At 40.5% G+C, this 72,089-nt stretch overlaps 2 long non-coding RNA genes across 2 annotated transcripts; one reads left to right on the top strand and one right to left on the bottom strand.

The window, feature by feature from the left end:
• Positions 1-22,985: 22,985 nt before the first annotated feature.
• Positions 22,986-33,396, bottom strand: LOC115511568. Its single transcript, XR_003968103.1, has 3 exons — positions 33,309-33,396; positions 24,022-24,143; positions 22,986-23,319 (listed from the first exon to the last, which is right to left on the bottom strand). It is a non-coding gene; the product is annotated as an uncharacterized LOC115511568 (long non-coding RNA).
• Positions 33,397-33,536: 140 nt separating this feature from the next.
• Positions 33,537-52,747, top strand: LOC115511569. The gene is made up of 3 exons (XR_003968104.1): positions 33,537-33,616; positions 46,031-46,041; positions 52,737-52,747. It is a non-coding gene; the product is annotated as an uncharacterized LOC115511569 (long non-coding RNA).
• Positions 52,748-72,089: the final 19,342 nt, after the last annotated feature.

Raw genomic sequence — 72,089 nt, forward strand, 5'->3', positions numbered from 1 at the left:
TCAGCCATAAAAAAGAATGAAATCTTGCCATTTGCAACAATGTGGACGGAACTAGAGTATTATGCTAAGTGAAATAAGTCAGTCAGAGAAAGATAAGTACCATATGATTTCACTCGTATATGGAATTTATGAAACAAAGAGATGAACAAAGGTTAAAAAAAAGAGAGAGAGAGAGGGAAACCAGAAGACAGACTCTTTTAACTATGGAGAACAAACTGATGGTTACTGGAGGGGAGGTAGGTGGGGGGATGGGTTAAATGGGTGATGGAGATTGAGAAGGCACTTGTGGTAAGCACTGGGTGTTATATATAAGTGATGAATCACTAAATGTTACACCCGAAACTAGTATTAAACTGTATGTTAACTAACTGGAATTTATTTATTTATTTATTTATTTTAAATGTTTATTTTCTTTTGAGAGAGAGAGAGCACTAGCAAGGGAGGGGCAGGGAGAGAAGTGGACACAGAATGTGAAGCAGGCTTCAGGCTCTGAACTGTCAGCACCGATCTTGATGCGGGGCTTGAACGCACGAACCATGAGATCATGACCTGTGCTGAGGTTGGACACTTAACCACTTGAGCCACCCAGGTGCCCCAACTAACTGGAATTTAAATAAAAACTTGAAAAAAGAAAAAAAAATTCAGCATATAAAAATAACAAATAGACTTTAAGTAACAAATAGATTTTTCATTAACTATTCCTATCTAATTTTTCAAGGAGTGACATGTTTGCACATTATTTGCAATTGAAAATGATTATTTTTACACCTGCTAAGTGGCTCCACTGTTATTTTTGAGATATCTGTTTTTTTTTTCTTTTTGTATCATGGAAACTTGTAGTCATTAAAAAATTTTTCGACAGTGATACCTGTTTTGAACACATTTTACTGACATTGGATTTGACTTCTTGTGGTACCCCTTTGGCAGACATTTTAGACAAATGTCCCCCGGGTTATCATTGTATTTCACAGGTCAGTAAGATATATATTTCTAAAATTGGGCAAGGGAGTTTCCCAACTTATAAATTTTGTCAAGTGAGCAAAATAAAAGCAAATAGCAAAAACTGTTAACAGAAAAATAGAAAAATGTTAATAGAAAAATAGTTTTTATTAAGTGCTTTCCAATAAAAGAGTTGTATAGTCAGGCAAGTTTTGAAAATCTTGAATATTGTAGTTCCCATTTGGAAATTTAAAAGGACCTAGCAAAAACCTCAAAAGACAAACAAACAAACAAAAAGCAACCAGCATCTACTATCTCCAAAAGATAAAAAAAAAAAAAAAAAAAAAGAGAGAGAGAACATTCTAACACCATGATTTTGGAAAGGATATAACATCAGAATAAATGGGTTATTTCCATTTTATTTTCATAAAATATTAACTGTGTTGCTCCCCTTTTCCTCAGTCTCACATGGAGAAGGGAAAATCCTACTACAAAATTTCTTTGGTCCAGGGAACAGCTATTGTTTCCAATGGAGCGTGAGGAGCTTCCTCCCTGGAGCTAGCTGAGATCCTGGTCTGTACACGACAGGCCCAAGTCAGTACTCTGCCTCCACTAGTTCAGAAGCCACTTCTATGCTATGGTGTTTGAGAGAGGAGGTAGCTTTTGTTTGTTTGCTTGTTTTAACATCCCTCTTTATTTCTTTTACACTTTCTTTTTCTTTTATCACCACTTTTCTTCTCCTTTTGCCCCCTTCATTGACACACAGTTTGTTCCCCTGGTTCCTTTATCCTAACTGGAAAACTCAGAATCAGAATTACATAACACTCCTTCAACTACAGCAAAGCAATTCAGATGCTGATTTCTCCATGGGAGGAAGTCAAAGGACTGGTGGTTGGGCAGGATTGATGGTTGTCCTAAATGCCCATTTTGAATTGGGTACCTTAAACTACTTTCACTGTTGCCTCAGCCTTTGCATTCCCAGCAAGGAAGCACTTTGAGTCAATTATTCTTTGAAACATTACTTTTAGTGCCACTGAGAGTTGGTGACATTTTCCTTGGTTGCCTCTCATGACCTATTTATAATAACTGCTTTAAAAATATGCCTAGTTTGACACTTCAGAGTCTATCAGAAATGTGGGAGCATGAGTAGAAAAGAGTATGGGCACTAACAAAAAAATAAATAAGCCCAAGGTATATTTGTTAGCATACAGGAATAATCTTGAAATCTAGACCTCTAAATAGCAGTCAACGTGAGAAAAATTGAACTGTATCTCCATTTCACCATATGGTTAGTGTCCAAAAGGCCAAGAAGAGGTCAGTCTGAAGGGGCACAAAATGGGGAACAGCACAAGTCCATTTGTGTTTGGATTGGCTGACACAGCTATCTGGGACCAATCCCAGTCCGTAAGGTGAGGATAAGTGCCCCTGAGAGCATGGAAAAAACATTCCTTAAACATTATACTATTGATCCACATGACCTCTTCACCCAGAACATCCACAAGTCTATTTGTTCATCCTGTGTGAGTCCCAGGTGCTGGAAAGTTGTTCCCTGCATCACTCTCTAGATCCATGATTCTTCACACGTCAAGTCTGCAGTGGCCCTCTGGAACATCGTGTATGATCCCTTCATGGAAAAACAGCGTGTTTCATGCGCAAGGTCCAAAAATGGCTGGAGAGGTAATCCTTTCTGAATAGCTTAACTGTTATGAGGAAAAATTTTCTAACTATACCAAATTAGGTAAAATTCCATTCATTGTATTATACATGATTGTACATGAGAATTCTGTATGTTCAAGGGTCTTTATGTTTGTGTTCATTGTATTGTGTTCTGTCCTAATTCAACAAAACAGTTTTGAGGATCTACAATATGGCAGGCACATTGTCCTATAATTTAAGAGGAATTACTGGTGCCTACCTACCCCTTCCTCCTAAAAATTCTGAGAACTGTGCCTGAACTTGGACTTCATGGTCTCTGGCTCCATACATTATGATCATTCTCTAAATCTATATGGAATGAATCTTTCTGAATAAAAACCTTTAAAAAACCTTTCCAGTAAAGAGAATGTTTAAAACTGTCAGATGGTAATTTTAAGGGGGGGGGGGTAAGTAGAGGTGGGTTAGTTTATTTCAACATTTGAGTTACTTCTTATGGAAACACTGTGGGTTTTAGCATTCATTAATATTGTTATAGTGTTGCCTACTTGTACATCTGCATAAAAGAGACTCAGTATACAAGAGAATCATCTATCTATATCTATCTATCTATCTATCTATCTATCTATCATCTATAATCTATCATTTTTTAAAGCTTATAAGCTCTGCTACCAATTATATGGCTTAATAAGATGATAAAATTATAGCACCTGGTGGTACCTTAGAAATGCTCCAGTCCAGGGGCGCCTGGGTGGCGCAGTCGGTTAAGCGTCCGACTTCAGCCAGGTCACGATCTCGCGGTCCGGGAGTTCGAGCCCCGCGTCAGGCTCTGGGCTGATGGCTCAGAGCCTGGAGCCTGTTTCCGATTCTGTGTCTCCGTCTCTCTCTGCCCCTCCCCCGTTCGTGCTCTGTCTCTCTCTGTCCCAAAAATAAATAAACGTTGAAAAAAAAAATTTTACAAAAAAAGAAATGCTCCAGTCCAGTGCTTCTAAATCATTGTTGAGGGACCCAAGGCTCTGAGCCACTGGGATTTGCTGTGGGCTACTGCCCTTCGTGTGTGTGGGGTCCATTGTGCCTACTCACCTTTCTTTTTAAAAGTGCAACAACATGGCATTATAAAGGCATTTGTGGGGATGCCTGGGTGCCTCAGTCGGTTAAGCGTCCAACTCTTGACTTCAGCTCAGGTCTTGATCTCAAGGTCTTGATCTCAGGGTGGTGAGGTCAAGCCTCTCACTGGGCTCTACAGGAGCCTACTTAAAAATAAATAAAAAGACGAAAGAAAGAAAGAAAGAAAGAAAGAAAGAAAGAAAGAAAGAAAAGAAAGAAATATATTTGTGATGAGTGCTTCCAGGTTTTCTACCAGGAGAAGCTTTGGTGAGGAAACAGGATAGACATGGGGGATTGCAGTTACATTTTTTGTTGTTGTTGTTCACCTTAGAAGATACATGAATATACTTGGAAATACAGGGTGTTTTAAATTTTTGTGGTGTTTTAAAGATGAATAGTTACACTGTTTTAGAAGCTGAGCCCTTCCCTTACAGAGAGCGCACAAAGGGCTACTGGTCCATGTTTCTGCTTGGCTCAAAGGCATTCCTGTCCTGCTCTTGCAGCTTTGGTCATTTCTAATTTTCCCTCTGAATCTAGTCTCTTTTCTCTCAACACTATACCTTTGAGTTAAGAAAAAACTTAAAAGAACTTACCTTGTATGCTGACCACACTGAGAAGGCAGGAGTGTTGCAGTGTCCTCAGCAGGCCGGGGCGCTCATACCTTTGAGAGCCTTGGCTCCCTGGAGGCGCTGAGAGGACACAGAGCCAGAGAGCTTCACAGTCACGTGCAATGCTGTGCTCCCAAGTTCACACTGTCACCTTTTGAAAAGCATAGGTAACTTTTCTTTGTGAAAATAAGCATATATAGTACATTCATTTGTTGTTCTTTCTTTATGGTTTATCAGAGATTTTATTTAATCAGAGATTCAGTCATCTATGGATCTTTTAAAAAATCATCCTCCCCCCAAAAAAATCAGTTTACTTATGGCAAATACAGAGTAACTAACCTCTAGTCACAGGGAATAACTCGGCCTTGAACCATAATCTAGAGAAAGGAGATTTTCCTTTTCCAGTACTGAATACCTCTGTAACTATTTGCATGTCTTTTCTTGTTCACCCAAACACTTCTGCCTGATTTTAAGAAGAGGGGACTAATATTTAAGGGACATTTGTAGCTCCTGTTGTTCTTAGCCAAGCAGAGAGTCACATAGACTAACTTACTTCTGCTTTTCTTTTTACACACACACACACACACACACACACACACACATAAAACATCAACATTTTGAGATGAGCAGAGGAAGAAGAGCTTAGAGAAGGAGGTGGAAATGGAGAAGAGAAGAAGAGTCCACGAAGTCCCAGTATGTCTGAGCATGAAAAAGACAGTAAAGGAGAGAGGGTAGGGTGGGAGAGATGGTCACGGCAAAAGAGGAGAGATTGCAGAGATAGGAAAAGAGCAGGAGAGAAGAAAAAAACATACAGGAAAACAAATTAGACAAGCCCTTGATTTGATTTGGAGTCATTGACACAATGACTGTTTCCTCTGGCTCTCTCCCCTCCCTTGAGAATGCAGGTCAGACACGTGATGGTCTCTCCCTACACTGTGAGGGAAGCTTCGTGCTGTCATCATGTGCATTTTCTTCATTGCTTTAATGACTGCTCATGGGGATAGGGTTTCTTTTGGGGGCAATGAAAATTTCCTGGAATCAGATAGTGGCACAACTTTGTGAATAAATAAAATCTACTGAGTCGTACACTTAAAAATCAATAAAGAAGAAAAATGAGATTCAAGCCATACGTTTTTTTTTTAATTTTTTTACATTTATTTTATTTTTGAGAGGCAGAGAGAGACAGAGCACAAGTGAGGGAGGGGCAGAGAGAGAGGGAGACACAGAATCCGAAACAGGCTCCAGGCTCTCAGCTGTCATCACAGCCTGACGCGGGGCTTGAACTCACAGACCGTGAGATCATGACCCAAGCCGAGGTTGGATGCTCAACCAACTGAGCCACCCAGGTGCTCCTACTTCTTTTCTAATATTGTTTTCCTCAGAAATGGGAGACCAGGTAGCCTCCCTTCTCTCCCCAGTTAAAAAAGACTCATGCTTGAAACATTGATTCTTTGACCTTGACAAACAAACAAACAAACAAACAAAAAAGCATCATTTGTTGTAGGTGTTTGTTGCTCAAGCCTGACTTCTGGGATTTTATTCCATTTGCCCATAGAAGTGGGGGCTACTCTATGCAGCTATATAAATGGTGAGTACAGAGTAGATCTAATGTTTTCAGCTGCATTGACAGACAATTCTGATATGAGAAATCACAATGAGCTTGCAGTTTTCTAAATAAGTGGTCAAAGTCAACCGAGCTTCCATTAGTTGTTTATTTTAATAGAAATGACCTCTGTGTTAATCCTAGAACCCCCAATCGATGAAGGGAAAGAATGTCTTTTCCTGCGTTACTTTCCGTAAGAACATGGTTCATCCATGTCCTACCTAAAGCAGGAGCCCAGTAATTTCTGATCGAGATGATGACAGCACAGCTATCCACTTGGTGCCTTCATTTCTCTGTAAATAACATATGTATCATGTGTCTTCCTCCTTTCTTTGGAGAGGAAAATGGTCAGGACAATTCATAGTACAGCTTGAAACTTATCTTTCTTAGTTGATCAATTTTAAGTGTATAACTCTTTAGATTTCAGTGTATTTTAGTATGTTCACAAAATTTTGCCACTACTGAATTCCAGAAAATTTTCATCACCCCCCCAAAAAAGCTCTGTATCCACTAATAGTTATTCCTCATTTCCTACTCCTCCAGCCTCTGGAAACTATTAATCTGCTCTTTGTCTCTATGGATTTGTTTGCTCTGGACATTTCATAACAGTGGAATCATACAGTATATAGCTTTTTTATCTCTGGCTTCTTTCACTTAGCATAATGTTTTCAAGATTCATTAATGTATTAGCATATATTAATATTTTATTCCTTTTAAATGCAAATCAAATCCACAATGAGATATCACCTCATACCTGTTTAAATGGCTAAAATCAAAACCACAAGAAATAACAAGTGTTGGCGAGGATGCAGAGAAAATGAAACCTTTGTGCACTGTTGCTGGGAATGCAAACTGGTGCAGCCACTGGGGAAAACAGTATGGAGGTTCCTCAAAAAATTTAAAAATGGAATTACCATATAATCCAGTAATTCCACTACTGAATATTTGCCCAAAGAATATGAAAATCCTAATTCAAAAGGATATATTTACTCCTATGTTTATTTCAGCATTATTTACAATAACCAAAATTATGGAAGCATCCCAAGTGTCCATTAACAGATGAATGGAAAGAGAAAAAGCGGTACATGGATACAATTGAATATTACTCAGCCATAAAAAAGAATGAAATCTTGCCATTTGCAACAACATGGATGGACCTAGAAGGTATAATGCTAAGTGAAATAAGTCAGATAAAGACAAATATCATGTGACTTCACCCATGTGTGGAATTTAAGAAACGAAACAAAGAAAAAAAGAGGCAAACCAAAAAACAGACTCTTACCTCTAGAGAGCAAACTGATGATTACCATAAGGGATGGTAGGGATGGATGAAAGAGGTGGTAAGAGAGAGGGAGACACAGAATCTGAAGCAGGTCCCAGGCTGTCAGCACAGAGCCTGACACAGGGCTTGAACCCACAAACTGTAAGATCATGACCTGAGCCAAAGTCAGACACTTAACCGACTGAACCACGCAGGCGCCCCTATGTTGCAGGATTTTAATTTTTACCAGAAATGTATGAGAGTTCCGTTTCCTCTGCATCCTTTTCAACACTTGATATTGTCTACCTTTTTGATTATATAGTCATCCTAGTGGGAGTGATGTGATATCTCATTGTGGTTTTAATTAGCATTTCCCTATACACAAATGGTGTTGAACATCTTTTCATGTGCTTATTGGTCATTTGTGTACTCTTTCTGCCAAAAGTCTTTTCAGATCTTTGCCCGTTTTTAAACTGCGTTGTTTCTAAACTTTGTATATTGTGTCTTTTTGAAATAAACTTTTAAAGGACAGTTTTAGATTTACAGAAAAATTGTGAAGATTGTACAGAGAGTCCTGTATACCCTCTACCTAGTTTTCCCTTTTATTAACATCTTATGATACATTTGTTACAATCAGGCAACCAATACTGATGCATTATTATTGACTAAATCTGTATTTTATTCAGATTTCCTTAGCTTTTACCTAATGTCCTTTTTCTATCCCAGGATCTCATCCAGGACGCCACACTGCATTTAGTTGTCATGTCTCAGACTCCTCTTGTCTGTGGCAGTTTCTGAGATGTTCCTTGGTTTTGATGACCTCAACACTTTGGAGAAATACTGGTCAAATGTTTCAGGGGATGTTCTTTTATTGGGATTTTCTGATATTTTTTCTCATGATTGGACTGGGATAATGTGTTTGGCAGGGTAAGTTCACAGAGGTGAAGTGCTATTTTCATCATATTCTATGACATGGCTTATCATTGTTGATGCTAATTAACGTTGAGACCTGCCTGAGATAGTGTTTGTACAGCTTCTTTCCTCTCCGTTTCCATACTATACTCTTTGCAAGGAAGTCACTATGCACAACCCACATCTAAGGAGTAGGGAGATATGCATCACCTCTTGAGGGAAGAATATCTACATAAATTATTTGGTATTCCTCTGTGCATGAGATTTGTCTCTTCTTATCATCTATCTAGCTATCTAGCTATCATCTATTTATAGTTATATGAACTCATAGATATTTACTTTATATTTTGGTTTATAATGCAATACTACTTTATCTCTCGTATTGCTCAACTGTTCCAACTTAAGCCATTGAGAGCCTTTTCAGTTGGTTCCTGGGTCCCTTTGACATATCCCCATCATTGTGTGTGTGTGTGTGTGTGTGAGCACTTCCTTACTTTCTGGCACTATAATATGCTCCAGGGCCATTTTGTGTACGGTATTTCTTGCAGTTGTAGAAGCAACCATTTCTCCAACGAGTCCTGTTCGTTTTATTGATGCCACCGAAGAATGGTATTAAAAACCAAGATTTGGGTTCAAGAATGTTTTTCTTTAAGTTTATTTATTTATTTTTGAGAAGGGGGTGCTGGAGGGGCAGAGAGAGAGGGAGAAAATCCCAAACAGGCTGCATTGTCAGCACAGAGCCAGACATGGAGCTTGAATTCACGAACTGTGAGATCATGACCTGAGCCAAAATCAAGAATCAGACACTTAACTGACTGAGCCACCCAGGTGGCCCTCAAGGATTATTTTTATTTTGTTGCTGAATTATAAGACTTCTTTATGCATTCATTATGCAATTCTTTAATTATATATAAATGATTTATAAATATATATCTTTTTCCACTCCTTGTGTTTTATTGTTCTTTATTTTTCTTTATTTATTTTTAATGTTTATTTGTTTAAGAGAGAGAGAGAGAGAGACAGAGTGCACGTGGGGGAGGGGCAGAGAGGGAAACACAGAATCCGAAGCAGGCTCCAGGCTCTGAGCTGTTAGCACAGAGCCAGATGTGGGTCTCGAAGTCACGGACCATGAGATCATGACATCAACCAAAGTCGAAAGCTTAACAACTGGGTCACCCTGGCTCCCCTCTTTTTATTTTCTTGATTGTATCCTTTGAAACATACAAGTTCTGATTTTTTTCTAATGTTTATTTATTTTTGAGAGAGAGGGAGAGACAGAGCACAAGTTGGGGAGGGGCAGAGAGAGAGGGAGACACAGAATCTGAAGCAGGCTCCAGGCTCTGAGCTGTTAGCCCAGGGCCCAAGGTGGGGGTGGGGCTCAAACTCACAAACTGTGAGATCATGACCTGAGCCTAAGTCAGACACTTAACCGACTGAGCCCTTAGGCACCCCTACAAGTTTCAATTTTTGATAAAGTCTATTATTCTTTTGTCACTTGTGCTTTTTGGTATATCTAAGAAATGACTGCCTAATCCAAGGTGATGAAGATTTATGCCTAGGTTTTCTTCTAAGAGTTTTACAGCTTTAGCTTTTACATTTAAGTCTTTAATGTTGTGTTAATTTTGTGTTAATTTTTTATTTTGTATTTTGTGAAATAATGGCCCGACTTTATTCTTTTGCATCTGAACATCCAGTTGTCCCAGCATTATTTGTTGAAAAGACTATTCTTTCCCCACTGAATTGTCTTGACATCCTTATGGAAACATAAGGGTTTATTTGTGGATTCTTAGTTCTATTCCATTGATCTATATGTCTTTCCTTAAGCCAGTACCTCACTGTCTGGATTACTGTTGTTTTGTTGTGGCTTGAATCTTGCAGTAATATAATTAGCACAATGCACTTAGTTGTCCTATTGGTGAGTGGTGAGAGGCTGTTCAGTCGACTTCACTCAGAGCTGTCCTGATTCTTACTGTGCTCTCTAAACTGGACTGGAATCTTTCTTCACTTGCTGCAGTCAGAAGGTAGGAGGTATACACAGGAACCGTGAAATTCTTCTATGGCATAATGACATGGTGTGACATTGGCTAGATCTGTAAACTGAGTAGCTTGAAATAGATACAGACAAAGCCACAAGCAGGATAAAGGGAGGGTGCTTTGGTATAAGAAATAAAATTCATGCTTAGTTTGCTGTTTTTTGAGAAGCTCTTAGAGCTAGCTGCTCTCCCCAGATGCATAGCTCAAGCGGCTGCAGGAAAGGCCACTCTGCTTTGCAAATCACTTCTGCTTGGCTCTCTGCTCCCAGGACTTGGCTCTGTGAGGTCTTCTGTAAGTGTAAAGTGGAGGCAAAGTGTTTCTTAGTGTCCATAGAAACAAATCTATTTTATAGGGATGCTTCATAGAGACTTGTTAGATGCAATGCTTATACCACAGTTCTGTATCTGAAAACAAATGATCTTTTTGGTGTTGAGTCATTATCTCCTTGTCTAAATTTCCATTGACATTGATCAATTATGAGTTGTATATTTAGGGTACCTGGGTGGCTCAGTCGGTTAAGCGTCTAACTTCAGCTCAGGTCATGATCTCACGGTTCGTGAGTTTGAGCCCCACGTTGGGCTCTGTGCTGACGGCTCAGAGCCCTGGAGTCTCTTCGAATTCTGTACCTCCCTCTCTCTCAGCCCCTCCCCCTACTTGTGCTCTGTCTCTCTCTGTCAAAAATAAACTTAAAAAAAAAAAGAATTATACAGTTAAATGGTAATTTTGAATGAGTTTCCAGAGGCTGAATTGTGGACTAATATGAGTGAGAAAATCCTGGGGACCACAGTTTGGGGGGAAGCCCCCACATTTTGGTGGTCTTTATCTCCAGGAACCCTACTACACTTTTACTTTGAAAGTCTGAATATTAATTCACCAATTTAATTCACCAATTAAAGACAGAGATGGTCAATGTGGCTTAAAAAAATAAGACCTAACTATAAGAAACCTATTTTATGTGTAAACACTCAGATAGATTATAAGTAAAGGACGAAGAAAGACATACCATGCTAACATTAATCAAAGAAAGCTGGAGTATCTCTATTAATTTCAGGCAAAGCCAACTTATGAGCAAGGAAGGTTATCAGGAATAAAATGGGGCCTTATATACATGATATTATACACATGATAAAGGGTTTAATTCTCCAAGAAGACAGTACAACCCTAAACATACATATACCTAACAATGAGCATCAAAACACAGGAGTCAAAAACTGATAGAACTGAGAAGAGCAATAGACAAATCCATGATTAGAGTTGGACACTTCAATGCCCCTCTGCTAGTAACTCATATATCAAGCAGGCAGTGAATCAGTAAGGATACAGATAACCTAAGCAGGGCTATCAATCAACCAGATCTAATTGACATGTACAGAATACTCCATCCAACACCAACAGAATGCGCATTCTTCTCAAGCTTACAGGGATCGTTCACCAATATGAACCATATTTTTGGTCATAAAACACACCTTCATAAATTTAGAATCATAGAAATCATACAAAGAATATGCCCAGATAACAATTAAATTAAACTAGAAATCAATAACATAAAGATAGCTGGATAATCCCCCAAATATTTGGATATCAAAAAACATTCATATAATTAATCCATGAGTTAAAGAAGAAGTCTCAAAGAAATTCAAAAATATTTTGAATTCTACTTGAAAGAAACCACAAAGGAAAAGATTGAAAAAGTTGACCACACAAACAATAGAAACAATAAAAGCTTTGGTTGTCAAAAATTGTAACAGAGAAAATGGAAAAAAAAACAAAAACAGCCAGCTGAGAAAAATATCTACAGCAAATATAAATAGAATATACAGTTTTTTAAAAATCACTCAGACCTCAATAGATAAATGGCATGAGCCACCAGTTCACAAAAGAGTCTAATAAGCATAACAAAACATTTAACTTTACTAGAAATAAAAGCAATACAATTTTTCTTATTAAATTATCAAATATTTAAAAGATAATACTATTCTAGTAAGCTATACCTTTGAGATTAGAGCACTATACTGAATGTATGCTGAAATCCATCAAAATTCTATGCAATGTTGATAGGCATTTTGTTATAAAGACACTTTTATACCATGCTAGTGATAATTTAAATTATTGCAACCTTTCTAGAAGATATGGCTAGTTGTCAAGAGCATTAATAGTGTTCATATACTTTAAAAAATGTTTATTTACTTATTTTTAGGGAGAGAGAGAGAGTGCGTGCATGCATGAGAAGGGGAGGGGCAGAGAGAGAGGGAGAGAGAATCCCAAGCAGGATCCCCACTGTCAGCTCCCCACTGTCAGCCCCAACCCAATTTGGGGCTCAAACCCATGAAATGTGAGATCATGACCTGAGCCAAAACCAAGAGTCGGTCACTCAACTGACAGAGCCACCCAGGCGCCCCCATCTGTTTTGTTTCTTTAAATGGATTTCAGCATACATTCAGTAAAGTGCCTAATCTCAAATGTATAGCTTACTAGAATAGTATCATTTTAAAAATATTTGATAATTTAATAGGAAAAATTGTATTTCTTTTATTTCTAGTAAAGTTAAATGTTTTATTATGCTCTTTCGTGAACTGGTGGTTCATGCCATTTATCTATTGAGGTCTGAGTGATTTTTAAATATCTGTGTGTTTTATTTATATTTGCTATACTTATTTTTTGTTTCTTAAATTCCACATGTGAGTGACATCGTACGATATTTGTCTTTCTCTGACTTATTTCACTTAGCATAATACACTCTAGTTCCATGCACATTGTGGCAAATGGCAAGATTTCATTCTGATTGCCAAGCGATATTCCATAGTATATATATACCACATCTTCTTTATCCTTCATCAGTCAAGGGCATGTGGGCTCTTTCCATAATTTGGCTATTGTTGATAGTGCTGCTATAAGCATTGCGGTACATGTGCCCCTTCAAATCAGTATTTTTGTATCCTTTAATGTTCATATACTTTAATCCAGGATTTCCACTTCTAAAATGTGAAAAAATTGACACACAATAACATGCTTTATATAAATGAAAATTTGGAGCACAAAAATCCATAATAGATTAATGCTTACACAATTATGGTAAATCCAGTGAGATTTTAAGAAACTATCAAATATTGGTATAACAAGTTTTTTGGTGATAGTATATGTTTTTAAGAATGAACAGGGGTGCCTGGGTGGCTCAGTCAGTTAAGCAGTTAAGCGTCTGACTTCAGTTCAGGTCATGATCTCATGGTTTGTGCGTTAGAGCCTCAAATTGAGCTCTGTGCTGACAGCATGGAACCTGGAGCCCACTTCGGATTCTGTGTCTCCCTCTCTCTCTGCCCCTCTTCCACTCACGGTCTGTCTCTCTCTCTCTTTCTCTCTCAAAAGTAAATAAACATTTTTTAAAAAACAATGAACAATATACAAAGTTATAAATATAGTGTAAACACAATTTTATATTAAAATGTATAGAAAAAGAAAATAAGGAATTATGGCAAAGTAATTACTGCTATAGTATTGCCTCTAGATATCAGAGTTATAGGTCATTTTTTTGAGTCATTGTTTTTGGCTTCTTTAACATTTTTTGGCACATTGCATATTTTCTAAGTGAATATTCAGTACTTCAATAATCAATAATAAAATGAGTAAACAAAAAATAAACTCCAAGTTTCTGGAATCCTCTCTTTCCTCTTCTTTTTTTTTTTAATGTTTATTTATTTTTGAGAAAGAAAGAGAAAGAGGGACAGAGGATCCAAAGCAGGCTCTGCACTGAAAACAGAGAGCCCGATATGGGACTTGAACTCATAAACTGTGAGATCACGACCTAAGCCAAAGTCAGGTGCTTAACCAACCGAGCCACCCAGACACACTTAAAATGCTGTTTCCTGTTACTCCTCTTGCTGGGCTTTAAAGCATCTTCCAACGTGAAGGTCAAAGGCCACCTCCTCTGTGAAACCCTTCTAGACCCTCAGACAGTCATATATCCCTTTGTGTTTGTTAACTCTTTCCATGTAGTTCTCTCACTCATTGCTCTCACTAGACTGAGGAGCAAGGGCCATGTTTTGTCATCTTGTCTTCCTGGTACTCAGAACGGCATCTAGTAAAAAACATCTAGTACAAAACAGATATTTAATTAATCATCATTATGATTATCAAATGGCTCATTTCACTATTTTCCTGATTGTTTTGCTGGAGATTCATATCCTTTCCCAGCTGATATTCCTGAGAAACCAGAGAACTAGAAAGCCATGAGGGCAAAGACATCTATCAGCCCCATGAAAGACTGGCTTTCATTTTCCTTCTCATGGCTTCATGATTAGAAGTTGGATCCAAGATATGAGTGTCATTTCTGTCCCTGGAAGAAGAAACAGCATCATGCTCTGACACAGAATGAGTAGTTTGTGGTTATTTCTGCCACGGCTGAACTCTGATCTTTCTTTTCTATTGTGAATGGACTAGACTGTTCGAAGTAAAATCAGCTGAAAACCTTTAGGCAAAGATGTCTTCACATCTTAGTTCTCTTCATTAGCTCCCTTAAGACCTGGTCCTGAGAGTAGCCTTTCTCGATTCAGGTCTGTAAAAGAAGATGGGCCTACATTTTCTTCCTCCATGAATGCCTAGGAAAAAACCTTTCCTACACACCTTTATGCTAATGAGGTAATTACAAAATGCATTAGTCACTGTGGCAAAAAGAGCCCAAACTTTGATGATGCTCAAGGCTGTTTTTCCTCCTAAAAATGAAAACGAGGTTAAAAAAAAAAACAACCACCATGAGCTAAAAGTATATACATCACTGCATATACTTTTCATGCCTAGTACAGTTGTGGCTCATGGTCCCAAGCAGCATCTGAAGCGCATAGCACCTCCAAAGCATTAGGCGTTGGATAAACTGACTGGTGTATTTGTGCCTCATCCATCTACTAGTTTCCATTAAGATGAGAGAATATCTCCCTCTTATCATTTTCCTAAGGAACAAACTTAAGTATGTGCTAACAGGAGATGAAGTAAAGTAGATCTGCATACAGTGTTTTATTGAGATTGATGGCAAGTCCAAACTGATATAACCTATCCTGCTGGTTTTATGGATGTCATCAGCATTGACAAGACTGGGGAGAGTTTCCATATGATCTGTGACACCAAGGGTCACTTTGCTGTTTGTTGGATTACACCTCAGGAGGCCAAGTGTAAGTTTTGCAAAGTGAGAAAGATCTTTGTGGGGACAAAAGGAATCCCTCATCCAGTGACCCATGATGCTCTCACCATCCTTTAAACTGATCCCCTCATCAAGGAGAATGACACCATTCAGATTGATTTGGAGACTGAAGAAATTACAGATTTCATCAAGTTTGACACGGGTAATCTGTATATGGTGACCAGAGGTGCTGACCTGGGAAGAATTGGTGTGATCACCAACAGAGAGAGACTACATCTGTTGATGTAGTTCATGTGAAAGATGCCAATGGCAACAGCTTTGCCACCTGGCTCTCCAACATTTTTGTTATTGGTAAAGGGGAAAAAAAACATGGATTTCTCTTCCCCATGGAAAGGGTATCTGCCTCACCATTGCTGAAAAGAGAGACAAGAGACTGGTGGCTACACAGAGCAGTGGGTAAAACAGTCTCTAGGTGACATAATTGGAAGTCTTTATACTTAATTATAGATAATACAGCATGAAAAAAAAAGTATATGTATCACTGAATGACATGAGACCAAAGCGAATGACCTTGAATCCAAAGTGATGCGGTCTTATTCTACACATATGTCCAGAACAATAACAGTGGTTCTTTTTTCCCTGGGTGATAGTTAATGTGTCAACTTGGCTAGGCATTGGGACTCAGATATTTGATAAAACATTTTTCTAGATGTTTCTGTGAAGGTATCTTTCAGTGAGATTAACATTTAAGTCAGTAGAGTTTAAATTAAGCAGATTAACACTATAGTGTGGGTGGGCCTCATCTGATCAGATGAAGGTTTTTTTTTTTTAAATTTTTTTTTTCAACGTTTATTTATTTTTGGGACAGAGAGAGACAGAGCGTGACCGGGGAAGGGGCAGAGAGAGAGGGAGACACAGAATCGGAAACAGGCTCCAGGCTCTGAGCCATCAGCCCAGAGCCCGACGCGGGGCTCGAACTCCCGGACCGCGAGATCGTGACCTGGCTGAAGTCGGACGCTTAACCGACTGCGCCACCCAGGCGCCCCCAGATGAAGGTTTTAATAGAAAAAGACCAACCTCCCCAAGCAAGAAAGAATTCTGCCAGCGACTGCCTTTGGACTCAAATTGCAATTTCTTCCAGAGTTTCAAGACTACAGGCTTACCCTGAAGATTTTGGACTTGCCAAGCCTCCAAATCATGTGAGTCAATTCCTTAAAATAAATCTTTTTCTCTCTAACTCCCTCTCTCTCTCTCTCATCTCCATCTCCACATCCTGTTGCTTTTGTTTTTCTGGAGAACCCTATTACCTCCTGCTATAGTTGAATTATTAGATCAAGTGATACCCCTATGGCATGCTACCCTTGGGAAATAAATGTAATAAAGCTGTATAAAACCACTTAGAACTGTGGATGAAAAGAGAGTATAATCCTTAATTAACAAGGAAATCTACCTCTTCATGAATATGAAGTATTTTATTGTTAACCTTCTTTTTGAAGATGAAGCCACTTTAATAGTGATTTTGTTTGGACCTTCAAGCATGACAGATGGGTCATTTTATAGAATATCCTTCAGTTTGGGTTTGTCTGATACCTCCCCATGAGTAGATCTGGATTACATTTCTTTGGCAGGGATATCATGGAAGTGGTCCTGTGGCTCATGGTGGTCTGTCAGCAGACACATTTTGCTTTGTTTCATTACTGGTGATGTTAGCTTAGATCACTTGATCCTGAAGGTGTTTGCTGGACTTCTCCAGTGTAAATTTAGTGTGTTTTCCTTAGTAATTAGTGAATATTTTGAGGGGATGTACTTTAAGATTATGTAAATGTTCTGTTCCTCATCAAACCTTCAATTTCTCCATTTATCTATCTAAATATTTATGTATTTATATAATGGATTTCTCTGTTGTTTCATAGGTTTTAATTCATTCCTCTATTTTAGTACTCTAATTGTCTCAGGTTTAGCCAGTGGGAACCTCTTCAAACTGGCTTCCTTTTGACATGTGACTTTTTTTTTTTTTTTTTTTTGGAGCCCTTCCTTAGTTATGACTGAACAACATGTTCCAGGCTCATCATTTACTTTTTCCGTCTGAGCTCTGGAATCAGCTGTTTTCCCAAGGATCTCTGATTTCTTCAGTGGGGAATGGTACTGAGAAGGAAGACCTGGGTGTTGGGTGTGGTCATTTCTATTAGGGAGTTGCTATCCCTTTCCAGGGACAGAGTTAAGAAATTTGTATATACACACACACACACACACACGCACTTGCAATTGTATTTGTTGATCTATTTACATATATTAAAAACCATGTGTTCATATATTAAAAACCATGTGTTTTGGGGCGCCTGGGTGGCGCAGTCGGTTAAGCGTCCGACTTCAGCCAGGTCACGATCTCGCGGTCCGTGAGTTCGAGCCCCGCGTCGGGCTCTGGGCTGATGGCTCAGAGCCTGGAGCCTGTTCCGATTCCGTGTCTCCCTCTCTCTCTGCCCCTCCCCCGTTCATGCTCTGTCTCTCTCTGTCCCAAAAATAAATAAACGTTGAAAAAAAAAATTTAAAAAAAAAAAATAAAAAAAAAAAAACCATGTGTTTAATATTTTCCAGTCTAATCCAAAAATATAGGGTTCATTATAATTTTCTCCCTTTCCCTATTTGTAACTCCCTTCTCTGGTAAGGGGAAATTTGACTCCCATTATCCATAGCATATTTTCTTATTTGATCTTCTCTCCCTGTTCAGTCTCTGGCACCCTGCTCTGGGCCACTGCATCTGTTCACATTTCAACCAAACACCTACCTTCCATGGCCCCTCATAATGGCTTCTGGACTAAATTGTTCAGAAAGGAAAGAGAGACGAAAGATAACAATTCTTTTCAGCCAATTTTTTTTGAATGTGTACTACACAAAAGTACTAATCAAAAGATTATGCTGGGTGCTGTTTGGGACATGGAGGGAAATAAGATGCTTTGGAGTTTATAGACTTAGCAGGCAGCTGGGCTAGGTTGTATAGAGCAGTAACAAATGACTCCCAAATCTCAGGGGCTTAAGACCACAACAGTTTATTTTTCACTCATGTTTTATGTTCCTTGTCTCTCTGTTCTGTGTCATTTTTATTCCAGGACCCAGGCTGAAGGAACAAGCCATTTTTAGGATGTACTGATCTGGGGATGATCTTGCAGCAGAGGAAAAAATGAGAGGAAGGAATTAGATGGTGATGTGTGAGCAGTATGTGAATGAATGGATGTGCTGTCCTATCTTGGGAATGATGGGTCTTGAGGTTTCTGAGTGGAAGTAGCCTATGTCACTTGTGCTTGTATGTCACTGACCAATGCAAGTTACAAAACCAAGCTTGACATGATCGGAATGAAAAGGTGCAATCCTTCTAAGAGACAGGAGGTGAATATCTGGGGGAGAAATGCAATAAACCACTTGGATCTGTGAGAAAACAGACATGTATGTATCTAACTAGCAGGCACAGCGTGAGAGAGGAAAATACATAGTCCGTTTAATTCCACTTTGCAGTAAGACAGGTAGAAAAAATATGACCATCTGAAGGGCATGGTCCATTTTGTGGCGTTAAAGAGAGAAAGACTTCAGGCGAAAGTGGGAAATTGAAGGAAAAGGAAAACAGCAGGTTATTTAAGACCTGCTTTAAGACCTCTCTTTAAGAGAAGGAACATGATATAATATAATGTTTCTGACGAGGTAGATGCTCAGGTTAATAATTAAGGTTTGCAGTCTCCTTTCACCCACAGCCCTACAGGGTTTTGTAGAGCTTTATCAGTTTCATTTCCCAACAGGGGAACTCTGCAGAGCTATTTCTTGGACTAACACTTCATTTGTAACAGCATACAAAGAACCCACTATCACTGGACTGGATATATGGACAGAATGAAAACTTTTATTTTGAATGTTTCCCAGTGTAACGGTTTAAAAATAGTATCTCATTGTAGTTTTAACTCATATTTCACTTATTATGAGTGAGGACAAGCATCTGTTAAGTTTCGTGTCTCTATCTCCATTTTATTGGGCAGTTTTTATTAATACTCTATGCCTAGTTTTCTATTGGGTTGTGGCTCTTTTTCTAATGCTTTCTAGAAAAGGTTGAGGAGGATTTTGTTGGTCAGAGTTGAGATGAGGAATTCCGCGAGAACTGTGCCAGGTGCTAGGGATGGATGGGATCCAGTCTGTGGACTGAGTATCTCTCTCTAGATTACCGCAAGTGAAAAGACTCACCTGTTTCAAGTATTCAGGAAATAGCAATGAGTTCAAGTGGTAGGGCTTAGGGCTCATGATGTGCTTTGGCAGGAGCACAGTCCCATTCTGGGCAAAGAGAAGTTCTTAGGGCTTAGGGCTCATGATGTGCTTTGGCAGGAGCACAGTCCCATTCTGGGCAAAGAGAAGTTCTTAGTGTCTTAGGTTGCACTTCCTAAAAGCAGCCTCTGAGATGGAGGTTTTTTTCAAGTGATTTTTTTTCTGGAGTCCTCTCAGGAGAAGATGAGTGAGAGAACCAGGACAAGTTAAAGGAGGAAAACTAAGCAAGGAGGTGGTCTCCTCGGGAGACTAGCTTCAGCCTGGCCCCCCGGGGAAGCTCTGGAGCATGAACCACATCACAGAGATGGCCATCCCTCCCTTGACAGAAGTGACTTGCCATTTGTGCTTCATGTCAGTAAGTCATTGGCGGAGGTCTGGGGAGGGGAGGGAGGGGAGAGCATAGCTTCCAGGTCAAGATGGTTCCAGCTGGGTGGAGGGCAGTTCTCTAGAGAAGGGAGCAGCTGCAAGTTGTTAGTAGTCACCACTTACAGCAGCTGAGGGACAGGTGCACCTGCCTTTAAAAGGAATCTGGGCGGGGTACTAACAGCTTCCATCGCATTTAGTAGGATCCAGAGTTCCCCCAGGAATCCTGCAGCATCTGCCAATGTGTGGTTCCAACTGTACTTGAATGTCCCCTAAAAATGTCCGCAAATAGCAAGTGAAAAAGCTTTCAACAAAAGCTAATGGATATAGCCTAGAAACATAATTGTGAAACTCATGAATCAGAGTTTGACTTGTAGTTGCATTGCCTAGGATAATCATTTGTCATCTTGAGCAAGACACTCTCCTGGGACCCAAGTGTTAGTTTATGAACATTTTGATTATTCTTGAGTCCCAGCTGCAAAAATGCCAGAAGCTCGACTCTTCAAATATATCACTTAGTTACAGGTGGTAATGGCTCCAATGATGGTGGCAGAGGTTATCCCAAGCAAATATTTATAATTGACAATGAATGTGTGAGCAGGATGCTAACGAATGGATGTGCTGATTACTTTCCCCTGCCACAAACATTAGCTCTTGTTTGGTTTAACTGGCAAACTGACACTAGATTAGAGATGACAGAATGCTGGCAAAGATCCACAGTGGGGAAGAATATTAAGAAAATTAGCAAATTGTGTAACTTTTGATTCTTCTAGTTCCAAATCTAAATCATTTCTGGGTGTTAGGAGGTTATAGCTTAATTATAGGCCTAAAAGAGAAGCAATTAGATTTACAAGTATGTTTGGATTTTTGAAGTCTTTTCATTTTAGCACAGGAAGTCAAGCTGATGACATCTGGTTGGATTCAGGTGGATATATTCCAGATTAGATATATACATAAAACAAACATTTTGTTCTTTCCAGTTGTTCTTTCCTGTTATATGCATTAGTATTGAGTTTTTGATTATAATGTATAATGTAGTTTTGTATATCCATGAATATATTTGCTTGGCTTGTCAGTAACATTGTTCTATGTTTTCATGGTGGTCTTGGCTGGTGGTATTATCATTCATAAAGGTGACCACTCTTTCCAGCAGAGTGTTGGTGGCTTTATGTTTTGATATTTTTTGCATCTGAACCTCTCAGCTGCTGAATATGCCTTTCAGTGTCATACATTAGCTCTTACTGACAAGGCTCCACATGCGGAGGCATGGGGGTGTGCCTTCCAGGCAGGAGTGTCTTGTATTTATGGCATGACAGGTTCTGAGCTTAGCCTATACCTTGGGGTGCCTTGGTGGGCACTTTGACTTCTGGTGATCCACCAACATTTTGACCTGCTCATTCTGTGGGATGTCTATTGTATATCAGTGAGTCACAAAGTAGAAGTGAATGCCAGGGGAGCAGATGTGGTGACCCAGTGTGCATGAAATGTTTGGAAAGGGTGACTCTGTATTGTTTTTCCAATGAATCTGCCATGTCCCCATTTGGGCCTCCTTAATCTAGCAGTTGGACTTTTCTTTAAGGCATTTCAAAAGCTCCCAGATCAAGAGTGAGAAGAGGGGAGAGGGAATCAGCAGGTGTGTCCACTGATGGGGTAAAGTGGGCTTTTGATCACAGTCTTTCCTAGAAGCATAGCCATATAGGGATGTGTATACCCTGCTGTTTTAAATTTCTGACACAGCAGTGCAGAACGAGGGCACTGCCTCCTCCTTCAGTTACTGTCTGAGTTTCTCCAGGAGTCAGAATAACAATGATGGGTGACAGTTCACATGTGGCAGCTCAAGGCTCGTTTACTGAGAACTTACTATATTCCAGGCACTGTGCTAAGGAAATCACACATGCTATCTTATCAAGGTCCTTCTAACCACCCACTGTTATACTAAAGGTACTAAGAGTAATTACCCTTATTATCCTAATTTTGCAGTCAAGAAAATTGAAGTCCAAGGAATTTAAATAAGTTTGTAGATTACACAGTTATCAACAGAGGAGCTAGGCTTCCTACCCCAACCCTCCCAGCATCAAGACGCATGGTCTGAACCATCAGGTTAAATTGCCTCCAGGGCCAGTGCTTGCAAGGCCAGGCAACAGCTTGATTCTGAGAACTGGGTGTCCACAGCACAGGTGAGTTCCTGTTTTTGCAGTTACCTGGTGACCTGTCCTGGATAGGGGAGCATTTAAGAGTGTGGTTTTTTAGTAATTTTTTAAAAGTTTATTTATTTATTGTGTGTGTGTGAGAGAGAAAGCAAACACAGAGGGAGGGCCAGAGAGAGAGAGGGAGAGAGAGAATCCCAAGTAGGGTCTGTGCTGTTAATGCAGAGCCTGATGCAGGACTCGATCTCACTAACGATGAGATCATGACCTGAGTGGAAATCATGAGTTGGACGCTTAACTGACTGAGCCACCCAGGAGCCCCAGTTTTTTAGTAATTTTTAATCCTAACCACTTGGACTAACATATTTATTCATGTGAGTTTCTCTGATCACTTTAAGCAAACAAAGGTGTTCTTGACTTGTCACCATTGTCATTTGCTCTGCAAATTCAGGCTGATGCCACATCCTGTCACCTTCATTTTTCTGGCTCCTTAAATCAGCTTGCAACCCCTGCCACGCAGTCCTAGATAAGGCTCAGGTCAGGCCATTTCCTTAGACTTCTTGTACCCATAACTTCCCATAGGAGTCAGTGTCAAAATCCTTCTAGAACTGTCCTTTCCATCTGTCACTGCAAACATGCTGTTCCACTGGGAAGCTTGATGGTTGTTGTCCACGGAGTGCAAATCAGGGACTTGGCTTTTGCTTTCCTTCTCCAGGTCACAAAGAGCATGTTGCTTTCTTTATTTCCATTGTCTGTCCTGCCCAGACCCACTAATTTTTTTTTTTTAATTTTTTAATGTTTATTTATTTTTGACAGAGAGAGACAGAGCATGAGCAGGGGAAGGGCAGAGAGAGAGGGAAACACAGAACCTGAAGCAGGATCCAGGCTCTGAGCTGTCAGCACAGAGCCTGACGTGGGGGTCAAACTCACAAACTGTGAGATCATGACCTGAGCCAAAGTCGAGTCAGGCACTTAACTGACTGAGCCACCCAGGTGCCCCAGGAAACCCAGAGCAGTTTAGTTGGGTGCCTCTGGCTCAAAGATCCTTGCGAAGTAATAGTCCACTTGTTGATCAGGGCTTCAGTCATCTGAAGATTTGGCTAGGGCACGAGGATCTACTTCCAAGATCAGTCATGTGGCTGTCACAGGCTTCGGCTCCTCATGGGCCTTGGACTGCAGGTCCTCATTCCTTGTCATAGCCTGTGGACCTCTTCATAAGGTGGCTCACAATATGGCAGCTGGCTTCCCCAAGAGTGAGTGACCTAAGAGAGAGCGAGAGAGGAAATGTAAGAGAGAGTGTTCAAGATGGAAGCCATAGTCTTGTTGTATTCTAATCTCAAAAGTGACACCCTGTTACTTCTGTCATATTCTATTCATTATAAGTGAGTCAGTGAGTGCGGCCTGTACTCAAGGGAAATATAGAGGGGCAGGAACACCAGAAGATGAGAATCAGTGGGGGCCATCTTAGAGTTGGCCTATTATATCCCCAATAGTCTACTCTCCACCCAGTAACCAGAGATATAATTTTTAAAAACTTTTTATTTTGAGATAGAGATTCCAAAGATGTGAGTTTAACATATATAGCAAATCATGTCACCTGCTCAAAACCTTTCAATGGCTTCCCCATGTCCAAAGTCCTTATCATGACCTACAGTCTCCTTCAGGAATCTTAGCTATTTTTCTGACCCCTTTTCTTTCCTTCCACTCTTCCTTTGCCTCCTTCATCCTCCCTACGTAGACCTCCACTATTTCTGCCAAACCCACTCCTGTCTTGAGACCTTGAACTTGCTGTTCCCTCTGCATTGGACTCTCTTCTCAGGATAGCTACAGGCTTCATTCAGGTGTCTTTGGAAGTGGCCCCTCCTCAGAGACACCTCCCGTGGCCCCCCTAACCAGAATGTACCCCTCGTTAGTTTCTACTCCCTTATTTGGTTTAATTTTTGTCTGTGTCACGTATCACTTACCTGACAAATTATTTGTAATTACTTGTGTATTTCTGTATCATCCAGTAGAATATTAAACTCCTTGGAGGCAGGGACTTGGTTTTGTGTTTGCCTGTATCCTTGAGGGCTAAGACGATGCCTTGCTGTAAATAGGTGATTATACCATGTCTCATCAGATTGAATCACGTGGAAACAATAAACCAAACCCAAAGGGAAAATAAAATGTTTTCTTCGTTTTTTTTTATTCTTTTTTTTATGTACATTTCTTAAACTTAATTAATTAATTTTTTTATATATATATATATATATGAAATTTATTGACAAATTGGTTTCCATACAACACCCAGTGCTCATCCCAAAAGGTGCCCTCCTCAATACCCATCACCCACCCTCCCCTCCCTCCCACCCCCCATCAACCCTCAGTTTGTTCTCAGTTTGTTGTTTTTTTTTTTTTAATTTTTTTTTCAACATTTATTTATTTTTGGGACAGAGAGAGACAGAGCATGAACTGGGGAGGGGCAGAGAGAGAGGGAGACACAGAATCGGAAACAGGCTCCAGGCTCTGAGCCATCAGCCCAGAGCCCGACGCGGGGCTCGAACTCACGGACCACGAGATCGTGACCTGGCTGAAGTCGGACGCTTAACCGACTGCGCCACCCAGGCGCCCCTGTTCTCAGTTTTTAACAGTCTCTTATGCTTTGGCTCTCTCCCACTCTAACCTCTTTTTTTTTTTTCCTTCCCCTCCCCCATGGGTTCCTGTTAAGTTTCTCAGGATCCACATAAGAGTGAAACCATATGGTATCTGTCTTTCTCTGTATGGCTTATTTCACTTAGCATTACACTCTCCAGTTCCATCCACGTTGCTACAAAAGGCCATATTTCATTTTTTCTCATTGCCACGTAGTATTCTATTGTGTATATATACCACAATTTCTTTATCCATTCATCAGTTGATGGACATTTAGGCTCTTTCCATAATTTGGCTATTGTTGAGAGTGCTGCTATGAACATTGGGGTACAAGTGCCCCTATGCATCAGTACTCCTGTATCCCTTGGGTAAATTCCTAGCAGTGCTATTGCTGGGTCATAGGGTAGGTCTATTTTTAATTTTCTGAGGAACCTCCACACTGCTTTCCAGAGCGGCTGCACCAATTTGCAATCCCACCAACAGTGCAAGAGGGTTCCCGTTTCTCCACATCCTCTCCAGCATCTATAGTCTCCTGATTTGTTCATTTTGGCCACTCTGACTGGCGTGAGGTGATACCTGAGTGTGGTTTTGATTTGTATTTCCCTGATAAGGAGCGACGCTGAACATCTTTTCATGTGCCTGTTGGCCATCTGGATGTCTTCTTGAGAGAAGTGTCTATTCATGTTTTCTGCCCATTTCTTCACTGGGTTATTTGTTTTTCGGGTGTGGAGTTTGGTGAGCTCTTTATAGATTTTAGATACTAGCCCTTTGTCCGATATGTCATTTGCAAATATCTTTTCCCATTCCGTTGGTTGCCTTTTAGTTTTGTTGGTTGTTTCCTTTGCTGTGCAGAAGCTTTTTATCTTCATAAGGTCCCAGTAATTCACTTTTGCTTTTAATTCCCTTGCCTTTGGGGATGTGTCGAGTAAGAGATTGCTACCGCTGAGGTCAGAGAGGTCTTTTCCTGCTTTCTCCTGTAAAGGATCTGTATGCTGAAAACTATAGAAAGCTTATGAAGGTAATTGAAGAAGATTTAAAGAAATGGAAAGACATTCCCTGCTCATGGATTGGAAAAATAAATATTGTCAAAATGTCAATACTACCCAAAGCTATCTACACATTCAATGCAATCCCAATCAAAATTGCACCAGCATTCTTCTCGAAACTAGAACAAGCAATCCTAAAATTCATATGGAACCACAAAAGGCCCCGAATAGCCAAAGGAATTTTGAAGAAGAAGACCAAAGCAGGAGGCATCACAATCCCAGACTTTAGCCTCTACTACAAAGCTGTAATCATCAAGACAGCATGGTATTGGCACAAAAACAGACATACAGACCAATGGAATAGAATAGAAACCCCAGAACTAGACCCACAAACGTATGGCCAACTCATCTTTGACAAAGCAGGAAAGAACATCCAATGGAAAAAAGACAGCCTCTTTAACAAATGGTGCTGGGAGAACTGGACAGCAACATGCAGAAGGTTGAAACTAGACCACTTTCTCACACCATTTACAAAAATAAACTCAAAATGGATAAAGGACCTAAATGTGAGACAGGAAACCATAAAATGTTTTCTATGACGTCCCTATCCTGTGCTCCACACCCCACCTCCTGCCCTCAGAGTAGCACCAATAGCAGCTAGGAGTTTTTATCCTCAAGAAGTTTGAATTCGAACGCAATCCTCATAGCACACTGGAAACCCACCGAGAGCCCAAATGGCAACTTGATGGGACGTCTCTTTGCAGTCTCCTTTGCCTTTGAATGTGAACACAGCAGCCCTTCTCCTGGGAGCCTGTAGTGAGGTGTGATGCAATTCATGGCTAAGAGCGAGGAGGCTGGAGAGCGTGGGCTGACTGAGGTAGCAGCCGGGGCAACAGGGAATTGGAGAACCGATTTGTAAGCGCTTCTCGCCAGCGTGGTAACTTCAGTTCAAGCCTCCTCTGCAGTGACGGGGGACAAGCCCAAGGCTGAATGATTGATTCTGTTGTCTTTACTTCAATAACAAACTATCAAGGATATTGTGGTGGAAAGTTTCTGAAGTACCTTTTAACATGTCAGACTTTTATCCTGAACTCCATAACTTGCTAGGAGATGCTCGAGGCTAGTGCAAGGGATGGGGAAGGGGATATGCGGGGAGATTTTTATCATCGTGTGGTGAGAGCAGAATCTGGTGCTTTTTGTGTTAAAAGAGGAGCACTTGCTTTTTGTGTTAAAAGAGTACACGGCAGCTGGGGAATCACCGGGACTGTGAACGGAGTCTCTGGCTGCTGGAGTTTTATGGGATTTTTCCTGCTTTAAAACATTAGAATCTCTTGTATAATCCACAGACTATTTTTACTGAGTAGCACTTGAATGTGAGAAGAGTCCTTTCGAATAATTTCTGGGCAACAAATTCGGTGGCATAATCTTCATTTGTGTGTGGCATGGTGGATCCTAAAAGGCCTTTCAAAGAAAATTCTTTTGCCTCTCAAAGTCATACGTATTGGGGAACAGTTGCTTCATACTATCTAGAAATCAATTAAAAGAGACAGTACTCATTTATCCAAGTCTGTATTTTCTCCCCTTTAAAATGGTGCTGGGGTGCCTGGGTAGTTCAGTTGGTTGAGTGTCCAACTCTTGATTTCGGCTCAGGTCATGATCCCAGGGTTGTGGCATAGAGCCTGCTTAAGATTCTCTCTGTCTCTGGGGCACCTGGGTGGCTCAGTCCATTAAGTGTCTGACTTCAGCTCAGGTCACCTTCTTGCACCATCTTGTTTCTGAGTTCAAATCCCACAATGGGCTCTGTGCTATCAGTGCAGAGCCCTCTTCCGATCCTTTGTCTCTCTCTCTCTGCCCCTCCCCTGCTTGCAGTCTCTCTCTGTCTCTCTCAAAATAAATAAATAAACTTAAAAAAATTAATCTTTCAGAATCTCTCTCTCCCTCCTTCTCTCCCGGACATGCGCTCGCTCTCTCTCTCTCTCTCTCTCTCTCTCAAAAACAAAAATTAAAAAAGAAAATGGGGCTGATAGTCCTGCCGTATAGGGTTATCAGGAAGATTAAATGAAACGATAGAACCACAGCTCTCAATTCTGAGTTTTACAGAGAGCAGCCCTTCCATAAATTGTTGTCATCCTTGTTATAACATTATTATTTCAAGAAAGAAAGAAAGTAAAGCATCCAACTCATAGCCTTAACAGCAGTTTAAGGAAGTAGTTCCCAAGACGTGACCAGCCAGAGAGCAAGCTCAATGCTGGTGACTTTATATCAACTTGCACAACTTTCAGGTTTAAACTGGTTTAGCACCAGCGCCTTGCTTCTATCATTCAGAGTTAAACATGGTGTTCTTGATGACAACTAATTTGTATCCTTTTTAATTTGTAATTTTTACTTTAAAAAATAGGTTACACACTTGTTTCAAAATGCGAACGGCACAAATCTGCCCTTCTTCCCCGCCACCAGCTCCCTCTTGGAGGCATCCATGGTTAATAATGTCTTAATAGTCTAGTTAAATACAAAGACTTGCATATATTTCCCCCTTCACACAAATGGAAGCACGTGGTACTTGTTCTGCACCTTCCTTTTCACTTAGTAACTTACATCAACAACAATCCTCATTTTTTTAATGGTTGTATAGAATTCTTTGTGTGAATGACCGTAATTTATAAGTCTCCTATTAATGAAAATCAGGCTGTTTCAGTCCTTTGCTATTCCAGTTGCAGTGAATAATTTTTCTTGTGTATACGTTATTTTTCACAAATGAAAGTATACCTGAAGGGTAAAATGGAAGAAGAGTCGTTTGGTGGGAATTGCCAAGGGGCCCTTGGAACGGTGCCCATCATCTGCACTGTCACCCACAGTGCACGAGCAAGCCTGCTTCCCCACAGCTCACCGCCACAGGGTGACATCGAATGTTTTGCAGCTCTGATACATTGATAAGTGAAGTTTTAATTTGCATTTCTTTGATGAGTATAAATGAACACTTAGAAAAATACGCTTAAGAGCTTTTCTGCAAACTGGTGGTTCTTTGCACATTCCTCTCTTGGGCTGTTGGTAAATTGGGATGTTAAAGATTAGAGTCTATTGGATGGTTGAAAGAAACAGGTCTTAACATTGATAGATCAGTATTCATGTTCTGGTTCAGTCTTTTATTCGTTATGCAAATACGTTTGTGCTTCAGTGTTGTCATCTTTAAAACAATGACAGTGCTTACTTCACAGGGCTCCAGGGAGTATAGTTGGGGAGTGAGGGTATAAGAGCGCCTGGCTTTGGGGGTCCCAAACAGACCAGGTTCAGCCGCTCGCTGCTGACCAATCCAAAGGCAGTGAAATGAGTGGAGGTGAAACAAGAAAGGAATTTAGTTCAGTGAGGCCCACACCAGGAAGATAGCTGACTAGTGTCTCAAAGACTGTCTCCAAAGTGCCAAAAATTCTGCAGGGTTTATGTTAGGGAAAAAGTGGGGCAAAGCTTGGCGGGTATGCATAGGTGGGCAGTGAGGGTCAAGTCAATCACTTTCTTGCAGTCAATCATGGGTAGGGGCTTGCTGACTCAGGGCTGCCCTTATTGTTTGAGGGGTAGTTTCCTTTCCTATCAGGGGATGCTTTGCCTGAAGGGTCTTTTGCCTGAGTTCAGAGATAAGCTGGAAAGGAGATCTTAATCAATTAGAAAGTTTGAGGTCTATATGGAGGTCGTTGAAAGTCCTCTTTCAGGAGGATTAAAAGAGATAACTTATGTAACAGGATAATAGCTAGCCCTTTGTAGGGAGGGGCTCAATAAGTTAAAAAGTGTTTTTCTTTTCCTCCTCCGTGATTTTCTAAAGATCGCAACAAAACTTTTCCATATTCCTAAGGAGCCACACATAATTTATAGGAAAAAGAAAAAAAAAAGAATGAAAGGAAAAAGGTCCTGGGGAGGAAGAATAAAGGGTGGGACAGAGAAGCCTTGTTGGCTTAGGTATCTTGACTCCTTTTTTATCTTGCTGCCCAGCATGCTTCTAAAGCCCCTTCTTCCTCTGAAGGTGGTCAGGGAATACAGGCTAATTTTAATATTAGCATAAGCGAAACATAATTAGGGAAGTAAATCTGCTGTGTCTGGATGCACATTATGAATTACAAAGTCAATAATGTAATATGGCTTTAAAAAGCCCTTTGCTGCTCAGCATTATTGGGGGGTTATCAGGGCTTTGCCCAAGACCTTAACATGAGCTCTCCAGAATGTTTACTGAACTGACTTGGTGCAATGTTTCTTTCTGCTAGCAAAATAGCAAAAATGTCATCTTCCAGTCCTTTCCCTGGGCAGATGTGTGTTATTACTCTCTGTATCACCGGTGCCTAGCCCAGTGCCAAGCACATAGAAGAGGCTGAATCTAACTGAATCATGGGCTGAGACATGAGCTTTTGAAATTCAACATGAATCACTGTTAAAACCCCAAAGAATGAAAACATCTCTGACTTTCAAAAAGGACATTGATGCGTTTTTCTGCTCTACATCCATTTAATAAGCCAGAGTTATCTACAGAGCCATGCTTTTCAACCTTTTTTTTTTTAGTTCACAAGATCCTATTTTTATTTTATGTCAAATTTCCTCTCTGACTCACCAAATGTGATATGCTATATATTCATAAGAAATAAAAATAATTGTAAATCTGTTTTGTGAATTACTTAATATCTCGTGGGAGAGATGGAAAGATGGTAAAGTGCTGTAAAGCCATGATGGAAAATTCATGCTCTGGAGATTCCAGGATGTGATATTTTAATAGCCTCTTAGAAGGGTGAATGCTGGGGATGACTTTCTCATATTTTTTCTCTTTCTAACTATTTAAAACTCTGCTCTCTATAGGCCCAGGTTGCAATTTATTATGCATAAACGTGGCTCTTGCTTCAGCGTGGATTTCACCGAGCTAAGAATGAGAGTTTCTCACAAGCCCCACCTTTATCTGCTGATATTGGAGGGTCTGATCCCTGTAGTTCCCTTCAGAGAAGGTGTGCAGATTACTGCAACCGTCTGCATGTTTCCTTCTGGCAATTTGCGGCCTTTACCTAGATTAATAAATTCTTCTCTGCATGTGCTTGAAAAGCCATTTAAACACTCCTCCTCCTTCACAGTGTCTGCACCCATACCCTGGGGTGGGGACCTGGAGGCTCTTTTAGTGGCCAGTGCACTCAGCAATCTGACATCTAGGAAGACTGCAGGAACGAACACCCCAATACCTTTCTACGTTTTAACACATTTTAGCCTCAGGATTATTTTTTGGACGTGGCACTAAGGTCAAGTGTTTCTAAAACATTTCTGCAAGGGCTTGGAGTCTGGAGGTGGACCCTAAAGTGCCAGATGAGATTATAGACAGTTCAAGCTCTCTGGAGATTTCTGTTTACTTGTTGGACACTTTCCCTCTCTTTATTCCCTTCACCATGTTTATCCATCTTCCTTATCACTGACATCTCCTTCAGAGAATATGCACAGAATGAGCAAATGCAGCACATCTTGATTAAGTCTATCAGTTGATCTGGTAAGGGAGGGTCAGTCTCATAGGCAGACTCTCATTTGTGGTTCAGCATCAAGATCCGCCTGTTCCTGAGACCTGTGACCATGGATAGTTGAAAGTTGCCAACATGCAATCTTGTAAGTGAAGCCTTCAGGAAGAGACCCAGTTAGGCTTCTAGGTTTGAACATACACTCCGGGGTAGGAACCCGATAACTTAGCAGGAACTCTCGCAAGTAAGGGCTTGCCAAGAATGGGAGAGTGACTCAACAGGGACTCAGGGGGCAAGATAGGAACAGTGAAGATCTTCCTGGTTAGTCTCAGAAAAGATCATCTGAAGGGTATGAGGAGCTACAGGAATTGAGGTAAAGAATGAGGAAGTTCAGGCTGACAAACTGCTTCAGTCACCATGTGCTCCCTTATTTCCCTCCTGCTAATTGTAGTTTGAAAACCAGCAACAACTACCCCTCACAGTAATCAGCGTTTATAAGTGCATGGGCACACATTTGAGAGTTATACATGTAATACTTAGGCGCTCTACAGCTAAAATTATTGTGTTTGTGTAATTTGTTTCTTGAAAGATGACCTCAGTAGGATATAATCGAGAAGCAGCTCTATTTTTCTCCTGCCACTGCCTATAAACACACTGGGTCAGACCTCTGTTCAAAGCTTCTTGAACGCAACCAGGTGTACAGACAGTTCTTTGGACTCTTGTCACCTTACTGAATTCTCTTATCATTCACAATGGTTTTCAATAGTTTCTCCTGTGTTTTTCGAAATATTCATTACATTAAATGAACATAGTGGAGATTTAAGTTGTTCTTCTCATTTACACCTAAAAAAAATTGTTTTAATGATTATTTATTTTTGAGAGACAGTGAAAGAGCATGAGCAGGAGAGGGGCAGAGAGGGGGAGAGGGAGACACAGAATCTGAAGCAGGATCCATCCAAGCTCTGAGCTGTCAGCACAGAGCCCGACGCGGGGCTCAAACTCATGGAGCGTGAGATCATGACCTGAGTGGAAGTCGGATGCTCAATCAGCTGAGCCACCCAGGCGCCCCATAATGTTTGTTTATTCTTGAGAGAGAGAGAGACAGAGTGTGAGGAGGGGAGGGGCAGAAAGAGAGGGAGACATAGAAGCGGAAGCAGGCTCCAGGATCCAAGCTGTCAGCACAGAGCCCGATGTGGGGCTCAAACCCATGGACTGTGAGATCACGGCCTGAACCAAAGTGGGACTTTGAGCCACCCAGATGCCCCTCATTTACACTTTTAATTTCATTTTCTTTTCTAAGTATGTTTACTCCAGTAAATAAGAATAGTGATAGTGGGTATTTCTTATCTTTTGATTCTTAAAAACATAGCTGAGCCTACAAAGAAATGCATACTTTTGTATAATGCAGCTGGGAACATACATGGTTCATACCTGGTGATGCCGCTTCTAAGCAGTTAGAAGCATTCTAAGAGATTAATAAATAACAATGTACTATTATTTTTTTATTTTTTTAAATGTTTATTTATTTTTGAGAGAGAGAGAGAGACAGAGTGTGAGCAGGGGAGGGGCAGAGAGAGAAGGAGACACAGAATCCGAAGCAGGCTTCAGGCTCTGAGCTGTCAGCACAGAGCCAGACGCGGGGCTTGAACCCATGAGCTGTGAGATCATGACCTGAGTCAAAGTCAGACGCTTAATCGACTGAGCCACTCAGGCACCCCAATAGCAATGTATTATTTATCAATTTTATTTCATAGTAGTATTATTTGTAATGATGAAAAATTAGAAGCAATCTAAATGTTCAACACAGAGAATGGTTAAATACATTATGTTATATCTACCCATATAAAATCAGGCTGTGTTATTTATTAATACATAACAAAGCACCCCAAAACTTAGTGGTTTAAAACAATAAACATTTATTAATTTTGAAATTTATTTTGAGAGAGAGAGAGTGAAAGAGAGAGCACACACATGAATGAGTGCCCGAGGAGAGGAGGGGCCGAAAGAGAGAGGGAGGAGAATCCCAAGCAGGCTCCTTGCTGTCAGCACGGCCCAATGCGGGGCTTGATCTCACCAACTGTAAGATCATGACCCAAATTGAAATCAAGAGTCAGATGCTTAAACAACTGAGCCACCCAGGTGCCCCAACAATGAACATCATCTCACCCAATTTCTGTGGGAACCCAGGAGAAACTTAACTGGATAGTCGTGCCTCAGGATATATCTTGAGGTTTCTGTCAGGAAGTCGGCCAGGGCTGTGGTCATCTGCTGCTTGATCGGGGCTGCGGGTTCTGCTTCCAAGGTAGCTCACACACCGGGTAAGATAGTGCTGGTTTCTGGCAGGAGGTCTCGAGTCCTCACGACACGGACCTCCCCATAGGACTGGAGTGTCTTCTCATGACGTGGTAGCTGGTTTCTCCCATAGTGAATGATCCAAGAGAAAGCAAAGTGGAAACTGCAATGTCTTCTGTGAAGTCACACTCTGTTATTTTCATAGTATCCTATGAGTCATACAGCTCAGTTGTGTTGTGGGAGGGGCCTAAATGGGGTCATGAACACCAGGAGGTAAGAACTATTGGGGGTCATCAGGGAGGCTGGTTACTGCAGTCTGTGCCTCGACCCCAGTGATTCATCTCCTTCACACATGCAAAATGCACTTAACCTTTCACAAGGCCCCCGAAGTTTTATCCTCTTACAGCATCTATTCCGAGGCCAGAATCTCACCATCTAAAATCAGGTCTAGGCGGGTGCCCGAGTGGCCTAGTTGGTTAAGCATCTGACTTGGGCTCAGGTCATGATCTTGCGGTCTGTGAGTTCAAGTCCCTTGCAGGGCTGTGTGATGAGAGCTCAGAACCTGGAGCCTGCTTTCGATTCTGTGTCCCCCCCACTCCCTGCCCCTCTGTTGCTCATGCTCTGTCTCCCTCTGTCACAAAAATAATAAGTGTAAAAAATAAATTTTTTTTTAAATCAGGTCTAGGGGCAGATGAAAGTCTTCAGATACAGTCCCTTCGGTATAGAGTTCCAAATACAGTTCAAGTGAAGTTCCTCTTGAACTCAAGGTTATGAATTAAAGAGACAAGTTTCCTGCCCCCTCATGTATCTGGCATTCTGGTGGGACAGGCACAGGATACTGCAGTAGATAATCATGTTCAAAACAAGGAGAAGAGAGGCCACTGCTTCACAGCAATTCTAAGACCCTGTCATGCAGATGTTGGACTCAGGTGGGCTCTCTCCTGGGAGTGATTCTCCATGGCTCTTGGCTCTACACTCTGATCGGTCCTTCCTGTTCCATTGAAGGTAACCAATGTTTTGCAGCTGAGAGATTGTCTCAGCCGCTTTCTGTGTATCAAAGTATGGGAGTCTAAATGCCTCTTTTCATTTTGTATGTTTTCCATCCACTCAGTCCAATCTGGTAGTGTTTCTGTTGATATTAATAAAAAAAAAAAACCCAACTTTGTAGGTCACTTGCAAAAGAGTTGTAGGGGGCGTTCATTCCATTAGACAAAAACTACACCATTACATCTCTTCAAGATAAGCCATTTTCTATCTTGGGCTTTTGTTGAAGTTGCTGAGGGACAATACCCTTAAGTTTCTTAGAGGTCATGAAGTTCTCTGAATGTTCCCTTAGCTTTTTCTTCATCATTAAAATGGGATTTTATAAGTTATGAGGACTCAGCTTCATCTTTAGACAATGTTTTCTTGAAGAGCTCTGGATCTGATCTTTGCCTGGAAGCCATTTTATAATTTTAGCATTTTCTGTCATCTGGAAAATTTCAGAAGCAGAAAGTCTTAATTCCTTTTTGTTTGATAGTCCTTCCTTCAGCTTATCTCCTCTCTCACATGGTGTTTATAAAGCATCAAGAAGAAATCAAGCACACTTTCAACACTCTGCATGGAAATCTCCTTAGCTAGATCACTTAGTTCATTAGATATATTTTCTTTTTTTTTTTTTGATATTTGTTTGCATGTGACAGTGTTGCTACATTTCCTGTCATATCAAACAGGAATCTCTTATCTTCTAGTTTCCAATATTATTTTCCAGATTTCCCTCCAAGCTGTCACCAGTAGCATCCTTGAAGGTCACCAGGCTTCTACTAACAATGCATTTCATGCTTTCACTCCTCAGAGTCTCGCCCTCATGCTGTTGGGAAGCCACTCCCATGTTTTAGGTTTTTAGTTATGGCTGTGCTACATTTCTGGCACCAAATTCATCATTATTATGAATCCATGTGAAAGTTACTCCAAAATTTAGATATTTAAAACAGTAAATATTTATTAACACACAAATTTCTGTGGGTCAGGAAACCGGGAGCAGATTAGTTTGGTAGTTCTGTTTCAGAGTCTCTCATGAGGTTACACTGAAAGTGTCAGTCAGGATTGCAGTCATCGGAGAACTTGACTGAATGGGAGGGTCTACTTCTTTGGTGACAAACTCAGATACCTGGCCAATTAGTGCTGGTTATTGGCAGAGGACCTCAATTCCTTACCTTGTGGACCTCTCTATAGGAATGCTGGAGTCCTCAGGACTACATGGCTTTTCCTGCAGTGAATAATCCCCAAACAAGCAGGATGGAAGTTATAATGTCTTTTATTCCCTATCTTTGGAAGTCACACTCTATGTCTGGAGTATCTTATTCGTTATTAAGGTCAGCTCTATTCATTGTGGGTGCTGTGCAGGGTCATAAATACCAAAAGGCGACGATCACTGGGGGCCATCTTGGAGGCTGGCCACCACAATGGCAGATAAATAATTATGGCAGGTACCAAAAATAATGTGTTTGAAAGGTCTTTAATAATAGATGAGAGAAAAGACTCAAAACTTTTACTTAAATTAGTATAATCCAAAAGTTAAAAATAACTTTTTATGCTATTGTCTGCGTGTATCTATTGATGCAGAAAAGATAGACCAGATGGAAAACAAAAATGTTAACATTGCTTATTTCCAGGTGAGAGGACTGTGAATTTTAAAGTTTTCTTAAATTTTTTTTTTCGTTTCCAGAATACAACAGTACAGTACAGGTGAATAATTTTATAATTAACAAACATTATTTTTGAGGGCACAATTATAAAAATTAATTTAGATTTGTATTTATTTTCTTTAAGATACAAACAATATTTCCCCTTAGTTTAAAAATTAAAAATTCTGCACCCTTCAAAAAAACTAATGATAGTTTTAAACGGCAGGAACTGTTAACTCCCAATTTGGCAACTGATGACTTATCTCATTAAAAGATAATCATGCTGCCAAATTTTAAATTAATATTTGTACTAGCACAGATGGAATATGTGTGCATGCATACATGAGTGTGTTCAATGAGAGAAGGGGGAAAGAGTCCTTTAAAGATCATTCCTTTGAGTTACTGCTTAGAAAAATATTCTTTGGGTTATTTAATATTGAATACTAATTAACAAATACAAACTTTTATATTTTCTCTTTTATTTGAACACCTGCCTCCACAATTTCTCCTAAAAAGATGAAATTTAAAGATGAAATATGAAACATTCCCATGAGATTGTTTGAAATAGAAAGACAAAGCAAAGTTTAATCAAACTGGATATGAAACTTCCAAAAATATACCAGGCTTGAGATCCTTTGACATTCTTCCTGAAAATTAAGGCAGGAGTTCTTTTCTTTCCTTTGTATGTGAGGACAGTCCATGTTCCTAAACTCCTTTAATACATAGCTCAGGATCTTGGAAGTTGTTCCTAACTACCTCTCTATCTACTCAGATCAGAACCACTGGGAATGTTCAATTACGCAGTTTCATTGCACAAAGTTGCCCACTGAGGGCTCCTGGGGTTGAAATTCCAGCTCAACACATACATGTCCAAGCATCCACCCTGAGGGGAAACCTGGTTTCCCCCACCTTCCTATTTCACAAAATGTTTGTAGATGGGCTAGAGTGAATTGTATCACTCCTTTGTATTATGAACAGACATTGTATTATGAACAGACATTTTGTCTGTTCTTGTGAATTTCCACTTGTTACTTTGTAATTATTGCAAAGGCATGTCTCTGTTGTGCATTTTGCTTCCCCTTGTAAGTTGAGGTCAATGACCATGTTCTCTATTTCTTTTATTCCTCTGGTTGGCTACTAACATAACAAACGGCAAACTTTAAGCATGATAAATAGGCATTTAAATAAAACAAATGTTAGACACCAGGAATTAAAGCCTTTAAAATGTTTACACTCTTGTACTTTATGTTATTGTTGTGTTTTTTTTTTTTTGTTTTTTTTTTTAATTTTTTTTTTCAAATTTTATTTATTTTTGGGACAGAGAGAGACAGAGCATGAACGGGGGAGGGGCAGAGAGAGAGGGAGACACAGAATCGGAAACAGGCTCCAGGCTCTGAGCCATCAGCCCAGAGCCCGACGTGGGGCTCGAACTCACGGACCGCGAGATCGTGACCTGGCTGAAGTCGGACGCTTAACCGACTGCGCCACCCAGGCGCCCCTATGTTATTGTTGTTTTATATTCTACATTACACAGATTAACCCCAAATGCAAATGCTTTTATTTTTTTTATTTTAAAGAGTCACTTAGGGGCACCTGGGTGGCTCAGTCAGTTAAGCGTCTGACTTCAGCTCAGGTCATGATCTCACAGTATGTGAGTTGGAGCCCTGTGTTGGGCTCTGTGATGACAGCTCACAGCCTGGAGCCCGCTTTGGATTCTGTGACTCCCTTTCTCTCTGCTCCTCCCCTGCTCATGCTCTATCTCTCTCTCCTTCAAAAATAAATAAACATTCAAAAAAAATTTTTTTACAAATAAATAAAAACATAGTCATTTATGTTTTCATGTAATAAAATGGGAAAAAATCATAGCCTTTTATATATACTAGCTTATATACATTTCTGGTGCTCCTCATTACTTCCTATAGATCTGAGTTTCTATCTAATATTATTTCTTTTTTTTAAGTTTATTCATTTATTTTGAGAGAGAGAGAGAGAGCGAGAGAGAGCGAGCATGAGTGAGAGGAAGGACAGAGAGAGAAAAAGACAATCCCAAGCAGGTTCCGCGCTGTCAGAGTAGAGCCCGATGTGGGGCTGGAACTCAGGAATCGTGAGATCATGACCTGAGCAGAAACCAACAGTCAGACACCTAACCGATTGAGCCACCCAGGTGCCTCTATCTGATATCATTTCTATTTAGCCTGAAGAATTCCCCCTGGCATGTCATGTAGTGGTTTTCTTGGTAGTTTTACTCAACTTTCATATACTTGACAATATCTATTTCATGTTTATTTTGGGGGTGTATTTTAGCTCTCTATATAATTTAAGATTGACACCCCTTGCCCCATCTCCCTTGGCCAGCACTTTAAAGATGTCTGTTATCTTCTGGCCTCCATTGTTTCTGATGAGAATTCAGATAGCATTCTTTTTTTTTTTTTTTAATTTTTAAATGTTTTATTTATTTTTGAGAGAGGGGGAGAGACAGAGTGTGAGCAGGGGAGGGACAGAGAGAGAAGAAGACACAGAATATGAAGCAGGCTCCAGGGTCTGAGCTGTCAGCACAGAGCCCGAGGCAAGGCTTGAACCCATGAACCATGAGATCGTGACTTGAGTGGAAGTCAGACGCTTAACTGACTGAGCTACCCAGGCACCTCAAGAAGTCACATGTCATTCTTACAGTTGTTCCTCTCTAACTTCATTTTTTTTTAATGTTTAATTTTCAGGCAGTTTAATTATAGTGTACTTACAAGTGGATTTCTTTGTATTTATTGTACTTTTGATTTGCTGATCTTCTTGTTTTGTAAGTTCACTTTTTTATAAAATGAGAGAACTATTTGGCTCTTATTTCTTGTAATATTTTTTCTACTGTAAGCTCCTTGTCCTCTTCATTTGAGATTTCAACCACATGTATGTTAGACCACTTGACATTGTTTTATCAATCATTGAGGTGCCCTTTATTCTTTATAATTCCCCCCCCCCCATTTTGTTACTCAGTTGGGATCATCTCTATTGAATTGTCTTCAAATTCACTGACCCTTTTTTTTCTGTAACATCTATCACTGTTAAACACGTCCAGTGAAATTTTCATTTCAGAGGTTTTATTTTTAAGTTCTAGAATTTCCATTTGTTTTCTTTTTTGTATTTTCATTGCTCTGCTGAGACTCCCATCTGTTTATTCATTACGTATAACTCTTCATTTAATTCTTAAACATATTGATTGTTTTAAAGTTCTGTGATAAGTCCAACATTTGGGTCCTCTTGAGATCTGTTTTTATTGGCTATCTTTTCTCTTTATCATAGGTCATATTTTCTTACTTTTTGGTATGTCTAAAATTTTTATATTGTACACTAAACATTATGGATGTTGCTTTGTAGGGAGTTTAAATTATTTGCTTTTGAAATGATTTGAGTTTTGTTGTGGCAGGTAGGTTAATTATTGGAAGATCCTCTTAGTCGTTTTGAACTTGATTTTAGGCTTTATTAAGGTGTGTCTGCTTTGATATTTCCTTATTCCCAAGGCATAGCCTTTTCTCTAGCACATACAGTAATTATTCCTAAAATGTGGCCTTTTTGGGGTCTCATTGAAATTCCCAAGGTGCTAATATGTTTCCCTCTTCTTGGGCTGGACTAGGATTCCAATGTCTTCCAGCACTGTATACCCATGGTAACCCTCTTCAGCTTAGTCCCCGGGAGCCACTCAAGTCTCATGCTGCCCATGCACAATTAAGAACCTAAGGAGATTGCCTGTGTAGACTTTCATGCCCCAACTTCTGTGCAGCTCCCTCCTCTCTGGTACCCTGCCTGATGAATTCCAACCACATTGGCAGCTCTGTACTCTTACTTCTGCCTCCTCAGCACCACAAACCCACTTCTTTTCTCTTGGTCACCATCATTCTTGCACTTGGGTTTGAAATACCTATAGGCAAAAACAGAGGTGAAAATAATGCTAACTTTTAATGTGTTCCCTTACCTCATGGATCTCGTTTCTTTGCTGCCTCTTTCTCCCTGCCTGTTAAGAGTTGCATCATATATTTTGTCCAGTTTTATGGTTATTTACAGTGGGAAGATAAGTTTAATATCAGTTATTCCACCATGACCAAAAGCAGAAGTCATCCAAGTGTAGAATAAAAGCTATAAGAATGCTATTGTATTATTTATTGAATGAATAGGTTATGTAGACCTGAAGTTCATATTTAAAAAAAAACAATATATATAGTTCTCTGGAAGGAACAAGAAATTATGTGGCAAGAATAGATGATTCCATTAAGTGTGTCAAGCCTCTTTCTGCCATATTTTGAACAAAGTGGAGGAAGAAGGCAGCAGTAATTTTCCAGTCATCTCTGTCAAGGTGAGCTGTACTGTAAAAAAACCCTTCACAAAGAAAAAAAATCATGCATCCTGTGATCCTTATATTTCTTCTGTCATAAATAATCTCCTCCAAACTCATTTTACTCTGAAAAGTAGAATGTGTGGTACAAGTAGACTTTATATCAGAAGATCCTGGTTCAAGTCACTGTTTTGCCACTTACTGTGACCTTCAGCTATCCTCTGAGTCTTAGTTTGTATGACTGGAGAAAGATGTACGATGGAGAAAATAATATCTTCCCCATCGATGACACAGGGTATTCCCGATGCTTAAAGGTATGTGAAAAATCATTCTGAAGATTTATATTTCAGACTCTCTATGCTAAATTTAAAAATTGAGTTTGTGGGGGCGCCTGGGTGGCGCAGTCGGTTAAGCGTCCGACTTCAGCCAGGTCACGATCTCGCGGTCCGTGAGTTCGAGCCCCGCGTCGGGCTCTGGGCTGATGATGGCCCAGAGCCTGGAGCCTGCTTCTGATTCTGTGTCTCCCTCTCTCTTTGCCCCTCCCCCGTTCATGCTCTGTCTCTCTCTGTCCCAAAAATAAATAAACGTTGAAAAAAAAAATTGAGTTTGTGATAATACTTATCAGGTTTGTTATAAGGATCAAATGACTTATAAAAGAAGCATAAAAGAGGGCCTGGCATATAGTGAATACTGAATAAATTATTATTTGTATCAGGTTAGCTATTACTTTGTAACAAGTCATACCACATACTTCAAACAATTGTTTCTCAGAAGGCTACAGGCAATCTGGCAGTTCTTCTGATCAGAGACAGGCTCATCTAGGCTCCCTCACATGTGTGGGGGGTCACCTGGTTTTCATCTAATTGATGATGGCCTCAGCTATCATGATGGGTCATTGTTGGGTCTACTACGTGAGTTTTATCCATCAGCAGACTAGTTTTCCTGACGATGATGGAGCAAGAGATGAGGTGGAAACATGTGAGAATTTTCTGAATCCCCTGCTTGCATCCACGTTGCTACAACTCTGTCGACCAAAGCAAGTCACATAACGAAGCAGAAAGTCAGGGTCTGGAAGGTACTACCAAAAAAGCACAGATATAGGAAGGCATGAAAGATTGATCCATTAGTGCAACATTACCCTTGATTATCATTCTTATTTTCATTTAATTCTGCAAACAACTCACCAGTAAGTTAGAGTAATAACCTTCTTCCACATCTACTTACTCTTAGGATATGTCGGTCATCTTAGAGCCAAACAATCTAGGAATGGCAGACTGTTCATTCTATTTTTTTTCAAATTGGGTCTCATAATAAGGGATACACATCGTAGCTCAGCAAGGAGTGAAGCAAGTGCGTTTTATTTTCTCTCCACCACCTCCATTCTCCACCTGACTCTCATTAGCAAGAGACAACTGCAGAATAATTTAGTATTACTGGAATATTTTGGATATTTTCCTTCATTGTGTATCTAGAGCATTCCGTTAACTACTCCGCTACATAGTTGTGTGTTTTTTGTTTTGTTTTGTTTTGTTTTGTTTTGCAGGCAGTAGGAGATTGAGAAAATTTCAAGAACAAGAGCATGATAGGGGAATCACAAGAAATGTATACCAGAATATAGGGAGTAAGTAGAGATTAGCAAGAGATAAAAATGTTAAGAAGGACTTGGTAGCCCATTATAACATGTTTGTGAACTCATATGGAATGTGAAAAAAAAAATTGGGTTCAAATTTTTCAGTATTGTTTTATTTTTCCCCACTGCTCTCCTTTTGAGTAAAATGTACCGGCAGAATAGGAGGGGACATTTCTTTTTATTTCAGCTACTGTTTGCCTTTACATCTTCTGTTACTAAAGTTGAGCTCATTGCTACAGAAACAGATGGAAGGAAAGTTTCGAAAGAGATGAGATTTAAAAACCACGAACCTGTTAGGAAGTAGCCTTATTTCCTCATTCCCATGGAAACAAAAATTTGTTGGGAAATGCAGACACGACAGAAATCCGCGACTCTTCTGTTTCTGCTGCCCTCTGTCTGTATCCAAGGAAATGGACTTCAGGTCCTGCCTCCATTCGATAAAGGGGACATACCTCACCACTTAGTTTCCATGCCTTTCTTCCCCGCCATTCATTTACTGATCTTGATATTACACCACACCATGTGAATTCCTTTTCACCTTGGAATCTTTGATTGTCCTTAGAATCAGAGAATGTTGTACCTGGAAAGTCCACAGAAATCATCTCGCCCGAACCAATTACATAACACATGAGAAAACAGAAGCCTGGAGAAGGGATGTCGAGGTAAAGATAGGATAGAGTTCAGGCTTGTGGCTCCTAGCCCATGATGTGTCATGTCAACTTTGCTTTCTTCCTGTAGTATGTCCATTTCCCAAAAAAACAGATGTCTCACCAGCTCTCTAGGACACTAACATCATGCTGGCCCTCCATTCCTAGTCTGCACTCCCAGGCTCAATGTGCCACAACCCCTGTTTACTCCTTCAGTCACAAACAACCCTTCTAGCATAAACTATTAATGCCAAGACCTGCGTACCATCCCACAGTTAAATTTAGATGCATCTGACTCTTATTTGGGCCCTAAGTCAGACATGAGCTAGAGCACTCTGTAATAGTACATAATATTTTACCTGTCTGAAAATCCCATTACAAGAATATTGGGCCTTCCTCTCGACAACCTTTCTCTCATTTTTGCTGAATGTTAGTGTGTTTCCATTTATATGAAAATCTCCCAAGTCACATTCAGCAAAGATGTTTTCTCCTCCAGTTAAAAGTGTGACATAAAGTATTATGATTTTCTTGATACTTTTGGAGTTATCCAAAGGTTGTAATTAGTTTTTTAGTGTTTTTTCTTTTTAAAATTTATTTATTTATTTTGAGAGAGACAGAGACAGCACATTTGGGGGAGGGGCAGAGAGAGAGGGAGAGAGAGAGGATCCTAAGCAGGTTCGACACTGCCAGTGCAGAGCCTGATGTGGGGCTCGAACCCACAAAGGCATGAGGTCATGACCCAAGTTAAAACCAAGAGTTGACAGTTTACTGAACCACCCAGGTGCTCCCGATTAGTTTTTAGCTTTTCATGATCAGTTTTTAGGGTGGCCTTAAAATTTTTAAACTTATTTTTTAGGATGTTTCCTGTCACTCTCAGGGAAAGAAACCGCACCAAATACCTGATTTATTAATGACATTGTGCCAAGTAACTTGGAGTTTCTCTCTAGATTAAGGGTTTAGAAGCTTGGCAGGCTTCCAACCCTGTTTTGTTTAGGAACAAACAAATTTCATCATAGAATTAACTGAGAAACTCAGGGGATAGACTAAAAGTGAATTTTTCATTTAGACTCTTTGTTTATGAAAATATAAGCCCATATTCCGATAATTGGGAAGTGTAAGAATCTTAACATGATAGGATTTGGGTTGATTTGGGATCTCACAGAGCCTAACTGACATCATTTCTGGAACCAGTGATCTTTATAGAGCCTTTTAGATATTAATGTAGACAAGGCTGAATGTTTATTGATCTCAGGATATAGCTAGTGGGTTGTTTGGTCTTTAAATATAAATCCTTGATATCAGGTCATTTTTCTTACTTACCTTGTTCTCCTAAACATTCAGGCCCACCCAAGCCTATTTTGGGTGAAGCTAGCCTGTAGTTGTGATGACTCTTAGGGCTCCTACCACATGCAGGAGCCCTGGGTGAGGTCTGAAGTGACAAGAAACCGGTGTCACCTCTCCACTTTAAATAAAGACCACATCAAAAGGGTTAAGGGAGAGCCAAAGCAGACCGTCCTGTAAGCTAGAAAAGGCAGATTGTACCTAGATTACCTTCCACACACACAACTAAACAAGATTTATTCCTTTTGATTTCTAACATTTCTAGAAAACATAAAACTCTGTACTACCCTTTCATCAAGATCAGATTCTATGCAATATGGCAGTCTGCTTTGATCAATGGAGAGCTAGTGAGCAGACACATTACCCATAAATGCCATTGGATGACTAAGGCAACTGAAAGAACCAGGCTCTTTGTAATTAGCTTTGGATCAAATATTGACCAACCTTATTCTTCCATTTATTTATTTGTTCCTTTGTTCAATGAATGAATCATTCATTCAATAAACACTCAGTGAGTGCCTACTTCAGTGATCTTTAGTGAAAGGACCTCAGCTCTCTGAATCACAAACATTTTATAAAGGAGCTGCCAGATTTTGGGCAATGCATTAATTTTATTCTGATACAGATTAGAGTGTTTTATGATTATGGTGATGTCTGAGCAGGTCCTTTAGGACAGTACAGAGGGAGACACAACTTGCTGCAAGGGACAACTAGCACAAGTAAAGTCAATGCCTAAGAGAGACCATTTCCTCGTCAGAGAAGAACTTTGACTTCAGGAGTATATAAAAGAGTGTAATCAGGGATATAAACAATTTTTCTTCAACAGCAATACTGTTCTGAAGGATCATCAAAGGAAGACTGCAATAACTGCAAGGTTTTATAGACACTATAAAAATTGTTATATGTCAGTGGCGCGTGGGTGGCTCAGGTGGTTAAGCGTCCAACTTTGGCGCAGGTCATGATTTCATGGTTTGTGAGTTTGAGCCCTTCATCTGCACTGCGCTGTCACTGCAGATCCTGCTTAGAGTTCTCTCTCTCCCTCTCTCTCTCTCTACCTGTCCCCTACTCATTTTCCCTCTCTCTCAAAATAAATAAATAAGCTTAAAAAATTGTTATATGTCAGGTGTGATTTTGGTAATTTATTGCTGGCTTCTTCACCTCATAGTTTTAAGTCGTACACAGATAATTAAAACAGAACAGTTGATAAAATGCTAGGAGTGGGGAACAGAAGAAATTTCTTTTTAACTAAGTCACAAAGGGCAGGAAGGCAAGTTCAGGGAAGTGATCAAGGTGAGCAAAGGCTGGTCCAGGTGGAGAAAGTAGCAGACAGGTACCATAAATAAGAACCCTCCCTTTCTCCTATTTATTTATGTATTTTTTTAAAATCATCAGTATGGGGCACCTGGGTGGCTCAGTTGGTTAAGTGACAGACCTTGGCTTAGGTCATGGGCTTAGGTCAAGATCTCACGGTTCACAGGTTCGAGCCCTGCATCGGGTTCTGTGCTGACAGCTCAGAGCCTGGAGCCTGCTTCCGATTCTGTGTCTCCTTCTCTCTCCGCCCCTCCCTTGCTTGTGCTCTATCTCTCTCTCTCTCAAAAATAAATACATATCAAAAAAAAAAAAAAAAGAGAAAATCATCAGTATGGATTGACATATTATTTTTAGTAGTTTATCATTGTACTTAATATTTTGGTGCTCCAATTATACTGATTTGGCCAGTGGGACTCCCAAGTTCTTATAACATGCTCCATTTAGTCTTCCATTTTGTGAAAGAATACCATATCTTTGGGTAGAGCAGAGGAACACCAGGTAGAAACTATGCTCTCCAGCCTCCCTTGCAGCTAAGCATGGCCACATGACTAGGTTCCGGCCAGTAGGATGTGAACAAGAGTCATGTGTGCAAGGAGACAAAGTCACTACCCTAGGGATCTCTTTTTGTCAGACATGAGGTTAAGCCCACTTCGACCCCGAGGATGACTGCAATACCCCAGGAGATGGGGAGGTAACAAGGTGTTGGGAACTTGGGTCCTTGAATGATGGTATGAAACAGTGTTGACTTGCCAGCTCTGTGCCACTCACCTCTGGACAGCTTCAGAAGAAAAACTAGTTTCAGGCCCTCTATTTCATTATCTCTTTGTTATATCAATGTCACCCCAAAGTCTAATACAATGCTAAAAGACACAGCGATATGAAGTGGCAGGATGTATGCAGGGAAATCTTGTAACTGGAACATCAAGAAATGGGTTGGGGAGTGGTGGGAGGTGGGGCAGGAAAGGTTGGAAAGGCGAGATTCAGCGCAGCTTTGTGTTCTAGAAAACTGTGGCCAGGTGTGATTTCTCATAACAGAGGAATGATGGGTTGTGTAGAGTCAGCCTTCGTCTTAATAGGCCTGCTGTGAGGTGTCTTCTCTTCTTCATTGTGAGTCCTGCCTCCAAAACAGCTGGCCATGCACTGTCATACGCCATGTGTCTGCTCTTCCTTCTAAGCCCCCAACTTTCCATTTTGTCATTTATCTTCCAGTTGATAGTTTCACCTCATCCCTTGGATTTTCTTTGTGAACCAGCTGTCCTGTCCTGTCAACATCCTGCCTTGTCCCCCCTTTCCTCTCCAGAGAACTCCACTGAATACACCACAGATCCTAGATCACAGTTTGCTGGAGCACTCCAGAAATTTACCACCTTTTTGGCAAATCTGGCAGGTATTCTACTTCTAGGAAAAATTAAAGGAGAATTTTTCTGTCCATATTGAATTTTACTGCTGTGTTGTTAACAAACTCTCCCATACTTACCTTCTTGCGGGCTGTGGTTGACAATTTGGAAAATAATTTGTTCAGAGAAAATAAGGACTTTCAGAAATCCCATTTCCAATAAACAAGAAAGCAGTACTTCCCCCCCCCCCACCCCAGTTTTCTTATCAAACTCTTTAACCACTTCAATTCCAAGGACGCTCTATATACCAATCAGAACTCTTTCGCTTGGTGATATTGAGCGTCAGCTCTCTGTGCTTCCATAAAACTAAGCATTCACTGCAGCTCTATGTAACTGATTGTTAGATCCATCTTCCCTTCCACATTCACTTTCTGCTCTTCTCTACCCTGCTCTGTGCCCTGGGAGTCTGACCTGTGTGGACTGCATCAATAGGTTCCTTCGCCCTCTGGTTTCCAGGTGGATTTGGCCAATGGGAGATCCTGGTGGGAGATCAGAGGGTGCAGAGAAAGTGTGGTCAGGGTGTTTGTTCTACACATCTCCCTCCCTGCTGGGTGGCCAGGGCTTGACCGCAGAGTTGGGTACATCCCTCTACCAGAGGATCCGTCAGATCTGTACCAGGTGTCCATACAACTCTTCTCTGAACTTCAGGTTCTGGCAAATGCTCCCTCCCTTCATTTTTTTCTGACAGTCCTAGCCTTCCCACTACTACTCTTCATGGGGAGCTGTACCTTCCCTTGTTGTTTTCTCTACCTCTGCCCCCCACCTTTGTAGATAGTCCCTTTATTACACTGTCCTCAATATCTAGTTTTGGTGTGCCATCTGTTTCCTACCAGAAAACTGACTGGTACGGTGATTAAGCTGGAATTGTATAAAATGCATCATAACACATAGACACTCAAAGGGGCTAGGGCATCAGGTGTATTCACTTGGTCTAAATGACCTGATTTTTTTTCTTTAATGTTTATATATTTTGTTTTTGAGAGAGAGAGAGAGAGAGAGAGAGAGAGAGAGAGAGCAAGCACAAGCAGGGGATGGGCAGAGAAAGGCAGGGAGACACAGAATCCAAAGCAGGCTCCAGGCTCTGAGCTGTCAGTAGAGAACCAGACGCAGGGCTCAATCTGATGAACTGTGAGATCATGACCTGAGCTAAAGTTGGATGCTTAACTGACTGAGCCACCCAGGCACCCCCTAAATGACCTGATTGTAACCAATGTCCCACCTTCATGTTATATATTTTTAGTCATTTCCTTTTTCTTAAGTTTATTTATTTTATTTTGAGAAAGAGAGAGAGAGTGTGAGCAGGGGAGGGGCAGAGAGAGAGAAAGGGAGAGAGAGAATCCCAAGCAGGTCCACACTGTCCGCATGGAGCCTGATGCAGGACTCCAGCCTTTGAACCATGAGATCACAACCTGAGATGAAATCAAGAGTCAGATGCTTAACCAACTGAGTCACCCAGGTGCCCCATAAGTTTTCATTTCTTTAAGATGTTTATTTATTTTTGAGAGAGAGAGAGAGAGCCCGAGTAGGGGAGGAGCAGAGACAGAGGGGGACAGATGATCAGAAGTAGGCTCCATGGCTGACAGCAGCGAGCCCCATACGGGTCTGGAAGTCATGAATGCTGAGATCATGACCTAAGCTGAAGTCCAATGCTCAACTGACTGATCCACCTAGGTGCCCCTAATTTTAGTCATTTCTTTAGGTCAGAGAACTGGTTTGTCCATCTTAACATGGGCTTGGTACTGGAATGAGTGCTTCTACAGGCAGAGGGAGCAAATGTCTCTTCCCTACAGGGTGCTTTTCTTCCCCCCCACCCCCCAGGAACTTTGCCAGGCCTCCACCCCCTTCCCACCTCTTTCCCTCTCTATCTCCATCTTTGTCTCTCTCTCTCTCTCTCTCTCTCTCTCTCTCTGTCATCTGTATGTGTATAGACACATACATATGTGTGTATGAATATAAAATTCTGTTTTCTGAATGAATTGAAGGTAATTTACATTATGGCACTTTACCTTTAAATACTTCAGTGCATATTTCCTAAGAATAGAATATTCTCTTACATAACCACAGTACAGTTATCAACTTCATAACTTTACATTGATATAATATTTTTATCTAATCTGGCATCCAGTTTCCAATTTTGTCAGTTGATCTAATCATGTTCTTCTTAGCGCCTCATCCACACAGGATTCTGTCTAGGGTCGGATATTGCATTTAGTTGCATGCTCTTTTAATTTCCTTTAATCTGAAACGCTTCCACAGCCTTTTGTATGACATTGACATTTTGAAAAGTAGAGTCCCACCCTCCCACACATGCACCTTTCTTTTTAAAAATAGAACAGTCCTCATTTTGTGTTTGTCTGATGTTTCTTCACGATTAGATTGGGGTTATACATTTCCAGCCATAATGCTGAACTGGTAAGCTTGCGTCCTTGGCGGGGCACCGTATCGAGAGGCACACAATGTTCTCTGGTGAAAGTAATTCTGATCCCTGTGGAATAACTCTTAGGTTTTATTTTCTCCCCTGAACTAATAAGCAGTCTGTGGGGGAGACACTTTAAGGCACGTGAGTGTCCTACTCCTCACCAAAATCTCCCCCTGGATTCAGCATCCATTGGTATTTCTTGTTGACCTAATTTTCACTCCGTGGCTGCAAAATGATTTTCCTCCCCAGCATTCCCTGGGCATCAGTCATTTGCTCCTTTGTATTCTACTGTAAGCAGAATAATCTTCTCCTCTATTTACTTATATATTCTTAAAATATCATTGATATGGATGGATGTACTCCCATTTTTCAATAGTTTAGTATCATACTTAATATTTGGTGCTCCAATTGTATGCAGTTTAGCCAATGGGATGCCTTTGAGCTGTCTCCCCAGGCCATTATATGTCACGTGCACTTTTTTCTTACTTAATACCATGTTCCAGGCTCATCTTACATCTCCCCTGCCCTAGACTTGGAACCAGCCATTTTTCTGAGTGGTCCTGGTCCCCCCCTTTTTAAAAAACTTTTTTTGTGTGTGTTTATTTATTTCTGAGAGAGAGAGAGAGAGAGAGAGAGAGAGAGAATGGGGGAGGGGCAGAGAAAGAGGGAGACCCAGAATCTGAAGCAGGCTCCAGGCTCTGAGCTGTCGGTACAGAGCCCTATGTGGGGCTTGAACTTGTGAACTGCGACATCATGACCTGAGCTGAAGTTGGATGCTTCACTGACTGAGCCACCCAGGCACCCCTTTCCTGGACCCTTTTTGTGGGCAATGTCAGAAAGCACTGTCTGGGTACTGACCATAACAAGCTATAGAAATGATCCCTGGAAGGATAGTCTTACCTGGGCACTAACTGAACTCATTGCTGCTTCTGGGATGTCTGCTTCTTGGAGCTTTTAGCAGGCGGAACTAGGAAACATAGGCATTTATGTGCACGTACTCATATGCATACACACACATCAACTTCATACACAGGCATATAAACATGTATATACGTACACATGTAACATTTTAGAAATCCTCAGTTTGCGCAGTCCCCCCGCCTGAGTTGGCGATTCCCAGACATTCTCAGAGTCCTTTCTTGCCCTGCCATTCTATTTTTGCATGACTCTTCTTGCACAGTGAGAACCCTGCAAAATCAGCACATTTATTCTTTTGCTCAATTCTATATTGCATCTAAAATATTTTCCAAATTGTTCCACCCATACCACTAAATTTAACAAATCTACCATATTTGTTAGGGCTCTCCAAAGAAACAGAACAAATAGGATGTGGGGTGAGACAAGAGAGAAAGGGAGAAAGGGAGAGACTTACTTAAAGTAGCTGGCACATGGGGAGCCTGGGTGGTTCGGTTGGTGAAGCATCTGACTCTTGATTTTGGCTCAGGTCTTAATTGATCTCATGGTTTGTAGGTTTGAGCCCTGCATGGGGCTCTGTGCTGGTGGTATGGAGCCTGCTTGGGATTCTCTCTCTCCCCCCCCCCGCCCCTTCCATGCCTCTCTCTCTCAAAATAAATAAATAAACTTAATAAAAAAAGTAGTTGGCACATAAGATTGTGGAACATGCAAATTCAAAATATGCAGGAAAGAAAGAAAGAAAGAAAGAAAGAAAGAAAGAAAGAAAGAAAGAAAATGAAGGAAAGAAAGAAAATGAAGGAAAGAAAGAAAATGAAGGAAAGAAAGAAAGAAAGAAAAAAAGAAAAAGAGAGAGGGGTGCCTGGGTGGCTCAGCCGGTTGAGCGTCCAACTTTGGCTCAGGTCATGATCTCACGGTTCATGGGTTTGAGCCCCACATCTGGCTCTGTGCTGATAGCTCAGAGCCTGGAGCCTGCTTGGGGTTCTGTGTCTCCCTCTCTCTGCCCCTTCCCCATTCATGCTCTCTCTTTCTCTCTCTCACAAAAATAAATAAACATTAAAAAAAATTCAAAATATGCAGGACAAGCCAACAGGCTAGAGACTCAAGGAAATGCTGACGTTGCAGCTTGAATCAGAATTCCTTCCTCTTTGGAGGACTTCAGTCTTTTTCTCTTAAGTCCTTCAGCTGATTGGGTGAAGCCCACCCACATTAGGGAGGCTCATTTGCTTTACTCAAAAATGTATGGATTGAAATGTTAATCTCATGTAAAAAACACCTTCACAATGACATCTAGACTGATGTTTGACCACATCTCTGGGTACTATGGCCTAGGTACGTTGACACAGAAATGGAACCATCATGTTTACTAAGAAAAAGAAAACTCTTTTCACAAAGGTATCTCAAAGAGAAGCTTGGTATATGACATAGAGGAATTGGGAGCGCCCCTATTTAAAGTGTGAGGGAAGAACCCCCCCCCCCCCCACCGTTTTCCTGGCCTCGCTTGCCCTGGATCCCCTAGAGCTCTGTGCAGCCCAGATTGAAAACTACTGCTTTAGCCCAAAGGAATCTGTAATGAGGGAATTGAAGGCAGGATCACTGGGGAAGGAATCCCTTTGGGACAAGGGGACAGGGAAGAGGCCTTTTGGGTCCCTCAAGTCACACCTCATCTATGCCTCCCCACTGTGAGACAACTCTCATCCACAACTCTGTTTCTTTGCTTCTTTTCCCTTGTTAGGAGCCACACCGAACAAGCTCTTTTCAAATTCTCCTCTCCCCCACCAACCCCTCCCCCCACCAACCCCTCACCCACCTCCCACCATTGTACACTTCCTCTTAGCCGTATAAGGCAAAGTAATACTATTGAATTTTTTTTCTTCTTAAGTCCAGCGGATGGAGAGTCGCTGCTGATATGAGGGATTCCCTAGGAAATTTTGTTATCTGAAAGTACATGGTTATGGTACTCCTCAGATAAATGTTTCTCTCTTGGGTCAGGAAAAGTATTCCAGATAACCATGCCTCCCACAGCCCAGATCTTGTGCTTATCTGTTTTGTGTGACTGTGTTCATTTTGCTTCAGAAGCATTTTATTCTGCTGAGACAGTGGGGAGCAGCTGTTTGATCCTTGGCCGAAGATAACCCTGGAAAGGTTCTATCTTACATGCTGGGAAATCAGAGTGAAATGGCCATTCACAGAATCCTTGAGAGAGAGGAAGGTCTTGGTTCCAGCCTAAAAGATGCCATCGAGTGCCACGCACACACCCACTCACCGGGCAAGATTCTTAAATGCACGGTGTGTGAAGGGGCTTGTTGGATCTCGTGGGGGAAACACGTGCTTCATCCCCTGTACGTCCATGGTCACTGTATAGGGCTCATGGTCATAACCCAGGCTGCAGCTGTCCCGTATCTGAGGCGGGAGAGTGGCTTGTGCTGGGCAGTCTGTGCCAGGGCATTCCTCAGGGCCCTGGAACACTGCAGGCATGTCTGCCTTTGTCACAGGCAGTGACGTGCTTGGGGAAAAAGAGGGGCAGAAATGGAGGAGAGAAGAGAGCTAAGGAGAGCTCCACCAGCTGCGGAGAAGGTGAGGGGGGAGGGGTCGATGGTAGAACGCATTTCCCAGGCGCATGCCCCTCTGTTCACTCCCCTGAGGAGCAGCAGGTAGAGCAACGTCTGCAATCCAGATTCAGGACATCTCTTCCCCGATTGACATTCTTCAGGATAAGGTCCAAACTTGCTTCTAGTCCATGCTGTCCAGCCCAATTCTGGGGACCTTTCCAGTCCCTTCTATACACATAAATGATACGTGTCTGCCACATCAGACTGCCCTCTGTTCCCCAGGCAAACTCTCTTCCCTTGCGATGTCACGGCTTTGTGTTGTGCCTTCACCTCCTGTCACGTCCTTCCGTGTTCTCATCTGCCAGATGTCTCTTCTCCACGGCCCAGTTCAGACCTCACCTGTTCTGCAGCACCCTCCCTGACTTCCTTGCCCTAATCTTCTCTGTGTTCCATGGCACCCTGGGCATGGTTCTCCCACAGCTGTAATTATTCATTCCTGCATCTGCCTGGTTCCTCGTGTACGCATGCATTTGTCAGGTGAGGCCCTGAGACTTGAAGCCTGTTTTCTTACCTGGTTCCACTCAGCCAGACCCTGCGCCCTGCTGTGTTCACAGCCCAGGCTCTAAAGAATCTTCTCTTCTGTAGCTCATGCTGACTCAGTGTCCTGCTGGGGACCCCCATGGCTCCTGACTCCGTAACTTGCCCTCCTTCTGTGGCCTCGTACTTTCATCCTAGATCCGTGGCTGGGCATTTTCGCTCCAGGACTAAGCACGCATTTTAGTTCCCATTGGCACTTGCCCTTTGGTTGTGATTGTTTTTATCTCTTCCAGGTAACAACTGTGGTCATTCCCATCTGGCCGCAGCATCAGCCTCCCCTTCTGTTGGGAGTGGGGGTGCCAATCCCAAAGACAGAAGCCAGGCACCAGCACACTGTCAGCACTAAGGTGCGAGATAGCACCGTAACTTTCTTTGTACACTGACCCCGGCACAAGGTCTGCCATATAGGAAGGGGTCACTGCTCAATGAATAGTGAATACGTAAACCCTGATACTCTTATATGGTATTTATTTAACATAAAAGCCTGTTAATAGTACTTACCTCAGGGGAGTGACTGTAGAGGGCTTAGGGGAGAAGAGAGAAATTTAAATTTTCAATTTTAAACCCTTTTCCACTGTTAGGATGATTTTTTTTTTTAACCATAGATATGTTTTAATCAAAACCAAGTAATAATAAGTCAGATAACCATATCACCAACATGATGCCTATGCTTCGTGTATTTGCTAGGGCTCCCGTAACAAACACTGGTGGCTTCAACAATAGAAACGTATTTTCCCACAGTTCTGGAGGCTGGAAAGCTGAGACAGAGTCAGCAAGGTTGGTTTTTCTGAAGCCCCTCTCCTTGACTTGCAGGTTGCTGTCTTCTTCCTGTGTTTTCACGTGGTCTTCTCTCAGTGCGTGCCTGTGCTCAAATCTATTCTTATAAGCACAGCAATCATATTGGATGAGGGCTCACCCTTATCACCCCATTAAAGACCCCGTCACCAAACACAGTCACATTCTGAGGTACTGGGGGTTAGGATGTCAACCTATGAATTTTGGGAGACCAATAGGTATTAATCACCACCAGTGGGCAGCAGGTATGGGGGTTACCATAAAGTCTCCTCCTGCCTCTAGCCTGCCCTGTTTCGCCATCAAGAGCAGTCGGACTCACTACCTCCCTGCTCCCTAAAAGATCATTCGGTAGGTCTCTCTAGTTCCGATGGAACTAAGCCAGGCTCCCTAGAAGATCATTCGGTAGGTCTCTCTAGTTCCCATGGAACTAAGCCAGGCTCCCTAGAAGATCATTCAGTAGGTCTCTCTAGTTCCCATGGAACTAAGCCAGGCTCCCTAGAAGATCATTCGGTAGGTCTCTCTAGTTCCCATGGAACTAAGCCGGGCTCCCTAGAAGATCATTCCGTAGGTCTCTCTAGTTCTGTTGGAACTAAGCCAGGTGGATGTTCAGGTAGACACACATACTGTTCTCCATTCTGGCTGTGTCCATAATCCCTAGGAAGGCTTACACATTCTGATGCTAGGCTCCCTCCCTCAGAGATTCTGATGTGATTGATCTGAGAAATATCTGGGACATTACTGTTTTTAGAGCTGCCCAGGGGACTCTAGTGTGCAGCCAAGGCCGAAAGTCATGGATATAGACTCTCTCAGGTCTATGGAAATGGGTAGAATTTCAAGATAAAGGCAAGTGCCGCTGTGCTCTCTCTGTTATAGGTGATGATTTGAGGCAGGTGGAAGCCAAGATAGCACAGGATTTTGAGGCAGAGCTTTAAAGTCATTTCTAGAGTTGGTCAAAGCAGTTTATAAAGAGTAAATAATGGAAACCCAGAAATTCATTTTATATTGCTAACACTTGGCAATAAAATCATAGATGCTTGATAAAAAGTTTTGAATAAGTAAACAAGGAGGTGAGTGAACACGTGAATGCATGAATGGTTACTGTCCAAAATGAAATACTCTTTGTTAATTCTTTTATAATACAGTCTTCTGGGTATGAAGTCCTTGGGTGATTCTGAATAAACAGGTTTTCTTTTCATCTCCCCTTTTCTACACATCTAAAGACCACCATTATAATGTCATTAGACAGTTTCCAAGGCCATCAATTATGTAACAGCTTTCCTTAATTTTATAACTTTCCCACAGGCATAGCCATGGTGTTGGGCAGCTTCCTGGGTCAAGAAGTACAGTCTCTGCACTTTCTACCCCTTCTACTTGCAGTTTCTTACTTTTATTTTTATTTTTACTTCTTAATGTTTTATTTTATTTTTAAAAGACAGAGAGAGAGTGAGAGTAAGAGAGAGAGGGAGAGAATAAGTGGGGAGGGACAGAGAAAAAGGGAGACACAGAATCTGAAGCAGGCTCCAGACTCTGTCAGCACAGAGCCTGACGTGGGGCTCAAACTCATGAGCTGTGAGAACATGACCTGAGCCAAAGTCAGACACTTAACCAACTGAGCCACCAACGCGCCCCTCTTTCTCTCTCTCTCTCTCTTTCTTTCTTTCTTTCTTTCTTTCTTTCTTTCTTTCTTTCTCTTTCTTTCATGTTTATTTATTTTTGAATCAGAGAGAGAGAGAGAGAGAGAGAGAGAGAGAGAATGAGCCGGGGAAGAGGAGAGAGAAATGGAGATAGAGGACCTGAAGCGGTTCTGTGCTGACAGCAGAGAGCCTGATTTGGGGCTTGAACTCACCAACCCTGAGATCATGGCCTGAGCCAAGTTGGACGCTTACCTGACTGAGCCACCCAGGAGCCCTCTACTTGCACTTTCTTGAGCCTAAACTCTCCTCTGATTTCTGTCTACTCTGGGATGCTCTTCAGAAGTTATAAATTTTGTGTCTGCTAAGGATTTTCATTACAGCTTTACTCCTTCTCAACTAGTGAAGCAACTGATACCCAACTTTTTGAGAAATAACAGAAATGAATCTTTTAATGAGAATGTACTCCAAGCCAGACAGAGGACTGAACTCTTTATCCCATTCTCAAAATGACCTTATTCTGTGGATCCTACTACTGTTTTCATTTTACAAATGTGAAGACTAAGGTTCAGGTTTCAGAGTTTACCCAAGGTCACACATAGGAGTTGTCAGAGTCAGGATTCAAATCCAGACTGTGGTCTGTGCCCTTAGCCACCACAATATATCCTTTATAAAGTTAAAAAAAAAAAAGAACCCACATACAGTTATAACTTTATTAATTTGGTTTATAAACAACAGAGTCACAAATTATTACAGATACAGTTGACAGACCATGAATTCACAAAGCCCTGGGAACGGTCATTCACAGTAGTTTAAGAATCTTCATTAGAATGTTGACTTAGGACTGGGCTATTGTTATGCAACAGATTTACCTACCAATGTACAAACATACTGGTGTGGCTCACCCCACACTAGTTGATTTTTGTTAGCTTGACTCCCAGCAGGAACTAGAGAGCTTGTAATTTTACATATGATGAGATACCACTTCACACCCAGTAGAATGGCTGACATGATATACACCTGCTAACAATTCCAAGTGTGGATGAGGATGCAAAGCAACCAGAACTTACGCTTTGCTGGTGGGCAGCACATGCCATGTCATGGAGTCATCTGACTCTTTCAACCATGTCCATGTACAATTTTGATAAATATCTATTGCTTTAATTCTCCCCAGGAACATTTTGTAAAACAAAAGCCGCGTGATCATTTTGATATCTCATGTAAAAAGCATTAGAGAAAACTGGACAAAAATTTTCCTGACAAAAGTCTTTTAGAAAACTAATAAAAGAAGAAATATACTTAGCTCGATTAAGGGCTTCTACTGAAACTGACCAATAACATCATCAGTAATCACGAATAGTGAAAAGCGTTTCATGAAAAATCAGGAACAAAACAAAATAACCACTATCACTATATCTATTTTATAATACAGGTTTTTTTAATTTTTAAAGTTGATTTATTTATTTTGAGAGAGACAGAGAGAGCATGAAAGGGCAGAAGGACAGAGAGAGAGAGAGAGTGAGAGAGAATCCCAAGCAGGTTCCCCACTGTCAGCACAGAGCCCAATGCGGGGCTGCAACTCAGGAACTGTGAGATCATGAGTTGAGCCAAAACCAAGAGTCAGATGCTTAATTGACTGAGCCACCCAGGTGCCCCTCAAATACAGTTTTATATTAGTTTATATTAATTTATAATAAACTAGAGATCCTATGAGTATAGTAAGTTAAAAGCAAAAGTGAAAAATATATGGATTGCTAAGGAAGAGCTGGACTGCCACTGTTCATAAATTCTGTGATAGGCTACATAGGAAGTCCAAGGGGAGTCTATAGGCTAATTATTAAAACTCACCAATGAGTTTGGCAAGGTTGCTGGGCACGAGGGCATACAAAATCAATTGCATTTTTACATATTAGCAGCTAACTTAAAAAAACGTAATTAAGAAAGATACTATTTTAAATAGAAACAAAAATACCACAGTACTTAAGAATCAATCTTTCAAAAGATGTGTAAGACAACTTTAGAGATAATTATAAAATGTTGTAAAAATTAAAGCCACTGTAAGTAGAAACATATATCATGTTTTTGGAAGGGAATACTCAATATCTAGAAGCTATCAAATGTCCTCATAGTAGTAGATTAAATCCTCATATTAGTAGATTAGTAGAATAAAAATTCAATACATCCCTCCCCCTTTTGTTGAAAGGTTAATTCTAAAATGTATGTGGAAGCACAAAGTATCAAGAAAAGCCAAGAAAATTTTGGCAAACTAAAAGTTCAGGGGCTCCCTTTACTATATACCCTATTAAAAACCTTTAGTAGTGCAGATGGTAGGTATTGATGACAATGTAAATAGAGCAGCGGAACAGAATAGGGAATCCAGGAACAGATTTGTGAATATGTGGAAACTAGATATATGACAGAGGCGATTGTAAACTGTATTTTCAAAGGGCTCTCATGTCTAGCTCCTTTCTGTCTATAGCTTTAATTTTAAGTGCAGTTCGAGTGTAATATAGCCGTGAGCCTCAAAGACACTGCATAAAGGAAAAACTCTTTTTTCTCTTCTACTCACAGTTTTTCTGGCCACCAAATGTGTGTGTGTGTGCCTGTGTGTGTGTGTGTGTGTGTGTGTGTGTGAGGGGGTGGGGGATGGTTTCCACACCAAACAATTGGGTGTCTTACAAATTTAATTCAATTCTGACACTATCTACCTCAAGAGCCCCAGATCCCACAGCTTAAGGGCTCAGCCCCACAAGATTGCACACCATCTTCAGACACCAATCACAAATGTAAGTGGTCACCTAGGCTATAAATCACTGGTAGAACACTTCACAGAACTCAGGAAAGATTTACTTACTAGATTACTGGTATACAACAAAGGATATAACTCAGAAATGCCAGATAGAAGAGATGCATGGGCACCCTCTCAGGGAAGGGGCAAGGAGTTTCCACACCCTCTCCAACCACATTCCCAGTACTTCCTTGAGTTCCCCAACCTGAAGCTCTCAGTACTGTAGAGATTTTTATGGAGGTTTCATTACATAGGCGCGATTGATGAAATCATTGGCCATTGGTGATTGCACTCAGTCTCCAGCTCTTTTCCTCTCCCTGGAGGTGGGAAGGTGGGGCTGAAAGTTCTAACCCTCTAATCATGTGGTTGGTTCCCCTGATAACCAGCCCCATCCTTAGGGGCTTTGCAAAAATCACCTCATTCACATAAACTCAGGCACTGGTTGAAAGAGGTTTGTTAGGGAAAACACCATTATTACTTTTACCACGTGGGAAATTCCAAGATTTTAGGAGCTCTGTGTCAAGAATGAAAAGAAGACTTGGGGCGCCTGGGTGGCTCAGTTGGTTAAGCGTCCGACTTTAGCTCATGTTATGATCCCAGGACTCATGGGTTTGAGCCCCATGTCGGGCTCTGTGCTGATGGCTCAGAGCCTTGAGCCTGCTTCAGATTCTGTCTCCCTCTCTCTCTGCTCCCCCCAACTCATGCTCTGTCTCTCAAAAATAAATAAAATGTTAAAGAAGTTTACAAGAATGCAAAGAAGACCAAATATGTATATATTTATTATCATAAATCACACTATTACACGCTGCTTGCTTGAAAGTCAATCACTGACTTGCTAGCACCTCCCAAAGACCCCCTCTTCCATCACCCTCTATCAAGTCTTCTCTTGCCATTACATTACATTTCATGGACACACTCAATTTACTTAGTTTCAAAATATTGCTTGTTATTCATATAAACTATATAAACTTGTTTTCATCGCCTAGTTGAAATATTTTTCTCTCAAACCTACTTAGGTAACCTCAGTTACCTGTGTACTAGACCTTTTCACATTGGAAGTAGTGGAAATATTTTATCCGTTTCATAGCTTTTCCCTTAGCAGCAGAGTTTTCAGGACAGAGTTTTCAGGAGTTTCCAGAGTTGTCTGGAGCAAGGAAGAGAAATATATGGCAGCCTTGGTCATTTTGTCTAGATGTCAAGGAAGTCCTATCACATTTGGAAGGTAGGAAACAAGATAAAGAGAGTAGCAGAGAAAAACAAAAAGAATGGAAGAATCCAGGACAAGAACAATAGAAGACTGATACCTTATAACAACGAAGAGAAAGCATATTTTCATTATAGTTCTACTATCTATATCTGTAGTGCTATTATCTGAAGGGCTGCTGGGTTATTTGTGGAATGGAGTTGGTATTTTAGCATCACAGTGTCCAGGAATTGGGCTGACTCTATTAGCATAGATTAGAGCCAAGCATCTGTAAGGAATTATCTTAGCTACATCTTCCTTAGTTTAATGACAAGTGGTTTGCATTAGAGTCCAACCTGATTACTCCCTACTCTCCAACCTAATGTGGAAGACACAGTCTTTAAAAATATTTTCAGTTATAAAGAGGCATATGGTTAAGGTTATTAAGAGGCACACACAACTATTCAACAGGTAAGACTAGGCAGTGACTAGTATTATTAATAATAAGAGGTACCTGTACAACTGAGTTCTTGCTACACACTAAGTACTCTACCTGTGCGGAATCCTCACCCCAGCATCACAAGCCCAGTACTGTTATTATCCCATTTTAAAACCCATGCCACTGATGCCATATTAAGTCATATGCTCCCCTCACAGAGTTAGAAAGTGGCATGGATTCCAACCAGGCTTTCAGATTCCATAAGACCTCAGAGCTGGTTTTGGGGAAGAAAAAAATGGATGATCTAATGAGCCCACCAGGTATTTCTGGGGAGACATTCCAGGGTGAGAGAAAAGCAGAGAAAGATTCTGGCTTCTCCAGAACTTGGCCATACAACCTTGCTTCATGGGAGACTGCTTGTTCTATTCAGATGAACTTGTCTGCATCTGTACGGGTGGCTATTCTTCTGATGACAGTGGCCAGTGTAGGGGACGAGGGGAGGTGGGAGAACCAGGAGATGGCTGAGGAAACTCCAGCACTGCGATGGGCAGGTGCTTCCTCTGAGGGCACAGGGCCAACACCGGGCAATGTGGTTACACGGGATGTGCAACTCTGACTGCCCCACTCTTGTAAATGACCCCCTACTATCCTGTCAGAACTGTAGACTATATCACTTAATAATGCAGGAATTTCAGGCTGAACAGGATGCATGAGAGATCCCCTCCCACATAAGGGACTCCATAGCCATGCCACTTGGGGAACTTCCCCTGCCCACCCAGAGGTCAGACCTCTCCAGCCACCCAGCTCAGAGGGCACCATTCCCCAGAGACGTGTTCCATAAGTGAACAGGCCTCTTGTAACAGAGGTCGCTGGCTGACCAGCACATTTGTCCTACCCTGAGGGCAGTGGAGCTTCTCATGCCTTCCCTAGCACATCAGTTGACACGCATCTACTTAAGAATATCTTATGAGGAAAGAAATAATACCACATTAAGTGTTGCTTTGTAGTTGTGAGATGCATCCCAATTTCAGAAAATTAAAATGTGAGAAAAGATGAGTCATAGAAATCAAAAGTTGACAAACAGTTTTCTTTGCTGGAGTTCCTCCTGTGCTCTAAGAGAGACCAGGGACTATTTTCTGTGGCAGTTTTTCTCTGTTCCCAATCATAAATCTGAACCTGTGTCAGAAACACTCAGCCACTCATATCTTATGTTTGTGTGGGAGTGGAGTTTGCTTGCCGGTAGGATGCTGGAAATTAGGGATGTCAGCCAATTAAGAGAAACTTTGCTCACATTGGCCCCTTCTGATATTTTCATCCCACTCCTGGTGAAGAAATCGGCCCTGCATTAAGATGATGACTCTTTCCCACATCTCATGCAAAGAACAGGTGCTCACAGGGTTCCTCTGAAAAGCCAGGAGGGATATTTCCATTGTTGCAATCAGTCAATCAAGCAGCCTGGAGTGGGAAGTGGAGTCACTTAATGTTCTTTAGCTTCTCCCTGTCACTCTGTGTGCCTCCATGGCACAAAATGGCTAAGATGAAGGAGGAACTCAGCTTATGTAACAAGAATCTCCAAGGTAGGGTGGTTCTGGACTTAGTTACTTCAGAGGCTCACTGATGACACCAAACATGTGGACTCCTTCAATCTCTCTCCTCAGCCATCTTCAGCATTCCAAACTCTCTCCCTCTTTATACCAAGAAAGCCACGGGATCAGCAGATATCACGTCATGATGGAAGCATAAAAGGGAACCATCTTTTCCTGGGACCCTTTTAAATAGCCCAGAAATTTGTCTTAGAATCAAGACAATCTCCAGAAGATTCTCTCTCATCTCATTTGTCAGAAGTGGATCACATGATTCTCAGTGAAGCAGTCACTCTGGGGGGAAGTGAGACTATTGTGCTGGGCTTGAATCAGTCAGGATTTATGTGATCACTCGTGGGGAGGGGATTCCTAAACAATATAGAGGCACAAGGAAGGGGACTACTGGGTACCAACTCACTGCATCTGCTAGGAAGATCTACAGCCAACGTGACACCCTGGTTAAGAAACTGGCCTGGTTCTTGAAAGGATCTGTTGAAAGTACTTCATTATGGAAATTCTGACCTGCCCTTGTTCTGGTCAAATCTCCTGGGATGAAGGAATTCTGATGAAGACCCAGAGGTCTGTGGGATAACTGATCAGACAAGCTATCCTAAAGGGGGCTGGTAGGATGACATCTCCAAATCTATACTTCACCCTATTTTTGTTTTTCTAAAATATAGAACTAAGCGTGTCAAAGCCCAACCAACCAAGTGACATGTCAACCTGTTCCCAAGCCATCTGTCTTCCCCTATCTCATTTCTTTTATGCGCGAATACCCAGGAACATCTTTTTCTTTTCAGTTCTTTTGTCTTTGCTGTGTCTTGAACACCCTTCTCTAGTTGCCTGACTGGTCAACCCTTACACATCCTTCAAGACTCAAATCAAATATCAAGATTCAATTCACTCCCTTCTTTTCATTTCTCCTTCGTTTGCATTTCCATACTCTTTGCTGTCGTTGCTCTTAAATCATCCCATTGCTATTACAGCCTCCTGACAAGAAGGTTCTTCTTGCTCCCTTTATTTTCCACACTACAGAATATTTCTAAGGCATTGATGTATTCATGTCACTCTTTTGCTAATAGCCTTTATTGGCTACCCATAGTGCCCAGGATTGAAGCTTTGTAACATAGTTTGTAAAAACCGTGTTCGTTAGGATATCGATCTCTTCCCTTCACGTTGGGTGCTCTGCCATACCAAGTGATCTGTGATTTGTGAGTGTGGTATGCTCTTTCTCACCTCCCAGATTTGTGCAAATCCTATTGCATATTCTAGGAATGCTCTCCTTCACCACCCCTTTAGGCTTCTGGTCTCAGTTGCTGGACTTGATGCCCCCCCCCCCCCCAGTTCTGGCAGGTGCTCTCTCATGCATTTTTAAAGCCTCTTAAGTTTTCCCTACGATGGCACTTAAACCTCTGAGGTTTTGCACATTTTCTGAAGTTCCTTGAGGGCAAGGGCTGCTTTTGCACATAGTTGTAAGTCTGACAAATAGAAAGGATTCAAATGTTTGTAAAGGATAACACCTGAGTTGATTCTTACAGAGTAAAGTTGTAGCAATGCAGGACTTAAAGATATCCATCTCTTCAACTTTTTGGAGTCTTGGTTCAGGCTTAGGCACAATGATTAAAGCTGCCAGCCTTTACTTTGGCATAAAACCATCATTTAAAAAAGTTTCTAAAACCAGGGCACCTGGTTGGCTCAGTCAGTTAAGCGTTGGATTCTTGATTTCGGCTCAGGTCACAATCTCACAGTTTGTGAGTTGGAGCCCCATATTGGGCTCTGTGCTGACAGTGCAGAGCCTGCTTGGGATTCTCCCTCACCCTCTCTCTGCCCCTCCCCCACTTGCAGGCACGAGCACTCTCTCCCTCTCTCAAATAAATAAATAAGCTTTAAAAAAATAAAAGTTTCTAAAACTTTGCCTATAAATCATATAAATCGACAAATGTAAACATTTTCAAAAGGTTCATCATAATTAAAAAAAGTGAAGCCGAAGCATAATGTTAACTTACTATTATTAGTAGTAGTTTCATATCAGTAAGAAGGATGATACTTGTTCACTATCTTTCACTAATAGAGCTACAGATACTTTGAGCCATTGGCCAGATTTTACATCTAGTTTATATTTCCCTTTGTTCTGTTCAACGACAGCATTTTAACTCTACAATGAAAGGTTTGGGAGATAGTCAGCAAGTGTTTGGTGTATTTTAAGTGCTTATGGGAGAATTACAGTGAGGCTTCTCACTGAGTACTTTCTCCATTCCATCATCAATAAACTAGAAATCCAAGGTTGGATGTTTCACCTTGGGAGACAGTGATGGATGGGTTATTAAATCCAATCTGAGTGAGTTCAGCTTCAGAAAGTATTTCTCTTCCTCCTCCTCCTCCTCCTCCTCCTCCTCCTCCTCCTCCTTCTTCTTCTTCGTCTTCTTCTTCATCTTCTTCTTCTTCTTCTCCCTCTCTTTCTTCTTCTTTTTTTTTGGTATGTTCTCAAAATTTAAAAATATGTTCATTATGCAGGATCATATTATTTCTCCAGTGAGTGAAGAAAATCATCTAGGATTAGAAAATATTAAAACACTGAGCAATCAAATCATTTATATCACAATTCAGTCTTTTAAAGAAATATTAATAGCTTAGCATCAACATTAAAAATGTGGGGCGCCTGGGTGGCGCTGGGGCGCCTGGGTGGCGCAGTCGGTTAAGCGTCCGACTTCAGCCAGGTCACGATCTCGCAGTCTGTGAGTTCGAGCCCCGCGTCGGGCTCTGGGCTGATGGCTCAGAGCCTGGAGCCTGTTCCTGATTCTGTGTCCCCCTCTCTCTCTGCCCCTCGCCCGTTCATGCTCTGTTTCTCTCTGTCCCAAAAATAAATAAACGTTGAAAAAAATTAAAAAAAAAAAAATGATTATATTTCTGCCCTGAAGTGATAATTTTATGCTAGCTATTCGATATGTCAACAATATTATACACATAATATTTAAAGAAATCACTTGAAATAATAGAAAATAGTCTTCACTAGGGTAACCATATATCCCTGGGACAGTCCCAGTTTATGTCTATTATCCGAGTAAAATGATTAAAAGTGCCTCCTTTCACTCTCAAAAGTGTCCTTGATCAGACAACAAATTACATGGGTTCATTAGTCCTTCATGGCATTAATGGTATTATGTAATCTAGAAATGTTTCTATATGTGGGCTCATGTGAGTACTTTTGAATAAAATTAAACTTCTACATATGGTCTCATGTGAGTATTTTTTCCTGTGACAGTGTGGAAAAGTGGAGTTTTTTAGTCACTGCCCTTTTCTTCCCCCTCCCACACAGCATGCTAAACAGTTTTATTGCTAGTGGATGTAATTTGGTCCTATTTATGCTTGCCATTATTTTCTTCAATCCCAAATCAAGATCAGGAGTTACAGCATTGAATACGAATGAAGAATGTAGTAATGTGCAGACAGGTATTCAAGAATAAATTCTTTTACTCACAAGAAAACCCCTTCCTGGATATCCCCATCTGTCAACACTGACCCAATGCATTTTCCCCAGTCAATATCACTTTTCACAAGGGAATTTTCAATTAATGAGAATCTCTTTATAATAGGAGCATGCAATTTCAGTAATAAGTACAACATACACATCAAATATACTTTTTTCCTCACAAATGGACAGCACATATGCCAAGTACAGATTCATGCTCAGTATATCAGCAGTTTCATCCAACTAAAAAGAATACACACACACACACAGAGCATGAATGTGAGACAGTACTTAATATATCATGTGTCATTGTCATTAGATGGCATCCAATGGTTCCATTTGATAAAGAAATTTTGTCTAATAGCTCATTCTGTTTTCTCTCAAGCACTGTATTTTTGTATCTACAGAAGTTTTATAAACCTCATAGCAAAAGTATGGCCTGGGTCTAATTTTGCAAGGAAGAGTGAAATGATTAATAGTATCTTAGTAATATTGGTCTCTGCTTTTAGTGACAAAATAAATTAGTTCCTTCCTGAGATGCATTATTTAGGTCTTGTGTTGGAAAAACTTCATTAGTTTACTGTAGAGATCACTCATCTTTATTTGAAAATTATGGGAAAGTTCTGCTGCCTTCATATCACTGTTTGACAAAATTTCAAAACAGAGTGTCAAGGAGTAGGGATAAATGAAATATTAGTCAAACAAAATTCAATTTAATATTTTCACCACTGTATGCTTCTTTTTTGCATTTTCTTCTTAGGCTGTATGTAGAAAATTATCTCATTTGCAGATCACCTTGAAGCAGAGCAACTAAATTCACATTCTATATTTTGCACTGAGTTTCTGATCACCATTCATGTGTTAAACAAATTACATATGCAAAATATATAAGGTTAGATATGAACGCAATCTTCTGATAAAGCATAGTTCAAGTTTTAAGAATGAATTGGTTGGTAAGACTGTAACAGCAATTCTGTGAAAATCACAATCTTTTATGTCACATTTATGAAATGTGCGTTGAACCAAAGCCTCTTTGCTTTTCCCTCTGAACCAGCTGGAGATTAGCAGTGTTTTGAGAGCACATTTTTAGAACAGTGCCTCAAAGGGTAGGCCCACTAGTGGCCTATATATTGACCTCTGTTGGCCAGAAAGGCATAAAAATTACAGGACTGAAGGTTATTCTCCTGGGTGTCCTGCTAAAATATCACTTTAGCATCGAGAAAATCATGTTCTCAAATGTGGAGATTTGAGAAGTCAAGAAAGGAGATTGTCTGAATTTCTTTGGTTACAACAGTGTTGTTTCACAGTCCTTGCAGCCTGAAAGCTCTCTCTACATTGCAAGAATGGAAAAAGCTCTGCCCGACAATGATATTAGTCACCAATAGCAACCAAGGAACATGAAGTGCAGAACTCTGAGATTTGATTACAAAATAGTGAAACTGGTTTTGCAAAGCTGTGTATGAAAACCAATCATGTTAAGTTAATCTATTCATTTATTCATTCATGTATTGATCTTTCAATGTACATTTATTGAAAGACCATTGTTCTCTACTCAAACTTACTATAACCTCTGTCTTTATCTTCCCCACCCCCACCCTATTTACTCCAGCAAATAGGTTTTTGCAGCAGATTTTGAGTCTCAGTTTTCAATCATTTTTTTAAATTGAGGTATAACTTACATACAGTATATGTATAGATTTTAAATGTAGGTTTGAATTGTTTTGACAAATTGATATCAAGAGGCAGGACATGTCTATAATTTCTATAATTTTTTGAATTAACATCTACCTGGTCACATTTTTAGGTCTCTTAAATAATGTATTAGATATGGCTGAAGAGAGAATTACTGAACTAGATGATAGATTTGAAAAACGACTTAGACTGCAGCACATATTCACAAAGAAATGGACAATCCGAAAGAGAGATTACAAGATGTTGAGGCTGTGTATCCAGAATATACAAAGAACTCTTAAAAATCAATAATGAAAAGACAAATACCTCAGTGTAAAAATGAGCAAAGGATTTGAATAGACATTTCCCCAAAGAAAATATACAAGTGGCCCGTAAGTCACATGAAAACATACTCAACATCAATTTGCTTTAGGGAAAAGCAAATTAAAATAACACTAAGATATAACTTCCCACACCTTAGAACAGCTATAAGAAGACGGAAAGAATAAGTATTGGGAAGGATGCTGAGATACTAAAATGTTCACGCAAAGATACTATAGCCATTGTGAAAAAAGTTGGATAGTTTTTCAAAAAGTTAAGCATGGGGTTACCATATGACCCACCATATAAATTCCTAGGTAAATATCCAACAATAATGAAAATATATAAGTCCTCACAAAAACTAGTACATGAAAGTTTATGCAGCATTATTCATTATAGCCCCCAAATGGAAACAACCTAAATGTCCATCACTGGCACATGGATAAATAAAATGTAGTATATCCATATAATGGATTATTCAGTCATAAAAAGGCAGAAATACTTATACATGCCACAACATGGGTAAATCTTAGGAACATTATGCTAAGTGAAAGAAGCCAGTTGCAAAAGGCCACATATTATATCATTTTATTTATATGAAATATCCAGATAGACAAAGGTATTAAAAAAGTAGATTAATGGTGGCCTAGGGCTGTGCTGGAAGTGAGGAGTAAGGAGGAATGGGCAGTGACGGTGTATGAGTATGAGAGTTCTTTTTGGGGTGAGACATACGGTCTAAAAGTAGATTGTGGTGATAGTTGTAAACTCTGGGAATATATTAAATTCACTGAATTGTAAACTTTATTTATTTATTTATTTATTTATTTATTTATTTATTTATTTAATTTATTGAGAGAGAGGGAGTGTGTGCATGCACACGCATGGGAGGGACAGAGAGAGAGGGAGACAGAATCTTAAGCAGGTCCCACACCCAGCAAGGAACCCAACATGAGGCTCAGTCTCACGACCATGAGATCATGACCTGATGCCAAATCAAGAGTTGGAGGCTTCACCGCTTGGGCCACCCATGAATCCCTGAGTTGTAAACTTTGAATGGGTATGTCTTAAATATCTCAGTAAAGGTCTTAGAAATGTGACAAGCAAAACATTAGAAGAAATCTAGGAAAGGATTTTTTATATTTTGCCTCAGAGTAGGAAAGGATATCTGAAATAAGTTCCCCAAAACGCAAATCATAGAGGAAATGATTGAGAAAATTAGCTACATTGATAAATCTAACTGCCTTTAATTAAGAACTTCTGTTTTTCAAAAGATATCGTAAAGACAGTGAGGAGACAAGCTACAACCCCAGAGAAGGTATTTGTAACACACGTTCTGTATACTAAGTCTACAGCAGAATTAAAACATGTACCCGCTTTTGAAAGGGATTTGATATTTATGGAAAATCCAACAGTGTGTTTTGTACCATCCTTCCTAGGCCTGGAATTGATTTTGCTTATCCACGTCTGATCACTGCCACTGAGTCACGTTGCATCTCTACAGGTGTGTGGAAGGAAGGTGCTGGGGGTGTAGTAACCCAGGTGTTAGATCCAGGTGGCTAGGCTTGTGAAAAGAAGTTTTTCTCAACCACAAGGCTCTCATGATAAGCTGAAGGCCATGGCCACCAGCCTGAGCCGGCCTCTTGGAAGGGAGTAAGAGGACTCTTAACAGGATGCTCACTGAGCAGCCCCAGCTTACTGTGCTCTGGAATTTCTTATTAACAATGTATCCTTTCAGCTTGTGGCAGTAAAAAGGTATTTGCCTAGGATTTATGTACCTGTATTAGAATGCTTATTTTCACTGAGCCTCTGCCATTTGGGAGAGTTACACCATCTTCTATTCATCTTCTATTCTATATTTTATAGATCTAGTGAGATCTATACAACTGTTCCAGTGGCTTCACAACCTTGCCAAGACTTGGCATTGTCCGAGTTTGACATTTGTGCCAGTCTGTAAGGGTATTTAAACATATAACATGCTGACTCCACCTTTGGTATATGTCCAAGAAACTTTGGACATGTGCACCAGGAGACCAGAATATTCACAGCAACATTGTCTGTAAAAGACTGCAAACCATCAATCTGTCCAATGAATGGAGAAAAGAAAAATGCTTTTCATCTATTCACACAATGAAATACTATCTAGTACTTAAGACGGTTGAATGACAGCTGTAAATTTCAACATGGATTTATTTTATATACATAATGTTGATGAAAAATCACAGAAAAAATGACTATAGCACAATTACCTGTGTATAAAGGTTAAAAACTTGCAAAGAAACTGTTTGGTTTTAGATATGTACGTGATACAACTAAAGGTAAGCAAGGGAACATACAATGCCAACTTCAGCATAGCAGGATAATAGTTACCTTTTGCAGGAGGGAAGCAGTTTGATCATGAAGAGACACACTGGGAGCATCAGAGGCATTGGTTTTGTTTTCTTTCTTAAGTTGAATGTCATGGGCATTCATTTCTCTGTTATGTATGCTATTTGTATATATTAAACACATATTCTTGAAATGAATGCTTCACTACAAAAATTTTAAATGAGTTGTTAAGAATATATGACACGTTTATATAAAATGAAAAGTATCCCCAGTCTGTATATTTCTATATGCATATAAAAATGTACTTCAAACATAGTAACTATTCAATAGCTTTAAAGATTATTAATGCACAAAACAGGCAACCTGGTTAAAACTTAGAGATGGGTGACAATACCCTCGAGCACATGTTCTGTGTAAACTCCTGAGCTACGTCCAATACAGTCTAGTACTAAAATATCTTAATGCTAGACCATTTAGCATCTTGGTCTTTCTTCTCTCTCTTGGCAAAGACTTCCAGAATTGCATGACTTAGCTTAACTCTACAGAGTTTGTTTTGTTTTGTTTTTCAAGAGTCTCGTACTTAACTTTACCCCAAACCCTGTCTTATTAGTCTAGCTTGGTGTGTTCCAGAGAAGAAGAGGGTCAATGGGAGAGAAACCACACCTGATTGTAATAAACATATTGTTACGTACTGACATTTAAACAGTCATGTCAAATATTCTGCTTCAGTGGTATTTCAGGTAATAAATACAAAAATGTAAATTCAGTTTACAATGTAGCTAGATCTGTGCATTACTAGTTTTCAGTCTGCTTAAAACTAGAAAGACATTCTGAAAGATAATCAATTCTTTTCTAAAGTGGTTTCACACTTGTTTGTATATTATTTATTACCCTATTAAGACAAAGAGCCCATGTATGTACCAGGGGAAGAGGAGAGGGGACTTTGCAAAATAAAGAAAACCTCCCAAATGTACATATTCACATGGTTTTATCAAAACATATATTATTGTGTTATATATATATATATATATATATATATATACACACACACAAATATATGTACATATGTATATATACACACACAAATATATGTATATATATATTTGTATTTACATATAAAATAACTTCTTTATTTATAATTTGATGATAGGAGATTAGTCTGGTTTGAAGTTTTAGAATTATATTTGGGAGTAGTGACCCTGGAATGATAATCACTTACACGATAATACTATGTCTACATATGCATAAATGATGACATACATATAATATGTACATATAATAAATCTGTACATGTAATAAGGTCTAGTATTTATTGAGCAACTATTTATAGGAACTGCTTTTAGTGCTTACATATACTAATTTAATCCTCACTGTACTACTCATGAGACAGGTTCTATTATTATCCCCAATATTACTCATCTGAAATTTAACACATTCAAAACTGATCTGCCTACCCCTACTTACATGCCTTCCTCATAGAATTATCCTTGTTAGTTCATGGAAATTTCATCCTTTCTGTTGTTCATGCTAAAGACCTGTAACTTATCCTTAATTTCTCTTTCTCTCTTGACTAACACATATGGTTGTGCAGGTTGTGCACTGTACAATGTAAGGAGTCAGCCATTCACACTGTAGGCATCATAGATTGTGTAGTATAATAAATTTCCAGCAGCTGCCAGTTCTAATAGAATAAGTACATTATAACAATTTTCTGAGAGATTGGAGGATTCTGGGCCACTATGCTCTGTCCACCATCTACACTGAATTATTGCTATGGCCTTCCTGCTTCCATATTCAGCCATTGCCAGCAAAGTAGTCAGCCTGACCCTGGAAAAGTCAGGTCACATTATGTCTGCTCAAAACCCTCCAGTGAGCCTTCATTCAGAGAAAAGTTAGAATCCTTACAACAGCTTCGTGAGCTCTATCCCTGCCTGGTACTGTTTCGTCTGTCTTTCTGCTCCCCTCCTCGCCCCCCCTCGACTCTGTCATGCTCACTTATTTATGTTGCCTCCCCACTCCAGCTTCGCCACTTCACTCATCACTGACCACTCTCTTTCCACCTTCAGGTCTTTATTCAACTATCCCTGACTGTGGCCTTCCCTGGCCATCCTGTTTAGAATTGCAGTCCTGTCCCACCAGAACCAGTCCTAGCTTTTCTCATAGTCGTAGCACTTACCACCATCAACATTATTGATATGTTTAATTCATTCTGATACATTTTATTTTGCTAAGTGTAAACCCCAATGTGGGCAAGGATCTTTGTTTTATTCATTGAGGATCCCAAGCAACTACAATTCTTGGCACAGAGAAAGCAATTAATCATATTTGAAATGAATACATCTTCATTTTACAGATTAGGAAACTGAGACTCGGAAAGCATCAGGTTAATTTTTCGAGGCCAACAACGAGTAAGTGGTGAAAGCAGGATACAAAGTCATGGAATTGAACTTCAAACCCTGTGCTCTCTAACCTCTGTGCTCTACTGTGATATACCCAGCAACATGATTCTTTAATACTGATGTTGATGATGATGACGACAGTAGCTAATATTTTTAATGGCTACTTGTGTCATGCACTATGTTTTACATGTGTTATCTAATTTGATATCCGGGAAATGTCTCATCTAATTTAGATTGGCGCCCTTAAAGTTTTGGCAA

The sequence above is a fragment of the Lynx canadensis genome, chromosome B1 (genome assembly GCF_007474595.2).
Source record: "Lynx canadensis isolate LIC74 chromosome B1, mLynCan4.pri.v2, whole genome shotgun sequence".
Taxonomy (NCBI): Eukaryota; Metazoa; Chordata; class Mammalia; order Carnivora; family Felidae; genus Lynx; species Lynx canadensis.